At 42.3% G+C, this 55958-nt stretch overlaps 2 protein-coding genes across 7 annotated transcripts; one reads left to right on the plus strand and one right to left on the minus strand.

Annotated features, from left to right (window-relative positions):
- Nucleotides 1–9503: 9503 nt before the first annotated feature.
- Nucleotides 9504–28104, minus strand: LOC111162315 (dynactin subunit 5). Its single transcript, XM_022526655.1, has 6 exons — nucleotides 27960–28104; nucleotides 27153–27221; nucleotides 20841–20959; nucleotides 17744–17855; nucleotides 14063–14165; nucleotides 9504–10983 (listed from the first exon to the last, which is right to left on the minus strand). The coding sequence occupies exons 1-6, from the start codon at nucleotides 28005–28007 to the stop codon at nucleotides 10886–10888; spliced, it is 549 nt and encodes a 182-aa protein (XP_022382363.1). The 5' UTR covers nucleotides 28008–28104; the 3' UTR covers nucleotides 9504–10885.
- A 180-nt stretch (nucleotides 28105–28284) lies between these two features.
- Nucleotides 28285–55181, plus strand: LOC111162310 (partner and localizer of BRCA2). 6 transcript variants are annotated; one of them, XM_022526644.1, is made up of 13 exons: nucleotides 28285–28454; nucleotides 30058–30117; nucleotides 30255–30357; nucleotides 33611–35080; nucleotides 37547–38349; nucleotides 38922–38993; nucleotides 41012–41173; nucleotides 42896–42981; nucleotides 43778–43939; nucleotides 44967–45083; nucleotides 49621–49708; nucleotides 51963–52111; nucleotides 54695–55181. In XM_022526644.1, exons 1-13 carry the CDS (start codon nucleotides 28407–28409, stop codon nucleotides 54900–54902), a joined length of 3528 nt encoding a protein of 1175 aa, XP_022382352.1. In that variant the 5' UTR covers nucleotides 28285–28406; the 3' UTR covers nucleotides 54903–55181. The 6 variants fall into 6 exon arrangements, with proteins under 6 accessions (XP_022382352.1, XP_022382351.1, XP_022382353.1 ...); XM_022526643.1 differs by having other exon boundaries at nucleotides 28407–28454; nucleotides 33611–35098; nucleotides 54695–55175; XM_022526645.1 differs by having other exon boundaries at nucleotides 28407–28454; nucleotides 33611–35066; nucleotides 37527–38349; nucleotides 54695–55175.
- Nucleotides 55182–55958: the final 777 nt, after the last annotated feature.

The raw sequence follows: 55958 nt of genomic DNA on the forward strand, positions 1-55958 counted from the left end.
TGATTCATTTCTACCTGGCCCGAGGTACCAATTCAAGTCCAGCACAGCCAGTACGTTCAAGCTGATCTGAAGCCTTCCAGGACTGAGGCAGTGTGGCAAGAGGGCACAAAGACAGAAGTACAATCCCAGAGGGCAGAAGGTCCCCCGGGAAACGAGTTTGCAATGTTAGGGAACCTCAAGCAGGACATATGTTAGGCAGTGGAGGTTAACAGGGCCCCCATGTAAGCCTCCTGCCATGTGGCCTCCTGCCGGGGAGTTTCCAGTCCAATCTGAAAGATCCAACCAGCCCTTGGTTCTGCTTGTCCATGATACAAGTTTATGCATCTCATGAGTGTCCGTTGCGTGTGGAAAGTGCAGGAGCCAAGGCCCTTCAGTCAGCGGTGCCAGCTGTGAGCACAGGCTTGGCGGTCTGAACTTAAAGCACTCCAGTGCCTGGAAGGGCAGCTCTGGAGTCTGATGTCAGGAAGAGCAGAAAGCTTCCAGATAGAGTTCTGAAGAACCAAGATTGTAAATGCCACCCCCCGACTTGCCCAAGGCTCCCCAGGTGTCAGGATTTTTCTCCACTGTTACAAAATCTGCAGCCCCGACTTTCAGCAACCCAATAACATTCTGTCAATTACCTCTTCTCCTCCTCCAGGCCTTTTATCTGCAAGGGTATGTATGCAGAAGGCACAAATACATTTTTGCAGATAAACATTTTTATCTCACTTAGCCAGAAAGACAAATTCAGGAATTGGTCGGGATGTGGGCTGAACTGTATCCCTAACCACCCCCTTACCACCAATTCCTATGCTAAAGCCCTCACCCACAGTACCTCAGAATGTGACTGTATTGGGAGACAGGGCTTTCAAAGAGGTGATTCAATTAAAATGGGGTCACTAGGGTGGGCCCTCATCTGACCTGACTGACGTCCTTGTAAGAAGAGAAGATTAGGAGACAACACCGAGGGGCGACTATGGCAGGACACACGAGAAGGTGGCCACCTGCAAGCCAAGGAGAGAAGACTCAAGAGAAATCTAACCTGCCGACACACTGGTCTTGGACTTCTGGCCTCCAGAACCGAGAACACACATTTCTATTATTTAAGCCCCCCAGTCTATGGCATTTTGTGATGGCAGCCCTAGCTGACTAACGAGGATGAAAGCCTGAATTTTCAAAAAATTTCAAAATGGGTTCACAGAACCTCCCACTCCTTTTATCCAGTGAACAGCCTTGATCAATCCCTCTCTGGAGACAGCTCTATTCAGATAATGAACCTACCTTACCAAGTATGGATGGGGCGGCGAGGCAGCGGCGGGGTGTAGTATGGAAGTAAAATCAGGCTATCAGCCCACTGTGGTGAGTTGCAACTAATCTAGAAAGCCGAACACAAGTTAGCAGCAATGAGACATCCCTGTCAAGAAGGCCCAGAGTCTGAGCTGTCAACAGCAAGTGGAGGGGTCACACTCCCTGTGATGAGCCATCCCCCAACGTACAGCTGTTGGCAGGGATCACAAATTAGGATGCGGGTAGCCTCCCCACTAGTGAAGAAGAGCTGACCAGCAGCTTGATCTTTGATGGTCCCGTCAGAGAACATGCCCTCTTCTGTGGGGATGTGAGTGTGGCCTGATGGTCCAGCCAGCATCCACGATGGAGGTTTTCATCCTTTAAAGTTCCACAGAAGGGGTCCTAAATCCCAGTGGTCGCAGGGTCCGAGTCCAATTCACAGAGCCTGGGTCTGCTTCCAGGGCAGCACAGCTCCTGCTGGGACTGAAACAGCTACCGGCAACCTATAACAGTTTTCAGCTTTGTCACGTCCAGACAAAAAGAATCAGGGAATCTGGGATTCCAAGACAGCCAACTGCTTCTCTTTGGCTTGTTGAAGAAAGACATACTGCAATGCCCAACAGCCATGGTCCAGGTCCAAGCGATAAGCAAAGCTTCTGTGTTCTGCTCTCAGTCTTGGAGTCCGGACTGACTCGCACCAAACCACGTGCGTCAGACTGGCTAGTTATCAGCCTCCACACGTCAGACACTGGATTTCCACTAGGGCTCACTGGCAGTTTAACTGCTTTCCCCAATTCCGAATGTGCACTGCCATCCAGAAATTGCTTCTCTTTGATGTCTTCCCTTCCAGAGGTTCCAACAGACAAAAATCACAGCAAAAATCATCGGTCCTGAAGACTTGTTCTGGTTCCAATACTCAAAGGATTTAAACTCCAACACACAACTCGTAGCAAAGAGGAGAAAGCCGTATCCCACCAACAACTTCTTGATTTAATTTTCTTTGCATATCTCTTTGATTGGGATGATCCCTCTAGCATTTATGAAATTGTAACTACATAACATTTTAAATCAGTTTTATCATATTTCCAGATACAGAAACCACAAAATACAAAGTCATTTTTTAAAACTTCCCTTTTTTTTCTCATTGCAAATTTACTCTAACCCCTAGCAAATTCAGCATTGACAGAACTATAACCACAGGCCTGAAGTGCTCTTTTTTGCAGAGGTAGAAATAACGCCTCATACGATAAGACTTTGAAGCAATGGGATAAAAGGCCACTTAACACCAACTGCATGTATATTTTATTTATTCCATTTAGGAACATTTTTAAAGAAATGATAAAGCATTGAAGAAACTTTAATTCCCTTCCGATCTTTAACAACTGTTTTCATATACCTTTCTAGTTGCTGTCAACATGGACTTTTGACTAGTACACCTGCAATTATGCCACATTAATACCCTCTATTTGCAGAGTATCTGTGAACCCTTACTGAGCCCTTACTAGATGCTAGGCATGGGGCTAAAAGCTTTACAGAGATGATCTCCCTCAATCCCCACAACGGCCTTATTCCCATTTTGAAGATGAGCATATAAGCCCTTCTGGATTAGGCTACTGCCCTAGGTCTCATAGGCAGGAGGTGGCAGAGCTGGAATTGCAACCCAACTCTGCCGACTCCAACATACCCCTCATGCTGCCTGTGGGGGCCTTGTCTGTCTAGCTAGCCACTAATCGCAGACTCATTTGTTCACTCCCTCCCTCCCTACCAAAAAGCAGTATGATGTATACCTTAAACTCATGGACCAGAGAACCCTGGATTCAAACACCAGTTCCTCCCCTTACTAGCTGTGTGACCTTGGGCAAATTATTTAACCTCTCTGTGCCTCTACTTCCACATCTATAAAATGGAGAGAATCATGTCTTTTAGGATTCTATGTGGGACATGCCTCTCTCTGAAGGTTCTTGTGAAATGCTTCTGTGAGGACAGCACTTCAAACACACCAGGCACATGGCCATGCCTGCTGTTGTTGTGATTACTGAAATAAAGAGAAACTGTGGCTATTCCCCAGAAGCTAAGGGTCTCCAAGAGGCCTTGCAGTTCCTGAGTCTCAGACTTCCTTATTTTCCCCTTCCTCTGGCACTACTGCTTCATCAGGCTCTCGCTGTTCCTATGCAAAGCCAGAAAGCATGCCCCAAAGACACTAAATGTTAGCTGAATACAGTTGAAGAGGTGTGTTGGTAGGACCAAAAAAGACCAGGGGTGGATGTCCAGACCCAAGGTCTGAAAGCCAGAGAGGGTGTGGACTCCATTCCTGTCTCTTCTCTTGGATGATTTTCATATGTATGAACCATCTGTGTGATGGCCAACAGACTTGGAGATACAGAACACGCCATCTGCTCTCCTTGGAGAAGCAGGGAAGTCCTGTGCTAACTCTTCTCACTTCAGAGTCTGGGTCAGAGTGCATTATGAAAAGTAGGTGTGGCCAACCTACCAGCAAAAACTTAAGGACTTAAAAACAAAGGATTAACTGACTGGGCAGCAAGGATCCTCCTCTGAGCCAAGTGCTTTTGGAGGCCCAGGATTTTGGGGGAACTGCATAAAACATGGACTTTGCAGCCAGATAAGACTTGGCTTTGATTCTAGCTCAGTCATTAATGAGCTGTGTGATACTGGGCAAATTTGCTTAACCTCGGGCGCCTGGGTGGCTCAGTGGGTTAAGCCGCTGCCTTCGGCTCGGGTCATGATCCCAGGGTCCTGGGATCGAGTCCCGCATCGGGCTCTCTGCTCAGCAGGGAGCCTGCTTCCCTTCCTCTCTCTCTGCCTGCCTCTCTGCCTACTTGTGATCTCTGTCTGTCAAATAAATAAATAAAATCTTTAAAAAAAAAAAATTTGCTTAACCTCTCTGAAGATCAGTTTCCTCCTCTGTATAATGAGTTGTAAAGATAGTTGATAGTTTTGATAGCTGGGAGGATTAAATGTTTTCTAATAAGTGCTGGGCAACGAAGGGTGATCTCTTCTTTGTGGTGGATTGATTATAAATGAACAGATGTTCTTAATTTTATTCTAAATTTAAAAATATGTAAGAATGTTGTCCCTTATACTATGAGGGATTTCACTCAAGTTGTATCACTTCCTAATAATAGTTGTTAAACCTACCAGTCATTGAGCGCTTACCCTGAGCCAAGATTCCTGCTTTACATGTATGGACGCATTTAAATCCTCATAACAACCCCTACGCATGTTCCCCATTTTATGGATGAGAAATCCAAGGTTCCATAAGAGGAGTCAACCTCCCCAAAGTCACAAGGCTAGTAAATAGCAGGGCCGGATTTTGATTTGCCTGCTTCCAGTGCCCACACTCTTCACCACTATGACCCAAAAAAAAGGGCCCCCAGGCCCCCATCAGAGAACACTGTTTCCTTGGCTGACAACTGTTTTGAAATAACCAAGCCATAACACATTGTCTCAACACTGCCAATGTCATTACAGGGGCCTTACAGCTCCATAGAAGCCAACCCCCCAGGGGACCAGCCAGCTAGATCTGATCACCCAAGGCAACCAACCAGGTCCATTAATGTTAATTTGTCCTGGAAAACGGCCGAGGGCAAGTCAAAACATGTCTGGGGCTCCATGTTCTAGACCCCTTTGGGCTCTCATTGGCCAGATCAATACACCAAGAAAGGCCTCCCTAGCCACCAAGATCTCTTCTTTATAGCTTAGAAACTTCCAAGGATGTATTAAATAAAAGCAATGTTTGTCTGAGTCACTTCAAGTCTGTCATCAGCCACATGGGTCAGAGTGACTAAGAAGGGAACTGTGGCCTCGAGCCCTTGAGTGAAATGGCCCATGCAAAAGTGACTAATTCAGAAGCCACTGCAGATCCCAACTGACCATGGGAGCCCTGTGCAACCACATGCAACAGATCAGTCAACAGGAGGCACACGAGTCAGTCATTCAACCTTGTCCCCTGCACCAGGGATCCCAAAATGTGAGACTTATCTAGGCTGGGTAGGGACTCAGAGGAGGAGGGGCTCATATCTACATAATCACCCCCTTAAGTATGTGCTGGATACCCACAGGCTCACACCTGATTCCTCAGGAGCTCATAGCTGGGTGCGCTCAGACAAGAACACAAGCATATAACTAGAATTTTATCCAGATCTTGACAAGGGTCCCTCCGCAAAGTGCTACTGGGCCCACGAGGAAGGAGTCCCAGGCAGAAGAGCATCCTCTAAATGGCTCTTTATTGAACACTCCACTTTAGCTAAGCAACATCCTCTCTGTGCCAGGCTTAGCTACCTCTCACAAGGCACGCTGCCCTCCCCTTGCCCCCAATAAGACCAAGAGTAATGAGAGATTGGACAGGTGGTAAGGGTAGGCAGGGAGACTGAGGAAGTGAAGACCACCAGAGGAAAGGAAGAGGCTTGAACTGGACAGCAGGTGATTTTTTCCTGCCCAGCATCCATTCTTCTCCTCTTCTGGTAATATAAACCCCCACCCAACCACCAGGTGCCAACTCTCAGGCCATGTGGGTATGTGCCTCAGGTCTAGGCAATCAGTGCATTCTGCCTTCCTGGCCACAATGATTACTTGAGGCTGGATACAGCCCAGGTTTGGGCCAATGACAGCCTGGTCCAGGGGTTCTGTCAAGGAAGGGGAGCTCTTGGGGGACCCTGGTTAAGTTGGTTAAGCGGCTGCCTTTGGCTCGGATTACAATCTCAGGGTCTTGGGACTGAGCCCTACATTGGGCTCAATGCTCACTGGAGAGTCTGCTTCTCCCTCTGACCCTCTCCCTGTTTGTGCTCTCTCAAATAAATAAATAAAACAACTTTAAGAAAGAAAAAATAAAGGAAAAGGGAGCTCTTTCTACCAATAACTGGAGCTGCAGGGTCACTCTTGAAGCCTGAGAATGAAGCCAATTCAAAGGGAAGCAGAGTCAAGAGCTGAAGAGACAGATCCCTGATGATGCTGTTGTGAGTCTTGGAATACAGCCTGAAGCCCCATCTGGCTCTGGCCTTATCAGCATCACGAGCCAGTGAATCCCCCATCCACCCTAAGCCAACTGGAAAGAGTCCCAACGGAGGTTTCTCCCATCAGTCCGCTCTTCTGGGAGTACTGTGAAGACAGAGAGACTTTCTTCTCTGGGGTTTTAAAGGTAATTATCTGGTGACAGATTGTCCCAGGGGTGAGAGCCACCATGGAGACAGAGTCCAGCTGGTCTTTCCTAGGATACATAAGACTGTCAACAGCCTTTCTAACAGTATCAGTCTATAGTTATAGACTCTTTTACTGTTTGCAGTAGCTATTGTTTCTGCCTTCCAAGCACCTTGCTTTGGTGATGGGCTCTGCTGTATCTCCACCACAGGGGACGGAGGAAAGCTCATGACCACATCAGGTTTACTGCAGGGCCTTGGCTGCGGTGATTAATCTAAGAGGGTATGGGACTCACCAGAAGTCACTGAGAACCTTTCTGTAGGACTTTCCCAAATTAGAACTGGAGGGAAGAAGCCTTTCTTTCAGGGTCACCAAGCTGGGAGGGTACAAGTTTGGAGCTATCAGCTGCCACGTGCCCAATGCATGGAGAAAGCCCGTTTGCAGTAGGAGAAAAGGAAGCCAACACACAAGCCTGTGAGAGCTTGCTTATTGTCTCCTTATGCTGAATCTTCCCCTCTCCCTTTTATTGTTAGAATCTCCCTCCTCAGAGTTTTGGCTACCCAGTCTGTGACTAAATTTACAGCTTCCCTTGTACCTAAGTATGGCCATATGACAAGACAGGAGGAGCTTCACTATTTGATGACTTCATGGGGCCCAGCCACCTACTTGCTCTAATAACCTGCCTATTCCTGCACTCTTAGGTGAGACAGAAGTAACCTTTTAACTTGCTGGAGCCATGGTATTTCCATGGCTTCTTTGTTACAGTGGTCTAGTCCATACCTTTACTAATGTGAAGATGAAAAAGATATAGAAAACAGGGGCACCTGGGTGGCTCAGTCAGTTAAGCATCTGCCTTTAGCTCAGGTCATGATCAAAGGGCCCTGGGATTGAGCCCCTCTTCAGGTTCCTTGCTCAGCGGGGAACCTGCTTCTCCCTCTCCCTCTGCCTGACGCTCCCCATTTGTACTCTCTCTTTCAGTCAAATAAATAAATAAAATATTTAAAAATAATAAACAAATAAAATCTTAAAAAGATATAGACGATAAAGAGCTATATATGGGGTTTAAATCTCTGGAATTGTTGTCCCTGCAATGGTAACATTATTACCTACAGAGTGCTAGTAGCTATCTTTGATGTTTACACATAGTAGCTCATTTAATCTGAACCAATTCTGTTGGGGTACTATTGTCATTCCCGTTGCACAGCTTAGGACATAGAGCAGAGAGATAAAGTAACTTGTCTAAGGTCCATACTATACTGCATCTCAATCTAGTCTTTTCCATGATTTCTTGTGCAAGCCAATAAAACCCCTTTCTTACTTAAATTGGCTCAAGCTGGATTTCTAACACTTGTAACAAAGCAGTCTAAATGGATTTTTGTCTAATCCAGCTTGCAGATTCCTCTATAGAGTGCCAACCATATGGTACGGAATTTTAAGACACTATTTCTTGACTGCAAGCAAGATAATTCTCCCATGAAACCTGCTCTGATTAGCTTCTTAAACCACAACTGCAGTTTAATAACAGGGCACACTGCAAGGGGACAGTCTTCTCAGAAGGAACTGTCTGTGGCAGACACTGTTGGATAATTCATCCAATATCCACTCCCAACTCCCTCACCCTTGCCTGCCTGAAAAAGCAAAATACGTTCTCAGTTTTCTGTATAGCGAGGGTTGGCCAGATGATACAATCCGGGGCAATGAAAGGTATTATAGTGGGAAGGAATTCCAGCATAGTGATAAAAACTACGGGCTGGGGGCGCCTGGGTGGCTCCGTGGGTTAAAGCCTCTGCCTTCGGCTCAGGTCCTGATCCCGGGGTCCTGGGATCGAGCCCCGTGTCGGGCTCTCTGCTCAGAGGCGAGTCTGCTTCTTCCTCTCCCTCTGCCCCTCCCCCTGTTTGTGCTCTCTCAAATAAAATAAAATAAAATAATATGAAGAAAATAAAATCTTTAAAAGTATGGGCTCTAGAACTAGAATGCTTTGACTTACTGTCATATTAGGTGTATAAATTTGGGCACTTTACTTAACCTCCTGTTCCTTGAGGACAGTAAGTGTATCTACTTTATGGTGGTTGTATTAAAAAGTTAATAAATGTACAGAACTCATAAGAGTAACTGGTACTTGGTAAACACTCTATAAACATTAGCAACTGCTATTTTTGTCACCTGTATGTGCCAAATATGGAATATCTCTAAGGCGTATCATTAAGTAAAAGCAGCAAGACGAGAACAGCATATCTACCATGTGCTCGCATTTGTATGCATAGAGAGGCTAACGTACACGTATCTATCTGCTCGTGCCTGAAGACTGTCTCTTGTAGGACATACCCAAAACTGTTCAGTAGATGCCTCTGGGAAGTAGAACATGGAACTGGGATGCTGAATTGGGAAATTCTACTTCACTGTATGTCCCCTCTTTACTAACTGGATTGGATTTTTGCAATCAGGTACTTGAGTTACTACTTAAGGCTTTTAAAATCATGTTTAGGAGGCTTTAAACAATCCCACTTTCTCTTAATTTCCATTGTTCACAACAAAATAGGCAGTCAAAAAAATGATATGTCAATTACATCTCAATGAAGCTGGAAAGGATAAACTGAAAAGGAAAATGGACAGTCAGTTGCATGGCGGTCAGCTTCTTTTTAGAGGTATTCAAACACAGGCTGGATGGCATTCTGTTAGATGTGCCCTGGAATATCTCACTAGCTAATGAGAGGTTAGCTTAGACAGCATCAAAGCTCTGTCAATTCCAACATTTGTCTTTATGGTGGCACAAAAGGGGAAGGGAACTGGGGAAGATGCCAGGAAATGACCCAAAAACCCCCCCAACACAAAACAAAAACCCTACAACCATCACAGACTGCTGGTGTCAGGGCACACAGCAGATGTGCTCCAAGGGCAAGCTTAGTCTCATCTTACCAGGGCAGAGCTGAATCGCATGGCTATGCTGCCAGACAGACATGGGTATGACTCTTGGATGAGCCACTTTGTCACTGTAGGGACTGGACCAAGTTATCTAAGATCTTTGAGTTTTCTCTCATCTATAAAATGGGAATAACATCCCACCTCCTGGGTTGGCATGAGCCATAAGCAGACTAGTGAATGTAAAGTCTATAGCAGGGCACCAGGCATGCAGGGAAGCAGCCGAGGAAGTGAGGTAGCCATCACGGAGGAGGAGAGGGATCACTTTCAAATGATTTGTTTCACATATCAATCTTTTAATGCATTTAAAAAAAAAAAAAGACAAACTGGAAAACAGTTTTACATTGACCTAGAGGAGATCATCACATATAGCCATTTTAACAAACCCCACAACCACATATTAAGTCCAGACAGCTCCTGCTAGATCCTAACCTTCAAGGCTGAACCGTCTTACCCTGTTCAAAGCATTAAGCAAAGCCAAGGTTCTCAGACCTTCCCTTCTAAATCTTCCTTTTAGACCAAGAGGTCAGAGCAGAACCAGGCAGGGTTGTGTTATTATTCAGGAGATGGTTAATAACAATACTGGTAAATTCATTTACTCCTTGGAGCTCTGTGCCCACAGAATGATTTAAGAGGCCCCCGTGTATATATGTGATTGGGTCTAGGTAGAGATATTTTGGTCTGAACTGTGAGGTTTATGGCAAATAGAGTGGATGAATGGCTCTAGGCCATAGGACAAGTGTCACAAATGCTACGTCTTCAAGGAAATAAGGCATATGCTGTTGCCTCCAAATACTGTGAGGCAAGTAGTGACTACCAGACTAGTCCATTCATATAGCAGACTCCTACTTGGGTCTTTGCAAAAATAAAATCTGGGTGCTGAGGGCCCCCCTTTTAGTGAAAGCCAAAGGCCCTAGAACAGAATGCCAGAAAGTCTTTTATTAATTACTCTGGGCTAAAAAGACACTTAAGGTCATTTCAGGAAGAAGAAAAAATGCTAACCACCCCTCCCTTCAAGTTTTAGTAGCCAACAGGAATCTGGGCTCTGAAAAGTCACCCACACTGCAAGACCATGGGCAACTGTGGCAACTCAGGAAAAGTGAGAGCGAACCATGTGAGCAGTGTTTCCTGTGGGCAGCTAATGGCCGTGAGCACTAGAACAGCTCACAGCCATCACACTGGGACAGTGCTCTGCTCTGTGGGCCTGTTTTGGCAGAATCCCGTCATCCACAGGACCAAGGGGGTGGGAGTGTTGGGAACAGATGATTCTGTGTTCCACAGATAATGGCATGAAGGGACCGTTAATAGATAAGGTTTAAGCACAGCATTTGGACACAACTCCTTTAGACATTCTGTTATTGAAGTCTTAAGAGCTTAGAATCTAGAAGGATTGAGAAATTCTAAAGAATAAAACAAAACCAGACAAACAGAAAAAGAAGGTGAAAGGTATCAAAGACACAAGAGCTCTTTGTAGATGCTGGCTGGCTCACTTTGTCCCCAAGTTCATCTTAGAGCTCACATGAATTTGAGACATGAGGCAGAGACATTAGACCTGTGTCAAGGGCAAAAACTTCTGGTAGTAGCTCTTGGTGACGTCGATCATCAGCTCCTGGGTACATTCTGGGAGCTCCCCTGAAAACAGTCCTGGGAAAAGAAAGACGTGGTCAACCAACTGGAGCCGAGGGAGGCTAGCAGCTCTGATTTCTATTTAAACCCCTATAGGGCCCTTTTCTTTACTCATGAGTGTCTAAATGCTAGGTCTTCCAGCTTCATGCTAGCAGAATATTTCTACTGACCATATCTTCAAGATGATATTTTTGTGTCGGGGGGAGACAAATAATGCAAATTCCCCGAATAGATAAATACCTTCCAGGTAAAAGAGGTTCATACATTATTGCATGAGCTGAAGAGTTAAGGCATCTCCGACTACATGGGAGGTTGTTCCAGACAAGGATTTGTCCATCCCCTGGATTCTGATGTGACAAGCCCAGGTGAACACTCTCTGAGGTAAGAAACTGCTCTGTTGTTCATACAACGAAGCTGAATCCAATCCCCAAACCTGCTACATACAGAAAAATTGTGGATGGGAGTAGAACAGAAATATCCTACCAAAAGACAAAAAACTGTATTTAAGGATTTCAGGGAAAGAGGCACTCTCATCCACTATGGATAAAAGCATACGTTTGTACCACTATTTGGAAGAACAACTCTGGAAAATCTAGCAAAACTTTTAAAGGTTCATACCCTGTGATCTGATAACCCAACTTCTAAGAATTTATCTTACAAATAACCTTGCCCAAGTGAACAATATATGTATAAGAATATTAATGCAGCAAAGTTTCTAATAGTGAAAAGCCAGGTACAATGTCTAATGGTTCATTATTCCAGGAAACCGGTCAGTTACATTACGGTGTATTTATGTAGTGAAAACCATGCAACCATGAAAAGGAATAAGGGGAATCTCTACGTACTGACAAGAAAAGATCCCCAAGATATACTGTTAAAGCAAATTTCCAAACAGAATAGAAAGTGTGCATCTGTTTATACAGGTGTGAACAGTTTTATATACCCATGTTATATACAAAAGTACACACATATACACAGATATGTACACACACCTGTGCATTAATGCACATACAAAACAAACACATACACTTGCATATATATATACACGCAGAAAATAACGGGCAGGACAGAAAAAAGGTCTAAAGAATACAGAATCCTCAAAGGTACCTTTTATAAATGTGCAGTCTGTGTTAGATTTGCAAACATGTTTGGTCTGCACAGTATTTAATCTTTTTGAAAAGCTAGCAGCCAACATTTAAAAATTCAGAGATATCATGTAGATATGCAGATTTTTAGCTCCTCATGAACTATCAGAAATTCTTAAAATGTTAGCTCTGTACCCTTGGCCAGCCATGATAGGCTGTCATTTCAATCACGTCTGTCTGACTCCTACAGGCAGTTTTGGCTTTTTGGTTCCTGACCCAGATTCTTTCCGGATGGTTTGTCTTTCATTTTATTCCACTACTCAGTGGAGCCCTCAAAAATGTGCCAGTTGTCCTACAATTTTAGGTCTCTTTGTTAAAGACAGAGATTGCCAACAGCAATATCTAGATGGTTAACTTTTGTTTGTCAAACTACTAAAAATGAACATGGGACAGCCACATGTGCTGTGCCACAGCACAGAAAGTACTGGACTCTAAATAAGGGGTCTTAAGAACTAATCAAGGCTTTCCCACAAACAACCTCTGACCCTGTGGACAACTCAATCTCTCTAGGCCTCAGTTTCCCCATCTACACAATCATCTCTAGGGTCTCATGCAGCCTGAATCCTCCATCAGAACCTCCAAACAGTGCTTGCTTGGATTTCAAATACCAAGTGGTGTGTCTCCCTGTCTTGGCCATCAATGCCCAAAGACCACTGCTGGTTCTAAGGACCCTGAATAAGTTAAAAGAGATTAAGATATTACTCTGGTAATAGACTTCTCACCTCAGAGGGTGAGACGGTCTGACAATCAACCGAAAACAACCACTGGGGCTGTTCTGATCTGTGCATGCTAAGAACAATGATACTTTCTCACAGTGGGAACCCAATCTAGGGAGAATCACTCAGCAAGGCTCTCCTTCCTCCTCTGCAAATGCAGAGGTACATGGAACAGCAGAACGGCCCATTTCCTCCCCAAGGAATCTGAATGGATGATTTTGCACATCTTTGAAACCCACAGTCAATGATCTGAGTGATGAGTTTTTTAATTGGAAAAGCAACTAAACCACCAAGGGGTACATCTCATATATTGTCAAATCTCTCACTACATAGCATCTCCCATCTGTGAATCTCTGGTGTGCCTCTGTCCACATTGCATGAGTTCAACCATGTAAAACCATACACAGAAGAGACGAGACTGCCTTGGGGTAGGGGTGGGGGACATGAGGTTTTCTTCTTCTTTCTTCTTTCTTTTCTTTTCTTCTTCTTTCTTCTTATTTCCACTTTCCTGTGTTTTTCAAGTTTTCTAGGAGGAGGGTATATTACTTTTGTTTGCTCACATGCTTGGCCATTGGGAACTCTGAGCTCACAAGGGCTTTACCTGAGGGCATTCTGTCAGCCAAATTAGAGAGGGGATGTATTTGCTTCTCTTGGGTGTCCCAGAAGTATCATTGGTCTTAGACCATGTTTTATGTTAACTCTTCAGTTTGGGCATTCCTGGGTAGTGTGGGAAGTATAAGTTCAAGACCCCAAACAACATGAAGCCATGTTAGAATTCTCTGGAAGATTTTTTCTTTTTCCACCCAGAGCCCAGACCAAGAAAGGCTTGCTTCTTTGTACTTTTCCTGTGCTGGTGGCAGGTTGACTCTAGATCAACTTTTATTTAGAGATCACCCTTCAAGAGGATCTCTCTGCCTTTCAAGGCTTTTTCCTCTCATCCCCACAGGAGTATCAAACCCTAAACCACTCTATTTATTAAAAAGATGCATAAGCCTAACCAGGCTTATAGTGTGGGTTTAGTCTCCTCTTTGCTTCTGACCCTTGAAATTTCCTTGTGAACCCAACTGCGCATTTAAAAAGATACTGGTTATATTTTTAGATAGCATTTCTAGGTAATCCCTAGCAGGAGAATTTTTAAATTAGCTAGATCAATACATTGTCAAAGATAAAAATTGCATGCATTACTTTTGCGATGGAAAATGAGCCTGAGCTTTCATAATCAGCACCCAAGCTTACCTGGGCAGCCTGAGAAGACGGTGAACGGTGGCACCACAGTTTCTGGGGGTAATACTGTGTTGTCAAGAATTTTGCAGCAGTCTTTCAACACACATCGGCGCCCCTGAAATTAAAATCTTGTCACTAGGGAATAGAGCAGGAAATGCTCAAGTAGAAGTTGCCTGGTCTGCTGCATGGAATGCTATTTTATATTTTCTCCATTCATGATATCATACAATATATAGGGCCAAGAGGTTTGGCCACAATTCCCTACTTCAGATAGCACATGACAATCAGGAGGAGGTAGGGGTATGAGTGTGTGCGTGTGCACGCGTGTGTGCATGAACTTGGAAAAGGGACAGTTCAGGTTATCTTAGATATTACAGACTGAAATTTAGTTTCCCAAGAGTTGTACCATTTTCTGTCGTTTTTCTTAAATTTAGTGGACATCTACTTTTTTGTTTGTCCAACATTTGATCACCTTTCTTCTGGTAACAGAACCTGTATTGTCCTTGGTAACACCCCTCTGCCCCTGACAGTCCCCTATCCTAACCCCAAACCCCAAGCCTGGCTTCAAGGACTGTTTTATGGAATGAGCCAAAGCAGTCTGATGAATCACAATATCAAGGCTTCTGCTGGCACTACTGGGAAAAGAAAGTTCTTTCCATCGGGGTTTCTAGAGGACAGGACAGACATTTGGACCAGCTGTCTTGTTTCCACGAGGGAAGAAACTGCCTGAGAGCTTCCCAGAGGAAAGTGGGAAAGAGAAGGAGACTAATTCTCATGATATCAATTGAACCCCTAAAGCCACATGTGTACACAATTAGGATCTACCTTTTACTCTTGGTTCATATTAGCCATAGTTTGTTTTGAAGGTTTAGGTCAAGCCTTATGCTTGACTTTATCCACTGCAGAATTGAAAAGTGGCAACTTTTCAATTCTGCATCACCCACAGCATTTTGAGGGCAAGAAATAAGGTCTGAAAGATACATCTGTTTCCTAGTTTAAGGGAAGGGGAGGTTTCTTCTATAAATAGATTAAAGTTGTGCCTCAGACTACCTGCCGAGTAAGTGAAAGTTTCAGTCTTCACTGACTATGTTGACATCACCAGGGCCTGTATATTCACTTGGTTCTGGTCAGAGGATCTGATAAAACATACTTGGCTGACAATGTGGAATCCCCAACAACATCAGGAGAATGCTACCCTGTCTAGATCTCAGATTTTACCAAAGAATATGAAAGATACTTTGATTTGGTTGTATTAAAATTCTCCTAATTATTAATAAAGACCCAAATGTATGTATTTCCAGGAATGTCCAAGTAGATTGCTAAATGAATGTTTTAGAAAGCTTATACCTTGAAGGTCTAAAATTTTTAAGTGACTAAGCTGTCTCTGGCAAGGTGGATAATAGCCTTGGCGATACTTGGCACTATCCGTAGCTCAGAAACAAGTTATAACTGCAGCTCTCCATTCATTCTTGGAAAGTTCCCTCCCATGAGTTACCTGCTAGTGGCAATTCCCAAAATACAGCAGGTGGCCAGCTCCCCTGGTGACTCCCAAATTAACTCAAAGATGTCCTATGACACCTAGGCTCCTAATAATTCCAACTAAGCACATGGGGCACTGGGTGGAAAGAAGCTGAATGTGCTGCGTGAGGCATGACCCATTCACACACAGGGCTCTGTAGACAAAGGGCCCTGGAAAAGAAGAGCAGTGTGAATAAAACTTCCACTGTGTATCATCAGCCACCACCCAGCCTGGAGGCACCTGCTGCGTCCACTAGTTAGCCACTCTGCCCACTCAGGCAAATGATGTTCAATCAGCTTCTAGAGCATTCTGGGCAAACTGATCAATTAAACAGCAGCGGAAGTCAGAATGTGGGTACTTCTTAGGAATGAGTGTATTGGCAATAGATGAGGAGGTGAAAAGCTGAAACTGCTTCTTTATTCTTTCCTGGAGGACTTTCCCAGGAGGAGTCAAAAACTCCATGTTGCCAGTATTACGGCTACCTGTATCTCCTGATAGAAGTTACTCCACATCCTTGAGCCTTGGGCTCCTCCTCTGGGAAAAAGAACATAAAATCAAATCTGCAGGGATGCTGTAAGGATTAGACAATAAACGTAAAACTCACAGTGCAGTCCCAGCGCCCATGAAGACTGTCTGTGACGCTTTTTCTGCAGGCACCTGGCCAACTCTGATGGACACTTCTCACTTCACGCATCTGAACAGCTGTTAGATCACCAAATGGGTGCAGTCACAAGGGTCTGTGGGTCATGGGGACAGCTGGACTCTAAAAGAGTCCCTGCTAGCTCTGAGATTCTAGAGCTCTAAAAGGATCTTTCTCCTGAGATTACTTGAGATTTTGTAAAAGCTCAGCAAATAGGTACTGCCAATATCCAACAGTGACGATGTCTGAAATGATGTATCAGAAAGTGGCACAAAAAAGCAGAGCACGGGACAAGAAGACTAGAACTCCCTAAGCACTGGGAAGAGCATTTGGATTTTAACATTTCAGACATTTAGCTCTGGGGATAAAGGACGGGGCTAACACAGTAGACTAATATGAACATGTCATCACTCTGCAGAAGAGAATGTCAGAAAAATCCAGCTGTGGCTTAGAAAGCCAGCTTTTGTCACACAGAATGAGCAGAAAGAATGGGTTTCATGATTTTCCGTCTTTCTTCAACATCATGCCAAACAAAAGACCCTCTGTTTCTAACACATATGAAGGGACTCCTCTGGAGGAGAATATTTGGCAAAACAACCACTTCTCTTAATTCTGAATAACAGGTCAGATTGGGATGTTTTCCACAGCAATGTGGCCCTCCACTGCACGGTCCATCTTTGCTGTGCTCTCTTGGCTTATAGAATGTGACTGCATGGTTTCTGCAAGTATTTTATACTTGAATATTATCCAGAATATGGAACTGCCTCTGTATTATTGGGAATAACCATTTAAGTCCTTGGCTTTTCCTAGAAGCTAGGATTTGGGTATAAATTCAAAATATAGGAAACATTTTCCCTAAACCTTAAGGCAGTTCAGCTCTGGTCATTAACATTCTCACCCAGGATGTTCTCATAAATCCCAACTGAAATCAAGCTCTTCATCAATGAAATACTAAGAAATCCAATTTCATAAAGCCTTGGCCAAATGAAACGAGGAGATGCCAAGGCTCCTGAACACTGAATGTCCAAATGTCCACTGAACAAGGGTCCACTTGTACCCTGTACACCCATCACCCTGAACTACTTGCAGTTCCCTTAATGTCACACCCCTTGTCCCCCCCCACTAGATTGTACGATCCTGGAGGTAAAGCACCAAGTAGGCCATAGAGCCCGCATGGCTATTTATACTGCCTGGGTTCAAATCCCAGCTTTCCACTTCATAGCCCTGTCAAATCCCTAATTTCTAAGGTCTTCAGGCTTATCGCCTAGGGATAGTAATAGTTAGCTACCACCCTTAGATGGTTATAAGGGTCAAATGAAATAATCAAAGGGAAGAGTTTAACATCATATAGAAGAAGTTAGATAAAATTTAGCCATGATTATTAACGTCTAGAAACCTTCAAATCCAGTAATAATTCCAGGAGACCAGAAACTACTTCTACCCCGCTTGGCCACAGCAGCAGAGGCCCACTGATGCGAGGGACGGAGCTGGAGGAGCAGGGAGGCTGTTTAGCTAGCCAAGACACCATACTCACAATCACACAGTTCTTGCCAACGTGAACGTAAGAGCCAATCTGAGCTGCGTTGACCACACAATCTTCCTCAATAAAGACATGGTCCCCGATATGTAAAGGAAAGAATGCAACGCTAGAGAAGGAAAAGAAGATGAACAACAACAAAAAAAGGTCAAGATGATTTGCTTTCGGTCAAGGTTTATAGAACTGCTGATCATACTCTCAACTTCATCATCTTGTCTTAGTAAGACTGCTCCTAGCAAGGAAGGAATCCTCAGGCTAAGAGAATTCTATGATGTTGGAGATAAATGTGATTACTAGCTCAAAATCAGAAATAGTGGACCGGGCAGTGTGCTAGGAAACAGCAAGACCGAAGTGGCGAGACCTTCCAAGCTAAAAGAGCTGGCACCAATGAATGAATGTTTTGCTCATTCCTGCCTCCTTGGAAAAGCTCATAGGTCATATATTCGGTAATCTGCCCAAGATGTTGTAGGGGACTGACATCAGTTCCTGGGATATACTTTCTACTATTCAACATTCCAAAAATTTGTATATTCACTGATTTTACTAAGTGCCTATTTACCAGACTCTATGCTAAAAATTGGAAATATAACGGCAAGCAAAAATGACACTATCCAGCCCATAAGGAGACAGCAACCAAGAAAGATTAAACAAATGATTATATAAGTAGTTATTTACAACTATGATAAGTACTACAGAGTAAAAAATACCAAGTTATAAACAGAGACTTTACCTAGATTAGAAGTTTGGTAAAAGTATAATTTTTTTTAAGGTTTTATTTATTTATTTGACAGACAGAGATCACAAGTAGGCAGAGAGGCAGACAGAGAGAGAGAGGAAGGGAAGCAGGCTCCATGCTAGCAGAGAGCCCGATGCAGGGCTCGATCCCAGGACCCCGGGATCATGACCCGAGTCAAAGGCAGAGGCTTTAACCCACTGAGCCACCCAAGCGCCCCAAAAGTTTAATTTTAAGTGACATTTAAGGGGCATCTGGGTGGCTCAGTCGGTTAAGCACCTGACTTTGGCCCAGGTTATGATCTCAGAGTCCTAGGATCAAGCCTCATGTTGGGCTCTGCACTCAGTGGGGAGTCTGACTCCTCTCTCCCTCTCCCTCTGCCCATCCCCATGCTCGTCTGCCCTCTCTCTCAAATGAATAAATCTTTAAAAGAAAAAGTGACATTTAAGCCAAGACCTGAAGGATGAGTAGGAGTCAGTAAGCTTTCTCCAGACTTCTGACATCACTGCTATTCTCCATGATTCCTCAAATGTCATTGACAGTGGTTCTATGATCACATTTACAAGTAAATTCAGTACCTTGGGATAGAAAATATTTGGACTAGAACTAAAATAAAGTAGCTGGATGCTCACTGGCTCTATCTAGTCCTGTGCTCTGTTTTGTCAAGAATATTTTGTCAGAGAGGATACCTGTCCTCCCTGGACCTATAGCTTATTTAAATTTTCCTTAATCCATTTGTATTTTTGATCTGGGACCCTTGTGTGACAATGAATTCCTTGATCTTATCAGTCTATAGCAGCACTGTTAGCACCTGAATTTTAAATTAAAAATTCCAAACTTGATATTATTATCTGGTTCTATGATCTATTATCTAGTTCTTGTATAGAGCTATGTGAGGTGGGGGACAGGGGAATCCATACTCATTTGCTGTTTCTGTGTTGCTATTTACACTTTTCTATTCCTATATTTTCCATGACTATTCCTAACTACACAACCTACTGTTCACCAATTAACCCCCTATTTATTCTCAGTGCTTTTCTGAGACCACAGCCAGCACAGTAATGCTGCTATCAGAAGGGGGAGCCGACGACTCGGGCAGAGAACCTGTCACAGTGTGGAACCACAAAAGCCTACCGCAAGGATTTCTCATTTCCCAACAGCCTTCTGAGCTAATGAGCAAATGTTTTCACATGAATGATTTGCCCTGGCTCCCTGTTCCCATTCCCGTATGTAATGGAAAGCCTGGAGTCTGACTCCATTCTGAGACATGCAGGACGATTCCTGTGTGCTTCACTCCTTGGTAGTACAGTCTGAGTTGGTCGCTCTCTTTACTGTTCCTTCCTAACCATGTTCAGCCTTGTGACAGGGCTGTCACATTATACAGTGGCTATCACATTATAGTATCACGTTCTATAGTAGTCATCTAGGTATGTAAGTGTTTCTACCACTAGGTTTTTGAGAACTTTGAGGCAGGAATGTTATTTCATCCATCTTTATGTACGCACCTTATAATCTAGTGACTGACATAAGAAAGCACTCAATCAGTGCTTACTGAATTACTCAATGAAATGCAGATGGTGCCACAGGTAGGCGCCAGGAGGGAAAAGAGGGAGAGGTAAAAACAACATCAACAAAAAAATACCAGCATATCAGACATAGTAGACAGTTTTCCTGCCCTGTCCATGACGTTCCCTGGATAATCCTTATTACCATTGAGAGAACAGTGGGCCTGACTTGCCTCTGCCCTCCGGGTCAAAACTGTTCAGACGAGGGGTGGGCACTTCACTCCAGCTGAGCCAATCAGATTCCCTCTGCCAAGATTCTGGAAATAAGACCTAAAATCTTTGGCTGGTATCTGTTGAAGCCTAAATAGAGAACTGATATAAATAATGGGCTGAGGCAGAATGGTTGGCTCATGAGAAAAGGGGGAAGATGAAGTCAACATGAAAGAGAGGAGAGGGAAGCAGAAATGCAGACAGAGACCAACAAGAAACAACATAATCTTGGTGATAGAGCGACAGACAGAACAGTTGTCTTGATTCTGGCTAGCTGTCCAAGTATAAGTTCTAGTCCCTATGAGGCCTGGCCCCTTTTCCTACCCTTATATTCCATAAATATGCCTGCATCTCTTCATCAGAACCCCCTCTGCCTTTGCCAATTCAAGTGGATTCTGTTTCTGGCAACCAACCAACAACCAGACTAAGACAACCACCACCAGAGTTGTGTTCATTACAGTGAATTCCTCCTCAGTGACCAAAACAATAGCACAGACCCACTCCTTACACCACAACTCAACATTTGGAATCACCACGCGTAGCAGCGTCTCGCACATGACCGAAATTAGGTAAGTAAATTACATACCCTTTGCTGAATTTCTTGAATGGTGGCCTTATGACACTCCGACTTTTCACAACACAATGACGTCCAACTCTTACATTTGCCAGATCCCCTCGGATAATACAGTCATTCATCACAATGGTCTGTAAAATAAAGCACATTTTAAAAAGCTACCAACATAGTCTGAAATACAACAAAAAAGAGTAGGTAAGAAGATACTGAAGTTATGCTATGATCTACTGATCACATGTTCTCTCAAAAGGGATAACTAAGGTAATGAGAACCGCCCTCATAACACTGACTCCGTTGAAGATGTTCACAGCATACCATGAGCTTTGCTCTTAATATCCCATAAACAGGACTTGTTGAATGAACAGATCTTTACTAAGAATGCCTTAGTTTACCTAGTTTACTCACCTCCTCAGATTCACTTGGTTCTACCTGCCCTTAAGCCTTGGCTGCTTGCTAAGTGAGAATCCAGGCTGCTCCTACCTTTGTCCAATCTCCCAACACTACTGACTGTCTCCAACTTCATGCTCCTGGAAGTAGGCCTATTGAGCTCCTGGTTCCTCTCCCAAATTCTGGACTCAGATGAAGTGCAACATTGCAGGGTATGATATCCAGCTGCCCCAAAGATTGTCTAGATAGGCTGCAGGGTGAAAAATGCAACTCAGAAGTTTGGGGGAATTAATACCCCATACTTGGTAAATAGGTATTCTGGAAATGTCTTCTGAATAAATGGGGTAAAAAAAAAAAGTGCATATGGCTGGGAAAAGTAAGCTGTGACTAGGACTTATGAGGTGTTATATATGCTTAGGCTTTTTCCCTAGAGGATATAAGGAATCAAAGTTTTTAAGCAGAGGATTAACAGACTGAATCTTTATTTTAGAAATACTACTCTGAAAGCTATCTACAGTGAATGGAAGGGGCACATAAGACTAGAGAGAAAGTGACACTTTAGATGACTACAGTGGATCAAGGTAAAATGAGAGGATGGGCCTTCTCTATAATAGTTGTGCATGAAGAAAAGAGAAATAGAAGGTAGAGGAATCTGCTCAAGCCTCCAGATCTACTAATTAAGAGGGAAGAGAAGGGCAGAGAGACCACATTCAACAACTGTGTAAGTAGAATTGGTCAAATTAAAAGTTTGAAAATTCTACAGAACAATGAGCCAGTTTCTTCAACATATAAGCAGCATGGGGAGAAAAACAAGCTGGGGGAAAAGAACTGTTACAGATTTGAAGGGTCCTAAGAGATACACCAACCAGATGCAATGTGTACTTGACCTTGTTTGGATCCTGATTTGAATAAACCAACGGTAAAAAGACATGTTAAGATACTAGAAAGATCGGGGCACCTGGGTGGCTCAGTGGGTTAAAGCCTCTGCCTTCGGCTCAGGTCGTGATCCCAGGATCCTGGATCGAGCCTCACGTCGGGCTCTCTGCTCCGCAGGCAGCCTGCTCCTCCCCTCTCTCTCTCTGCCTGCCTCTCTGCCTACTTGTGATCTCTGTCTATCAAATAAATAAATAAAAATCTCTTAAAAAGATACTAGAAAGATTGAACATGAACTGAGGATTATATGATATTAGAAAATTACTGGTTTCTTTAAAAATACATCATGATAAGGGTACTCTACTCATTTTTTTTTTATTTTTTTAAAGATTTTATTTATTTGACAGAGAGAGACACAGCAAGAGAGGGAATACAAGCAGGGGGAGTGGGAAAGAGAGAAGCAGGCTTTCCGCCAAGCAGAGAGCCCAATGTGAGGCTCGATCCCAGGACTTCAGAGTCCTGAACCTGAGCCGAAGGCAGCCGTTTAACAGCTGAGCCACCCTGACACCCCTAAAATCTTTAAATCTTAGTGATATATACTAAGTATTTATGTGTGAAATAATACAGTGTTTGCAATTTGCTTTAAAATACTCCAACTCCCTGCCTCTCCCTGGTCAAAATAGGTATGGGTTTGTGGGGCAGGTACAGAGATGAAACAAGGATGTCAGAATAACTGCATAAGCTGGTGAATGAGTATATGGAGATTCATTATACGTTCTCTCTACTTTGGACATGTCTAAAAAGTTGCATAATAGGGGCGCCTGGGTGGCTCAGTGAGTTAAGCCTCTGCCTTCGGCTCAGGTCATGATCATTGGGCTCTCTGCTCGGCGGGGAGCCTGCTTCCCAGCCCCCCTGCTTGCCTCTCTGCCTACTTGTGATCTCAGTCTGTCAAATAAATAAATAAAATCTTTTTTTAAAAGTTGCATAATAATGCCAATGTACACAACAACATGGATAAATCTCAAAAACCTTATGCTGAGTGAAAGAAGGCTGACAACAATGAGTACATGATTCCCATTACAGGCAACTCCAGAAAATGCAAACGTAATCTCTATTAGTGTTATATCAGTGGTTATCTGGGGCCAAGGATAGTAGGAAGACCGACTGCAGAGGGATCCAAGGAAATGAGGGTGATGGAAATATTTTATATCTTAATTGTGGTAGTGGCTGCATAGTTGTAAGCATCAGTCAAAACTTGTCAAACTGCAGGGCACCTGGGTGGCTCAGCTGGTTAAGCATCTGTCTTTGGCTTGGATCATGGTCCTGGCGTCCTGGGATCGAGCCCCAAATCAAGCTCCATTCTCAGTGGGGAGTCTGCTTCTCCCTCTCCCTCTGCCTCTACCCCCTGCTTGTGCTTTCTCTCTCTTGTTCACTTGCTCTCTCTCAAATAAATAAATCTTAAAAAAAAAAAAAAACTTGTCAAACTGCACACTTAAAATGGGTACACTTATTGCATGTAAATTGTGTCTCAATAAACATAACTTTTAAAATGTTCCACTGTAGGGGCACCTGGGTGGTTCAGTCAGCCCTGCACTGGGCTCCCTGCTCAGTGGGATGTCTGCTTGTCCCTCTCCCTCTGGCCCTCTCCCTGCATCATGCTCTCTTTTGGTCTCTCTCTCTCAAATAAATAAATAAAATCTTTAAAATAAATATTCCACTATAAAATGTTAAAAATGGAAAAAAAGGGGAAGAGAATCTATATGATCTGGTCATTGTTTAGATATTGGGGAAAAAGAGAAAGAGAGTCCAGGATGAAAGTCTAGAATAGGGTGAGCAATTCTGGGGACTGGACTGGATGACAAATTCAATTGTGAAATGTTAGTTGAGATATCTGTGGGAAAACCAACTGGCAGTTATAAATGAAGGTCTGGGGCCCAGGACAGAAGATCAGGGTACAGATGTAGATGGAGAACACCTCAAATACAGGTAAATTTAGATATGTCACTTGTCTAAACACCAGGCTCTGAGAAATTACTAAAAATGAAGTGGGCTCATACTTCGAAAAGTTTACCAATCTCACCTGCATATATGCTCAGTCTATAAAACCTCTACCAATAAAAAGACAATTTCTCATCAGCTGTTGACTTAAATGACTATAGTTCCTGTTGGTTTTTAAAAACAGTCTACCTCAAGGTTAAGGAGATATCTGTTTCTAGTATGTACTCTTTCATCTGAAATCCTTCATTTACTTTAATCATTGTTTTCTGTTTATGCTTCCATCTACAATCAGAGAAAATGACTTCCTTTTCTTTGGAAGAAAGCAGAATACCAAGAAGTTCTGAGTATTTGGTAATGGCTGTTTTTGTTATACTGTGTTTTAAACAGATAGCAATCTTAATCTGGAAATAAAGAAAATCCATAAAAGTCCCTTAGGCAGCCTAAATTACACTCCCATTTGGAAAAGCAAACACGGAAAACATAAGTAACGGATATCACAGGAGGTCGAAGAGATTTAACGTGAGCGACTCAAATCCTGGTTTCCTGTCTCATAAAGAGTGGAGCTGAAGATGAGAAGTCAGATTCAAAACAGAGGCAGCAGGATGTTAAAATGAAAGTGAGTGCACATAAGGACCTCACAGGGAAGAAAATGGTAGTACAGCAGAGTTCACTGAACTCGACAAAGGATGAGGCAGAGGTGGCAAGCTGGAGGTCTAAGAACTGCACCCAGAAACCTGTTTTGTTTGGCTCACATAGCCTGTTTCATCATTTAAATTTAGTACTATTATTTGAATAGCGGGACATTTTGCACTAAAAAAAAATTCAGACTTCCAGTTTCTTTTGAGAAAATATAGGCCTATATTCCCACATAGCAACAATCAGTTTGAGTTTGGCTAGAACATGTACACGTCAACTGACCAGGACCCACCACTCCCTGTTGTGGGCACCCAGTCTTCCTTACTCATTTGACCCCTGCCTATCCCTATAGGCACTGTGACACCTGATATTAGGGTTTAGGAAAATAGAATCTCACAGTTCTGTAAGGGACAAAAAAAAACTGGGAACAAAATAACCAATAGGAGAGGGGATAAATGGAACCATACACAGTAGTGAAAATGCACAAACCACAATGAATCATAGAAACAGGATTGAGAACAAAGGTCCTTATTAAGTGTGATAGGTGTTTCTTACTGTGGTTATAGTAATAAGTGAGTGTAAAAAAAGTAAATAACAGAAAGCCAAGTAAAGCTAAAGTATATACGTGTATAGTTTACATGGATGTAAACATGTATATATGTATTAGTTTACAACCTACAACATGGATGAACTTTGAAAACATTATGGTAAGTGAAATAAGCCACACAAAAAAGAACAAGTATTATAGATCTAGATTAGGCAAGTTCACAGAGACAGGAAGTGGACTGAGGTTATTAGTGACTAGGCCCCGTGTGGGGGGCAGGAGTGGGGAAGATGGGGAGGAAAGAGGGAGTAATTCCTAAATGAGTACAGAGTTTCTGTCCGGGTGATGACAGTTTTAGAAATACATAGTGGGGATCATTGCACAATGGTTGTAAATAGAATATATAGTTTTAAGTAGGCTCCACACCCAGCGTGGAGCCCAATGCAGAACTTGAACTCATGACCCTGAGATCTAGACCTGAGCTGAGATCAAGAGTAGTATGCTCAACCAAATGAGCCACTCAAGCACCCCAATTTTAAATATAATTAACACCAATGGATTGTACACTTAAAGTGGCAAATTTTGTCACATGTATTTTATCACAATTTAATAAACAAATGTTTTCTAAAAATCACAGAAAATGTTTTGAAATTACCTAAGGATTTTTTAAAAACTCCACAATTTGCTAATTTGCTAATCAGATTGGGATTAATGGAATTTTCTAATTCTGTGCAGGAACAGTGTGTCTGTAATTACTAGTTACACTTAATTATTGAACTATGCTTCTATTAAGTCTCATGTTATGATGAGCTAATGGAGACAGTAACTGTCTCTACTAAAAAAATTTATGATTGCTTGATTATAGTGAGACTGTCTTCCCTTTTAATTTAGAGATATAATATTTCAAAGACAAATGGCAGGAAAAATAGTGGACTTCAGTGTTTGTCACGTTCAAATATATCTTGATATTTTCTCTGGTTCTGATATGTCCTAATATTATTCCCATGTTTATACTCATCTCTCTGCTATTTCAATTTATTCAGACTACAAATTCTCAGCCTATCATATTCCATTTTGCAAAGCTGTTTCATAGTTTAGTGTCTTTCCCAATTCTCTCTCTTTAAATTTTATTTGTTTGACACAGAAAGAAAGTGCACAAGCAGGGAGAGAGGCAGAGGAGAGGGAGAGAAGCAGACTCCCGGCTGAACAGGGAGTGCAACTCGGGGCTTGATCCCAGGACCCGAGATCACGGCTTGAGCTGAAGGCAGACACTCAACCGACTGAGACACCTGGGTGCCCCACCCATTCTCAAATTAATTTTAAGAGTTTCAGGGTGCCTGGGTGGCTGAGTGGATTAAGCCTCTGCCTTCATCTCAGGTCATGATCTCGGGGTCCTGGAATGGAGTCCCGCAAGGGGCTTTCTGCTCAGCAGGGAGCCTGCTTCCCTCCTTCTCTCTGCCTGCCTCTCTGCCTACTTGTGATCTCTCTCTCTCTCTGTCAAATAAATACATAAAATATTTAAAAAAAAGAGTTTCAGTTAATGTTGAATCATTATTACTAAACAATTATATTATTATACTTTATAGCTTCTACACTTAAGTGTTTCGGTGCCTATTTATGTTTGTGTCTGGTAGTTTAGGACACACTACAACACTTCATAATAATTTCAGTTCTGGGTGCCATGCATAAAGGGGAAAAGGTTTTCTGTTGCCTCCTTTCATTGAGTCTTTTTTGTATTCAATACAATTTGGGGAATGAAAAGAAGAGAAATTTTAAATGTACAGCAATAAGTGGGAGACGTGGCAACATATTCTCTGCCCTCCTAATGTGATAACTAGTGGAAAGAAAGCAAAGGCATGCATCCTGGAACTGGCTTTGTCCCTTACCTTGCCATTGAGAACGATGTTCTGACTTCCGCACAATACCGACTGGCGACTAACTTTGTTTCCAGATGCCTGAAAGCAAAGAACAGAAAATGGGGCTGCGCAAACTGAGTGGATTCTGGGCTATAGGTTTCCATCCAAAAAAGCTGCTACTGGAGAGGAAAGGACTTTCAATGGGGCGAAGTCCCCTGATATCCTGAGTACGGGATATCAAAGCAAGGATGGATTAGGAAACTAGGGATTCCAAGAAGGGAATCCAGAATTTGGACGCGGTAGGTCTAGAGCCTGATAACATCAGAGACGGGGATTCAAGTTTCAGTTCTATACTTGTAGCCCTAATTCCAGGATACCGACTTAACCGATACCAGAATTGCAAGAATTCATAGCAACGCTGACTGAGCGCTTACCCTACTTCGAGCAATTTACACACATCATGTATTGACTAGAAAGGACCTAACCGTCTTTCAGCATACAGTAATAAATTACGACACGTTAGTTAAAAAACAAACAAACAAACAAAAAAACACCCTTCTGAAAGGCCCGAAGCCTGGAGTTCTTGATATTAAGGTGGATGAGACTTGTCCTGCTTTCTGGAAGGCATTTTATCTTTAGGAAATAAGGAATAAGTAAAAAACCTAAACCTGCCATGCAAGGAATAAATAACAAAGCCGGGCCATTCACGAAGTGACTGTAGGTAATCTCGGACTAAACGCCAAAGGGATCCGGGGTGGGGTAGGGACAGGATGGAGACACCAGCTTCGGAGGGACGTAGGCTCGGAAAAGGGAGGGCAGATGTCTAAACACGCGTACCGTCTCGATGTACTCGGACTTGTTGTAAAGCAGCTCGCCCAACTCCATGGCCACCAACTTCCCGCAGCTCCGTTCCTGTCAATGCCTGTCAGCCGGTCAGTCTGACTGGAATTCGGGCGACTTCCGGCCGCCCCTCCACTTCCGCCCGCTCCTCCACTTCCGCTCTGGGCGTCCTCGGCTCTGATCCGCAGCTCGGCTCTCCGCTAGTTGGCCCCGCTCCATTACTCGGCCGTCTCCGGCTGCGCGTGCGCAGGTCGAGCGGTGGCTGTAATTGGCCGGGGGAGAAGGCGCGCGGTTCCTGCATGGGCAACCTGGTGGCGCTCAGTGGGTATCCCGAGTGCCCGGTTTCCTTCCGCGGCGCCTGCGGGGCCCAGAGCCAGCTGGGGCCCTCGTGTCCGCAGGCCCGGGGCCGGCGACGGCTGCTCCTTCCGTTCGGCTTCCAGCCCGATGGAAGAGCCTCCCGGGAAGCCCCTCAGCTGTGAGGAGAAGGAAAAGGTGCCCTGGGTGTGCGGGAAGGGCTGACTCGGAACTGACTCCTTGCCTAAGATTTTAGGCGTGTCTTTGTTTCCTCGACCGTCCGGGTTGGCCGTGACCTCTGACCTACGGCCTTGAACAAATTTTAAAGAACTAAGTCCCTTTTGACATCCTCCCCACCCCCATGGCTTTTCCCACCCATTCCCTTAAGTAGATTTCTGAACAGCCTGATGCTTCAGACCTTTTCGCGCGTGTATGGGCGGAGGTGGGATATTTGGAAGGATGTGGCATATTCCCTAGCCCCCCCCCCCAAAAATAGTGTGTTTTTTGGTCCACAAATGGTATAAGCCGAATGGTTCTGCAACTTCCGTTTTACTTATCCGGGTTTCATCCATGTTAATGTTAACCTACCTTACTTTTTGAAGTTCTTCATAGTGTTATGTATTATGAAAGTGCCATCTTTTCATTCGACATTACTCTGCTGAGAGACTTTTAGGTTGTTTCCAGCTTTTGCTTCTACAGCAGTGCTGCTCTGACCAATCCTTACCCATGCCACTTTGTGCTCCTGCTGATGCTGTTAGCCTGAACGTATCTGTGCTGGCTGTTCCAGGCACTGTGCTAGATTCTTCATTCACATTAGTTATCAGTCTTCTTATCCCAGCCTGCCTTCCATTGGAGGGTGAGATAGATCATTTACAAGTCAAGAAGATAGTTCTTAAACGTTGATAAGATTGATGGTAAAGAGGACCCTGTGGGAAGCAAACTAGCTTAGAGATTAAGAGCACAGATTCTAGAATCCAACTACCTGGGTTTTGATCATGCCATTTATAACTGTGTGATCTTGGACAAATTGCTTTTCCTCTGATCTTCCCAAAGCTAACTCCTTCCTCCTTTAGTTCCGGGCTTCAATGGTAGTCCTCAGAAATTCCTCTCTGGCCACGCTACCTAAAGTAGCTCAGGCACTCTCACATCTCCCTGTTGATCTGGGTATAGAGTACCATGTGATATCCTCTTGTCTGTGTATTCATTTTCTTATTAATTATCTGTATCCCTCACTTGTTAAGCTTGACGACCCTAGTTCTAGCATCCGAGACCATAACTGAGAGTGGTTATCAGTTGTTGTTTCAGGTACTACAGATACCGGGACCATTAACTGACAAGAGATTCATTTGTTGGATGAATGTCTGAGGATGACAGCTCCTGCCACCTTCAGGGATCTCACAGTGAGATGGAAGGAAACAGAAGTAAACAGACAGCAGAGTATATAATAAGTATTGTGATAAAGGAAGCACAGCAGAGAGGTGGAATGTCCCACCTGGATTTCAGGAAGGACCTAGAATAAAAATCGAAGTTGAGGCTTGAGGAATCAGTAGGACTTAGCAAAATGATTTGGGGAGGAAATGCTCCATGTGGTAGGAAGTGTTTAGGTCAAGGTGCTTAGGTGTTAGAGAGCTTGGTGCTTTGTGAAAACTGGGAGAAATGTGGAACCTGCTACTTCCTCTTCTATCTGTTGCAGAGGGACCTGCTAAGCACTGCTTACTCGGGTCTGATAGGCACTGTATCCCTTCTCTCTGACTCCTCCTTTCTACATGCTCAGTATTGTTTGCTGTTTTTCTTCTTCCAGTTGAAGGAAAAATTAGCATTCTTGAAAAGGGAATACAGCAAGACACTGGCCCGCCTTCAGGTGAGTGAATCTTAACTCTCTCAAACTGAGATATTGTAGGGTGAACTATATACAAACAATTCTTCGTAATAATAAAGCTTTAAAAAAATACTTATTTTTCTTAAATTTGTTCCTTGAGCTGCTTTTGTTTCCTCTAGCGTGCCCAAAGAGCTGAGAAGGTTAAGAATTCTGTTAAGAAAACAGTGGAAGAACATGATTGCTTGCTCCAGCAGGAAATTTCACCACAGCCGAACCACTCAGGTAAAGCTAGTGCTTATTACTTATGCTTGCTGTATTAAAGTGTATATATAATTCAGTGGTTCATTGTATATTCACAGGATTGTGCAAACGTCATTATCATCTAATTCCAGAACATTTTCACCACCCCGAAAAGAAGCCCTGTACCCATCTTACTAACAGCCCCTGGCAACCCCTAATCTACTTTCTGCCTCTGTGGCTTTACCTGTTCTGGACAATCCATATGAATGGAGCCATGTAACATGTGATCTTTTGTAATTGACTTTTTTCACTTAGCATTGTGTTTTCAACAGTCATCCCTCTGTACTTACATCCAAGCATGCATTAGTACTTCACTTCTTTGTGCAGCTGAATACCATTCCATTGGATAGATGTGCCACAATTTATATATCCATTCATCAATGGATGGACATTTGGGTTGTTTCTACTTTTTAGTTATTATGAATTTTGGCCATTATGCTGCTATGAACATTCATATGCAAGTGTTTGTGGGGACGTATGTTTTCAGTTCTTTTGGGTTTATCACTAGGAGCAGAATTGCTGGGTCATATGGTGATTCTCTGTTTAACTTTTTGAGAATCTGCCAAACTGTTTTCTGCAATTTCAGTACCATTTTACATTTCTACCATGATGCGCAAGGGTTCCAGTCTCTGCACATCCTCACCTATACTCGGCATTTTCCATTTTTAAAATTACAACCATCCTAGTGGATGTGAAGTGGTCTCTAATTATGGTTTGGATTTGCATTTCCTAGTGACTAATGTTGAGCATGTTTTCATGTGCTGTTGGCCATTTTTATGTCGTCTTCAGAGAAATACCTAGTCCTTTGTCAATATTTTAAATCCGTTATTTGCCTTTTGTTGTTGAGTTGTAAGTGTTTTTAATGCATTCTAGCTATTAGGTCCTTATCAGATACACACTTTGTAAATATTTTTCCTGTTCTGCGAGCAATGAACTATTCTTTTGGTTGAATTGTTCATTTGATTGCTCTTTTCCCTCTCAACGTTTAGAGAAAAAAAAAATTAAGCATTTGTATATGCACAGAGAAAAAAATCTGGCCAGAGGTGTTCTAAAAACAATGGTCATGGGCACCTGGGTGGCTCAATCAGTTAGGCATCTGCCTTCGGCTTGGGACGTGATCCCGGAGTCCTGGGATTGAGCCTCACATTGGGCTCCCTGCTCAGCAGGGGAATCTGCTTCTCCCCCTCCCCCTGCTCATGCTCTCTCCCACTCACTCTCTCTCTTTCAAATAAATAAATAAAATCTTTTAAAAAAACCAAGAACAACAATGTCATTATTCATGTTAATAGGTATTTATAATCATAAAATTGGAGACTATTGAAATAGAAAGGTGGTATTAAAGTTACTTGAGCAGGAAAAAAAGACATGATATAAAAAATTAGGTGAGATGGTGGGGGAAATGGGAAGGTGTTGTTCAAAGGTTGTAGAGTTTCACTTATGCAGAATGAATAAGCTTTGATATACAGCATGGAACCAACAGTTAATATTACTGTATCATATACTTGAAATTTGCTAGAAGAATTGATCTTAAGTGTTCCTACCACACACACACACACAATCATAACTATGTGAAATGATGGATATATATTTTTTTAAGATTTTATTTATTTGTCAGAGAGAGAGAGAGAGAAAATGGCAGACAGAGGGAGAAATAGGCTCCCTGCCAAGCAAGGAGCCCAATATGGGACTCAGTCCCAGCACACTGGGATCATTACCTCAGCCCAAGGCAGATGCTCAACTGACTAAGCCACCCAGGCATCCCTGGAAATATTTGTTTTAAGATATATTTATTTGAGAGACAGAGAGAGAGAGAATGTGGGGAGGAGGGGCAGAGAGAGAAAATCCCAGTCCAACTCCCACTGAGCACTGAGCCTGACAGAGGGCTTGATCCCACACCCCGAGATCATGACCTGAGCTGAAATCAAGTGTCAGATGCTTAATTGACTGAGCCACCCAGAAATGATGGATATTTTATTTTTTTTTTAAAGATTTTTTATTTATTTATTTGTCAGAGAGAGAGAGAGAGAGAGCGAGCGAGCACAGGCAGACAGAGTGGCAGGCAGAGGCAGAGGGAGAAGCTGGCTCCCCACAGAACAAGGAGCCCGATGTGGGACTCGATCCCAGGACGCTGGGATCATGACCTGAGCCGAAGGCAGCGGCCTAACCAACTAAGCCACCCAGGCGTCCCAATGATGGATATTTTAATTAGCTTGATTGTGGTAATGTTTCACAACATATACCTATATGAAAACATCTCAGTGTGTACCTTAAATACATACAGTTTTATTTGTCAATTGTACCTCAGTAAAACTGGAGAAAAAAACTAAAGAATTAAAAAAACAAATCTTCCCTTTTGTGTTTAAAATATCTCTGCAAAAAAAAAAAACAACTAAAGAAAGATGACTGCAATATAGATTATCTTTTAGTTTAAAATCATATTTTCCGGCACAATTGTTTGTTTACATTTCCTTAAAATTATTAGTGTATTAGAATATTAAAATTTGAACTTTGAGCTGCCTGAATGAAATACCATTGACTCTTTCTTAAATAACGTAGTACTTTTTTTTTTTAAGATTTTATTTATTTATTTGACAGAGAGAGAGGGATCACAAGTAGGCAGAGAGAGAGGGGGAAGCAGGCTCCCCACTGAGCAAAGAGCCCGATGTGGGGCTCGATCCCAGGACCCTGTGAACATGACCTGAGCCGAAGGCAGAGGCTTAACCCACAGAGCCACCCAGGCACCCCTGCAGTACTTTTTTTTTTTTAAGATTTTTTTTTTTTAAGATTTTATTTATTTATTTGACAGACAGAGATCACAAGCAGGCAGAGAGGCAGGCAGAGAGGAGGAAGCAGGCTCCCTGTGGAGCAGAGAGCCCAATGTGGGGCTCGATCCCAGGACCCTGGGATCATGACCTGAGCCGAAGGCAGAGGCTTTAACCCACTGAGCCACCCAGGTGCACCTTTTTTAAAGATTTTATTTGTTTATTTGAGAGAGAGAGAGAGAGCATGAGAGGGGAGAAGGTCAGAGAGAGAAGCACACTCCCCATGGAGCTGGGAGCCAGATCCGGGACTTGATCCTGGATCATGACCTGTGCCAAAGGCAGTGGCTTAACCAGCTGAGCCACCCAGGCGCCTCGTAAAATGTAGTATTTTTATATAATATTTTAAAATAAATAATGGAATTTTTTGGCTTCATTTAAAAGGAAATTATTAATTTTAGAAATTTTTTTCTCAGAACATAAAAATAAAAGATCTCCTTATGACACATTACAAATCAACACCCATATGGATGAAGAAACTGGAGAAAAGACACCTATCACACTTGACGTTGAACCTGAGTCCTTCAACCCTGGACATGGCCCTGTGGAGGAACTACATATACAAAGAACAGGTGATATCCAGGAACATTTTCCCTACCAGGTCAGTGGCTCTGGTGCTGAGAAAAGGCAGAGTAAGCTTCCAGGGAGAAGAAAAAAGCAGCAGAAGAGAACATATACTGCAGAGGCAGGAGAATCTTTCTTTGACGCGGATTCATTCCTACTCTCTGAGAAAAGACTAAAGAAACAGGAGGAAATCAATAGAGAAAATCCTAGGACACCTGTAAATGAAAGAACTTGTCGTTCAGGTTCTACGTCTGACATTCCTGGTTCTCCAGAACCAGTGACAGAAACTAACGTAAGGGGTATATTAATTCCACCAACTGCCAAACCACAAAGAGGTGTCAGTGCTCTAATAGGAGGAAATAATTTCTCCAGGGTTCCTACGGTTGCTTCATTTACTCTGTCAAATAGCAGTAGTGGTCAGCACCTTGAACATAAGCCTCCTAAAGGTGACTGTGAACTCACTCCTCACAATATAAAAAACATTAACCCTGCTTCACCTGTAAACCTAGAGGCACAAGGCAGAAGCATGACGGTCTCTACAGATAACTCAGAGGTAAACAAAGCTGTAAGTGCAAGTGGCCAGCTGCCTAGAAGTCCTGACTTAGAGGCAGATAATTCATACTCTGTAAATGAACTCATTTATGGTAACTTACCAGCAAATGAAAACCAAAACTTAAAAGGACAGAATCACACAGAGGAGTCTTTACCATCTCCCCATAACACTCTTGAATGTAGAAATGAAAGTCTTCAGGAAAGTGAGGTTTTAAGTCAATCTACGAGTCTTAGCCCAGAAGTAATCTCCCCTGCTTCTGCAGAAGGTCAAACACATTCTTGTACAATGGTCGAAGGCCTTCTGTTTCCCGCAGAGTATTACGTTAGAACGACACGACGCATGTCAAACTGCCAGAGGAAAGTAGCCCTGCAGGCTGTCATTCAGAGGCATTTGGGTGTCAGAAAGAAAGGTTTTAAAAATAAAAGTAAGGAGGAAACTATAAATTTAAACCTTTGCAGTGAAGAAACTGACCAGAGTGAAATTAGGACATCTGACACACACACAAGACAACTAAGTTCAAGAAAACCTGAGAAATGTCTCTTGTTAACGGAGGTCAACTCTCCCACTGGGCCTACTGAAGCTAACCTTCCCAGGAAGGCAGTTACCCAGCCATCTGGTAGAAGACACGGAGGAAAAAGAAAGACAGTTTCTCCACCTGTATTAGATCATCATCAACTACTTTTGCCAACTCCTGGCACAGCAGGTGTTCATAGATCCAAGGAAGAAGTCACCTTACACGAAGATCTGGATGAAAAAGCAATTCATCATGGTAAAAAGAGAATTAAAGGTAAATTAAGGTGTGGTTGATGATGGTAACCAATACATAATACTTACTATGTTCCTGATAGGTTTTTTCCTGTTGTTTTTTGTTTTTTTGTTTTTTTTTAATTTATGTGAGAGACAATGCAGAGGGAGAGAGACAAGCTGACTCCATGCTGAGTGTGGAGCCCAGGGCAGGGCTCAATCGGATACCATGACCTGAGCCAACACCAAGTCCGAGGCTTAACTGAGCCACCCAGGTGCCCTGTGCCTGCTACTTTTTTTTTTTTTTTTTTAAGATTTTATTTATTTATTTGACAGACCGAGATCACAGGAAGGCAGAGAGGCAGGCAGAGAGAGAGGAAGGGAAGCGGGCTCCCTGCTGAGCAGAGAGCCGGATACGGGGCTTGATCCCACCCCGGGTCATGACCTGAGCTGAAGGCAGATCCCCTAACCCACTGAGCCACCTAGGCGCCCCTGCCTGCTACCTTAAAAATGTTGTGCAGATACTAACTCCTTGAATCACCAGAGCAACCCTACATGAGGTAGAATCTATTTTTAGCCTCACTTTACGGACTTACAGAAACTGAAGCACAAGGATCCTAAAGTGACTAATTCATTCAAGTGACAGAGCCAGGATTCAAACTTGGCTCTGTGGTACCAGAATTTGCGAATGTGGTTGAAACATTGACATTGAAAGGGAAAATATATTAGATATTTACCTACAATTAGTATTTATTCGGGTACAACACAATCTATCCATAGAGAAAAGTTTTATAATCTATAGAGGAAGTGTTCAAAATATATGTCAGAGAGTGAGTCCACTAACAAACTATCTTAGGAATGACCATGTGGGGGCACCTGGCTGGCTTAGCCCAGAGAGCACAAGACTCTTGATCTTGGAGTTGTGAGTTTGAGCCTTCCTTACATTGGGTGTAGAGATTACCTAAAAATAAAAATCTTAAAAAAGGGTGGTGGGGGGATATAATTGTGTAGTAAAATGCAATACGTCTGAGCAACTTTTTGGGGTAACATATAATATAGCTTCTCTGCAATCTGTGGGACATGAGATTTTGGAGGATAGCAAGTGACAGAATTTTAATACTTTTATTCATGTACTCTGGAGTTCTCATATTTGATAAAGCAGGCATAACAACTAGATAATTCACTCTGGTTCTGTATTAGACAACAGCAAAACTTTCTTACTGTTAAGGGCCAAATAGTACATATTGTCGTTGTGCTCCATCATAGCTAGTAAAGTGTAGTGGGAAGGTGGCCACAGACAAATATGAATGTGTTCCAATAAAACTTTATTTACAAAAACAGGCAGCTGACTGCTCTATAGCATTTGGACAATAATTAATTTTTAATTAATTAAAAGACCATAATCATTATGACTTTTTTATTGTAATCTTTAAGCCAACAAGAATATAAAGTAATCAGAAAGTAGGACATTCTAATAATAAACTAGAAACATTTTTTTATGTACTTTGAAATAATCTGCAGTGGTTTTAGTAACCTGCTGCTATATTAAACATTTTTTTTTCTTGAGGTGGCCTTCACATTACATAAAATTAACCATTTTGAATGAAGTTAATAATTCACTGGCATTTAGTGTTTTCACAGGGTTGTGCTACCAGGACTCTTACCTAGTTCCAAAGCATGTTCATCACTCCAGAAGGAAACCCCGTGCCCCTTAAGCACTTCCTCCCCTTTTCCTCTCCCTGCCCCAAGCCCCTGGCCACCACCAATATGTATTCTATCTTATGGGTTTACATTTTTGGGTATTTCATATGAAAGGAATTAATAGACTATGTGACAGATAAACTATGTGTCTGGCTGCTTTCCCTTAGCTGGTTTTCGAGATTCATCCATGCTGCAGCATGTACCCTTACCTCATTCTTTTTTTATGGCTGAATAATACCCACTGTATCTATGTGGCACCACTTATCCATTTCTTAGTTGATGGATGCAGCTTTCCCCATCTTGGACACAACTCCAGCTTCTGGCTCCCAGGCACGCTATGACAGAGTGTCTGCAGAGGTGGTCAGGCGAACTTGCTCTACATTTTGAATGGTATAGAATGCCGGCTGCTTTAAGAGTAGTAAATTACCCTGCTTGAAATTTACTACTTCAGTGAGATGAGCCAGCATTTTGTAGACTGTACTCTGGGAGCCTATTGGAATCATGTTTTATAGTTGGAATCAAAGTTTTTTAAGAGTAGAAGGGACTTTAGAGTTTCTTAGTCCAGTTCCCTTAGGAGACACCAGAGAAAATGAAGTGAACTGACTTGCCCAAAGTAACAGTGGGTCAGTGGCAGAGCTGGGACTGGACACTGGTCTTCCTTCACTAATGCAGTCATTAGTAAAGATGGGATGGGAAGAGTAATGAACATTTTGAGCTGCCATGGTGTTTAGAAGCTCACACTCTGTTGGGTATTGGTATTTGTTGTTATTGTTGTTCCTTTCTATTTTAGGGAAGGACAATCATTGTCCAAAAGAGGACTCCCTTTCTTCCAGAAATAATGCTTATCTAGCTTTGGATTCTGCTGCGTTCACGGCTTCGTTTCAGGAGAATGAAATGCTGAGTTTAAAGCAACTGTCATCTTTTCTCAAAACTACAGACTTTCAGTTACCCGATGAAATCTTTGGACCTCTTAAACTTGAAAAACTGAAGTCCTGTTCAGAAAAAACAGAAAAAGTTGAGCCTTTTGTATCAAACATATATGGACAGAAACACCTTAAGGAGGGAAACTGTAGTGTTTTAGAAGAACTGAGTCCTAAACAAATCAATATTGAAATGGAGGACTTGGAAGAGGAAATTATTGTTCTCCCGGGAAAAGCACAAGCTAAAACGTCAGACCTAACAAGTCCGTCTCAGAAGAAGGGCCTTTCTTCATCTATATTACTTTACACGCCTTTAAATACTGGTGCCCCTGAGGATAATAACAGGCCCACAGCAGAGATGTGCTCGCCCACTTTCCCCATCTTAGGCACTACTCCAGCTTTTGGCTCCCAAGCACACTGTGAAAAAGTGTGTTCAGAGGTTGGGCCAACTTGCTCTAAACCCCAGCTTCCTCACTTAGAAGACAGTGATCGGAAACAATGCGACGGTTGGGCCAGCCCATCAAAATCAGATGGCAGCCTGGTTGTGTCAGGTAGAGGACAGCCTTCCTGTGACTGTGATTCTGGTCCCCAGGCAACCCCTTTTCCCACCGGGTCAGTCACTCTCAAAGACAATCAGCTGTGTGGAAATACACACCCAGAGTCATGGAAACAGGTATAGTCCGCTTCCCTGGTGAGATTTTCTACAGAGAAATGAAATATCTTAGTGAATTTGGACAGCATATGACTTCCCTTTTTTTTTTTTTTTAAAGATTTTTATTTATTTATTTGACAGACAGAGATCACAAGTAGGCAGAGAGGCAGGCAGAGAGAGATGGAGAAGCAGACTCCTGCTGAGCAGAGAGCCCGATGCGGGACTCGATCCCAGGACCCTGGGATCATGACCTGAGCCGAAGGCAGAGGCTTTAACCCACTGAGCTACCCAGGCGCCTGCCCAGCATATGACTCTCTTACACGCTGGCTTCTCAGTGTTTAAGAGTACTATAACATGTCTCTGATAGACTTCACTGTAACCATTAAGTTCAGTTGGACAAAGTCAAAGTTAAGAATGTATTTTTTAAATATGGGGGATCCGTTCCCTTTGTCATTAAGGAAGCAGTTACATATGGAGGTTGGCTGCTTTTATCAGAGAAAATAACACATACTAGGTAGACATTGATGAAGAATGAGCAATGCGGGCAGACATGTATAAAGCTTAGATTAATGGTGTGACTTTTATTTCCACAGACTGAAGTAGCAGACCTTCCTGCTCGTAATAGCTTAAACCCAGGCCACCTTCAATTGGTTTCAAAGTTAAAGGTCAGAAGACTGTTCCCTTATAATGTCTTGTGTCTTACATGTGAAAAAAAGTTAATGAATTGCTAGGAAAATTGGGAAGAATTTGATCTATAGCTTCTCATTTTTTTTTCAAAGATTTTATTTATTTATTTGACAGACAGAGATCAGAAGTAGGCAGAGAGGAAGGCAGAGAGAGAGAGAGGTGGAAGCAGGCTCCCTGCTGAGCAGAGAGCCCGATGTGGGGCTCAATCCCAGGACCCTGAGATCATGACCTGAGCCGAAGGCAGAGGCTTAACCCCTTGAGCCACCCAGGCGTCCCTCAAAGCTATTCTTGCATTGGTTTTAGTAACTTCATTTTTTAAAGAATAATTTTTTTCTAATTTATAGGTAAATTTCATTTGCATTTTCTAATTTATAGGTACAAAAGTTATTTATTATTCTAATAGGGTTTGGGCTTGGTTTTTTTTTGGGGAGGGGGGTTTTGTCTGTGTGTCTTTAGTTATACTTCTCTCTCCCTAATCCCTATTTTCTCAAGTATTTTTTTTGCCTGCATCAAACTTAAGAGATTTTCCATTCTTTGGGTCTCCCCCAAAAAACTAGCTTTTGCTTGTATTGAGTGTTAATTAGGTTTTCTCGGTTTCCTATTTATTTCTGTTACCCTTAATAGTTGCTTCTGTTTTTCATTGTGCTTACTTTCCCGTTCTTTTGCTAACGTCTTGAGCTGTTTTCTTACTCTATTTTTATTTTTCTTGGTTTTTTTGATCAATGCCTTTATGATTATAAATTTCATTTGGAAATGCTACTTCAGCCATGCTCTGTGTGTTTGGGTGCACGGTGCTCTCTTTGCTCATTTGGAAACACAGTTGACTCTTGAACAACATGGGTTTGAACTGCAGAGGCACAATTACATGCAGACATTTTCTTTTGCAGTAAACAGTACAGAATTATATATGTGTATTTTTTCCTTTATGATTTTTTCATAACATTTTTTTCTCTATACTTTATTACATATAATATATAATACATATAACATACCAAACATGTATTCATTGACTGTTTATGTTATCAGTAAGGCTTCCTGTCAGTAGTAAGCTATTAGTAATTAAGTTTTGGAGAAGTCAAAGTTCACATGCACATTTTTGACTGTGTGGGAAGTTGGTGCACCTAACCCCTACATTGTTCCAGGGTCAGCTGTACAGTATGTTGTTTCAGTTTTATTCCCTCTTCAACCCGTGGGTGTTTCATCAGGATGTTTCATTTCCAAATGGGCAAGATCTTAGGGGCTATGTTTTGTGATTAGATTTGAATCTGTTCCATTCTGGAGCTACATGCTATACATTTTTAGATTTATCATGATAGAAGTGTGCGGGGGGGCAAATTTTTTAGTACATAAATTTTTTTTTAAGATTTTGTTTTAAGATTTTATTTATTTGGGGACGCCTGGGTGGCTCAGTGGGTTAAAGCCTCTGCCTTCGCCTCGGGTCATGATCTCAGGGTCCTTCGATCGAGCCCTGCATCGGGCTCTCTGCTCAGCAGGGAGCCTGCTTCCTCCTCTCTCTCTGTCTGCCTCTCTGCCTCCTTGTGATCTCTCTGTCTGTCAAATCAATAAATAAAATCTTTTAAAAAAAAAAAGATTTTATTTATTTGACAGAGAGAGAGATCACAAGGAGGCAGAGAGGCAGACAGAGAGGGGGAAGCAAGAGCCCGATGCGGGGCTCGATCCCAGGACTCTGAGATCATGACCTGAGCTGAAGGTAGAGGCTTAACCCACTGAGCCACCCAGGCGCCCCAGATTTTGTTTTTGAGTAATTCCTTCACCCATCGTGGGGCTTTAACTTACCAGTCCCAAGATCAAGAGTCACAGGCTCCGCTGACTAAGCCAGCCAGGTGCCCCGCTGTTTCTTTTGGTCTATAGAAAACTTTAATTACATTTTACTTGGTATTTAATCCTTATAACCCAACACTTTTCATACTTACTCTTTTCATGAAACAGACCCCAAGTATGGCCTTAACGTAACTGTGGTTGCTGTTTATTTCAGAATCCTTCCAGTTCCTGCTCGGTGGATGTGAGTGCCACATGGTGGGAAATAGCAGGTTTCAAGGAGCCGTGTATCATAACTGCCTGTGAATACGTGGTTTCTCTCTGGAAACCACTTGATACTTGGCAGTGGGAAAAACTTTATTCCTGGCAATTCACAGAGGTAAGTCAGAATCTTGGAGCTGAGTGCGGTCTTTATAAGCATTTACATGGTAATGTAGATGGGCAGCTACCGAGAATGGGACCCACGACCATGCAAGACAGAACTGAGACGGGTCCTTTTTCCCACCATTTCATTATGAAAATTTTCAATCATAGAGAAAAGTTGTACAGTAAGTCCCCATATACCCCCCATCTAAAATAGAGTGAACTTTGTGCTTTGTTTATTTTTATCATGTTTTTTGAGAAATGGATTTTTATGTTGGACGTATTTGAGTAGCTTGGAATTTTGTGTCTTTTCTAACTTCTAAACTTGCTGAGACCCGTGTTCCTTACCCCTCACCAAAGCATTGTTCCTGCTTCTTTTCTTTTCTTTTCTCTTTTATTTTAAAGATTTTATTTATTTATCTGACAGAGAACACAAGTAGGCAGAGAGGAGGCAGAGAGAGGGGGAAGCAGGCTCCCTGCCAAACTGAGAGCCCGATGCAAGGCTGGATCCCAGGACCCTGAGATCATGACCTGAGCCGAAGGCAGAGGCTTAACCCACTGAGCCACCCAAGCACCCCCTGCTTCTTTTCTTTCTATATTTTCTTCTAGTCCTTGTCCACCTTCAAACATAACATACATGCTTGCAATCCTGGTGTGCTTAAAATTTTTAAATTGGCCTTTTCTCACTTAAGATATGAACATTTTTCCTTGTTTCTACATAGTCTTCATACTTTATTTAAAATTTTTTTTCAACTTTATGGAAGTATGATTGACAAAATTGTAATGTACTTAAGGTGTATAATGTGATGATTCAGTATTTTATTCACTGTGAAAGAACTCCCACAATCAAGTTAATTAACATGTATCAGCTTGAGGTGCCTGGGTGGCACAGTCGGTTAAGTCCCCGACTCTTGGTTTTGGCTCAGACTGTGATCTCAGGGTCGGCGCTCAGCACAGCCTGCTTGGATTCTCTCTCTCCCTCTGCCCCTCCCCATCCCGTGCACTCTCTAATAAAGAAAACTAAACAACAAAAAAAATCAAAAAAACATATATCCACTCACATAGTTTTTTGGGGTTTTGCTTGTTTTGTTTTGTTTTTTGGTGTGAATGCTTATGATCTACTCTTAGCAAATTTCCTTGTTCTCCAGCATAGCCACAGCCTCTGGCACCATACTTCCTTTGCATAATAATGCTTAATAAATATTTATTTATGTGAATTAACTTACTTTATTATTTTTTAAAATAAACTTATTTTAAGATTTTTCTTTTGAGACAGAGAACACGAGTAGCGAGAGAGGGGCAGAGAGAGAGAGAAGCAGGCTCCCTGCTGAGCAGAGAGTTCTACAGGGTTCTTAATCCCAAGAACCTGAGATCATGACCTGAGCCAAAGACAGACGCTTCACCAACTGAGCTATCCAGGCGCCCTGGGATAAACTTACTTTAAATGGCTACACAACATTCCATTTGTCCACATGGCAGACTTTATTTAATTATTCCTTTATTGTTAGAAGTGTAGAGTGTATTAAATAAACGCTACCACACACATGGCTTTGTATAAGCTTATTTTGATTTACAGCTTAGAGAAAGGGTGTTTGCTAAACTTTCTCACCTTTGTTCATTATTTGAAACTGTCCTGGTGCAATGAGAATAGAAGAGAATGTGACAGATTTTGGAAAATGTAGATTAATTAAAAGTGAAACAACCAAGTATAATTTTTGGCTTTTTTATTTTATTTTAGGTTCCAGTATTACAGATAGTTCCAGTGCCTGATGTTTGTAATCTCGTGTGTGTGGCTTTGGGAAATTTGGAAATCAGAGAAATCAGGTATATAATTCTCAAGGAGTAGTTTTTTCTTTTCTCTTTATCTTTGTCTCTGTCAGCTTGTTTTAAATGCAAGTTATAACCTAGGCTTGAATCTTAGAATCTAAATTTAGGGACAGGTGGATGGCTCAGTTGGTAGAGCATGCGACTTTTGATCTCAGGGTTGTGGGTTCAAGCCCCATGTTGAGCATAGAGATTACTTAAAAATAAAACCATTTAAAAAAAAATCTAAATTTAGATCCAAGAGAGATTTGTTTTAAAAAAACCCTATCAATGGGGATCCCTGGATGGTTCAGTTGGTTAAGCAGCTGCCTTCGGCTCAGGTCATGATCTCAGGGGCCTGGGATCAAGTCCTGCATCAGGTTCCCCTCGCAGTGGAGAGTCTGCTTCTCCTTCTCTGTCTGTCCCTCCCCCATTCGTGTTCACGCTCTCCCTCTCACTCAGAATAAATAAACAAAATCCTTAAAACAAAAAACAAAAAACAAAAAAAACCCTATCAATGGAATGATATCTCTGACTGAAGCTTCCATTTAAAATTGGAACTTCGGGGCACCTGGGTGGCTTAGTTGGTTAAATTCTGACTCTTGATTTCAGCTCAGGTCATGCTCTCAGAGTCATGAGATCAAACCCCACATAGGGCTCTGCCTGGGCATGGAGGCTGCTTAATATTCTCCCTCTCCCTTTGCCTTTTCCCCCTTTCTAAAAAATAAATAGATAGATAGATAGATAGGACCTTAGTCCTTTCATATTGAAGGCTAACTTCTGACTTCTCCACATTTTCCCTTATACTTGGTTTTAGGGCATTAATTTGTTCCTCTGATGGTAAACGTGAAAAGCAAGTACTACTGAGTTCTGGAAATATAAAAGCTGTGCTTGGCCTGACAGAGAGGAGGCTAGTCAGTAGCAGTGGGACCCTTTGTGACCAACAAGTAGAAATCATGACATTTGCAGAAGATGGAGGGTAAGATGGTTGGTTTTCATGATTAAAAGAATGCTTTTATCACAGGCTTTCAGAGAAAGATCACTAGCCTGTTTTTTTTCTGGGCTGTAGGTATTATATAGCAGGTTCTGCCTCAACACTAGGCTGTATCGTGGAGGCAGTTTAGGGAGGGGGGAGCTCAGTGTAGCAGGAGGGAAGCCCGTGGAGAGGAGAGACTCAGCAAATGAAGTTTATTCTTTCTTCGTTGTCTTTGAAATCTCTGTTTACCCCTTAAAAATCACAAACATCTTAGGATCCTAGACTCTTTTTTTGTTCCGTACTTGGTTTCCATTGCTTCAGTTCCTGTCTAGATGCTGACTACTTGCAAACGTGTATTTCTAGCTCTGACCTCTTTCTCAGCCTCTGGACCTGCTGGTCTAATAGATATCTTGTGGGTATTTCGGATTCGACATGTTGAAAATGGAACTCAGAGCATCCATTGTGTCTCTTATATGCTTGTTGCATTTTTTTGTGGTTATTTATCTGTCTCTTGTAATAACAGAGGGCATGGACCTTGTTTGTTGTATTTATTCCTGACTGTTGTAGTAATCTAGGCAAGAGACAAATAATTGCTTGCTTAAGTTAGCCAGGTATTAATGGAGATGGGGAGAAGCAGACAGATTTGAGAAAGAGGAGACTAACATCATTAGGGCTTGCTGGTTGAGTAGGTAGAGAGGAAGGAAAGAGAGTAATGTCCAGGTTTCTTTGTTTGTCACCTGGGTAGACAGTGATAAAAGTTGCTGAGATAGAAATGCAGAGAGAAATACAGGGTGTAAAGAGAGAGATGGCAAGTTTAATTTTGGATATGATGAATTTGAGATGCTTGCAAGTATATCCAGGTAGGTGATATGAAAGTAATTAATTATAGGAAGTTTAGGATACACATTTTCTAATTTTTTTTCTGGTATTAGATTAGTATGTATTATTCATGGTTCAGTAATATGTACAAGGGCTGCTTAGAAACTGCTTTGGTGCAAAGTGCTGATTTTTAATACTGTTTTAAATGCAGAAGCAAAGAAAAAAGATTTTTGATGTCCCCTGAAGAGACTGTACTAACTTTTGCTGAGGTCCAAGGGATGCAGGAAGCTCTGCTTGGTACCACTATAATGAACAACATTGTTATTTGGTAAGATTTCTCTCCAGGTCCTCCATTTCCTCATCTGTAATATACCTCTAATTTCACAGGGTTGTTAAGACTAGATAAGAGACTCTGTAAATATAATTGTGTTTTGGGGCACACGGGTGGCTCAGTTGGTTAAACACCTGACTCTTGATCTCAGTTCAGGTCTTGATCTCAGGTTCATGAGTTCAAGCCCCACTTTGGGCTCCATGCCCAGTGTGGAGCATACTTTAAAAAAAAAAATTTTTTTTTATCGTATTTTTTTGTTTGTTTTTTACTGTCAGATGATACATACTTGTCTCAACGAGAACATCATATTAATTCAGAAATTATGAAGAAGATCAGTCTGAGTATACTATTTTAAAATAAATGAAACTTTACTCTTGTCAAAAAGGTACAATTGGGAGTGCCTGGGTGTCTCCATCGGTTAAGCATCTGCCTTCAGCTCAGGTCATGATCCCAGGGTCCTGGGATCAAACACCATATCAGGCTCCCTGCTCGGAGGGAAGCCTGCTTCTCCCTCTCCCACTTCCCCTGCTTGTGTTCCTGTTCTTGCTGTTTCTCTCTCTGTCAATAAATAAATAAAACCTTTAAAAAAAAAAAAAGGTACAGTTTTTCCTGCTTCTGGTTAATGGCTTTTATCAGGTCAGCTCTCTTACCTCAGATAACTATAAACCCTGAACAAAGTATAAAAAACAACTATCTAAAAGCACTGGAGAATGAGAAAAAGAAAAAAAGATACTGGAGAGGATTCAGCAGGAAATATCAGTGGGCAAGTATCTTGTTCCTACGGTTTTAGCTAGAAGGCAAGCCCTAGTCTGTGCACTGGGAGACTGAAAGCCTGATAGAAAACCTTCTGTCCTACTGGCTTAAAGAACCAAAGGACAGAGTTCAGGGTGACCACAGTAGCTAGAAAGTAGGGAGAGAAATGCCCAAAAAGAGAGCCAGAGAATAAGCCTCAAATTCTGGCTCTAATATTTACCCTGTAATCTGGCTGGCCTGTAAACTGCATGTACACAGGGCAGATTGAAGCAGCCCAGATAAGGCAAAAAGAACTGAATTGGGTTTTCAGCATTTGGAATTTTAGTTGAACCAAATTAACTGTTTACTAGGGGAAAACAATCAATATTCTTCAGAGGAATCTAACAGAATCCAGAGTTTATGTGACATGTTCTGTTCTTTCTTTCTTTTTTTTTTTAAAGATTTTATTTATTTATTTGACAGAGAGAGATCACAAGTAGGCAGAGAGGCAGGCAGAGAGAGAGGGGGAAGCAGGCTCCCTGCTCAGCCAAGAGCCCGGTGTGGGGCTTAATCCCAGGACCCTGGGATCATGACCTGAGCGGAAGGCAGAGGTTTTAACCGACTGAGCCAACTAGGCGCCCTTCTGACATGTTCTTAATAATGTCTACAATACAATCCAAAATTATAAAATATATGTGTTTAGAGGAACCAAATTATGAATTTGTGATAGAAAGACCAGAGTCAAGTAGTCCCCAGCCACTTCTCTTTCCTGATCCAGGGAGAACCACACCCAGTCAAAGGCATTTTCAAAGTTAATTTGTATTAAGATGATAAGTTGGATTTTTTTTTTTTTCTCTCAGAAGCCTTCTCCTTTAATTGATTCCTTAGGGCAGGATGGGTCTTGGTAAGAGGAAGTTGTGATATTAATATCCTTGCTACCTTACCTCTTCTGCCTTGTCCAACCCTAACCCTCTAGTAATAAACCAGGAAAGCATGGTCCTTGAGAGAATCTTTGTCCCCTCCCCACCAGGGAGCCTCTGAAACTGACCGTGTTCTAATCTGCCAGGAGATCCTGTTTTCAGACGGCCTACTGTCTAGAGCAACAGATTTCCACTTCTGGCACTTTGCTTGGTGTTTGTGCATGGAGGTCTTATTTGAGGACAATGTGCTTTACAAAAGTTGTCTTTTCTATTCTTTGCATTATTTTAATAGTCTGGACCTTCATTATTTGGTTCCTGGACTATTAATATAATCCAGTAATTGGTTCCCTTGCCGTCAATGAATATCCCATCTCCAGATCTTCTATTATACTACTACTGTATTAACATTCTTTTTCCCAACCCTCCCTGCTCTCCCTGAGAAATAAAACCTTCAGGAAGGCCCATACTTGTTTGCTTTCTTCACTTCCTTTTCCTCAGTGCTTTGGGGAAAGATTTTCTCCAGCCAGTCCATACTCCTTAGCTCCCAGTTTTCTTCCCATCCTTCACTTCTCCCTTTTTTCTAATAGTAACCTTTTGGCATTTTTTTTCTTAAGATTTTTTATTTATTTGATAGAGAGATCACAAGTAGGCAGAGAGGCAGGTAGAGAGAGGGGGAAGCAGGCTCCCCGCTGAGCGGAGAACCCAATGTGGGACTTGATCTCAGGACCTTGAGATCATGACCTGAGCTGAAGGCAGAGGCTTAACCCACTGAGCCACCCAGGTGCCCCATGGCATTTTATATATAATGGATCACAACAAAATTTGAGGTTGTGGGGGGACCTCTCTACTTAGTCTAAGCTTAAGTGTGAGTTTAAGCGGTATCTTCAGCCCCACAGTTGCCTTGAGCAACTAGTAGTACTAGTAGTACCTCAGCCTTCATTGACCTTTCCCTCTCTGAATTCATACTGCCCTTATTTTTTTTTTTTCTTAAGTTTTTAAGTACTGCCCTTATAGGCTAATTTGTATCATGGAAGTTCTTGAAGATAGGTACATATCTTCTATTCTCAGTGCCTTAGCTCCTTGTTTAGGGTACTTAAAGATGTATAGATCGTATGGTCTATCAAAAGCTGTCATTTTGGGGCACCTGGGTGGCTTAGTGGGTTAAAGCCTCTGCCCTCAGCTCAGGTCATGATCCCAGGGTCCTGGGATGGAGCCCCGCATGGGGTTCTCCGCTCAGTGGGGAGCCTGCTTCCCCCTACCCCTGCCTGCCTCTCTGCCTCCTTGTGATCTCTGTCTGTCAAATAAATAAATAAAAATCTTAAAAAAAAACCAACAAACTGTCATTTGCCATTTGGGTTCTATATACTTTTATATTTACACATAGTAGGTGGTCACCTTTCCTGTTTAACTGCTCGTGGGTTAAACATCTAAAGCAATTCATGTTATACTCAAGGTTCACCTGGCACTTTTAGACCCTCTTGCTGAAGCTCTGGACATTTAATCTTGGTCAAGCTATATTAGCCGAGCACTCATCTCTCAATCATTTAATAGACACTTGAGTCTCTACTTACGTACTGCTTTCTGTGAAGGATGTAGACATGAATCCTCATTCCAAGGCCTCTACAGTCTAATAAGTAAATAAGATTGCTTTATAGTTCCAAGTGTACGAATCCAGTACAGTCCCCTTACAATTCAGACAAGGTCAAAGTTAGAGAAATTCGGACAGTGCTTTGGGACTTGGGGAAAGAGCAGTTACTAAACATAGAGCATGTGCTAACCTCTGTAGGGGATAAACTCATTGTTGTCCCTGGCGAGGAAAGTCTTGCATAGGCACGCAAGCACTGAGTTTTCCTCCTTTAGTTTTTACACACACAACATGCTCCACAGAACGTTCTGACATATTTGTTGAATGAATACATTACGCTGTATTACAGTGTATATTAAATTAAAAATGAAGCATATGGACAGTACTGTAGGGAGGTGGAGGAGAGGAGATTTCTGTGGGTTGGCTCAGACTGGGAGAAGTGAGAGAGTCTAGGTTGAGCTTCTGCCGCTGGGAGGAGGCAGGACCAATTGAGGCCAGAAAGGAATGGAGGGGCATTGGGGGGTAAGAGGGTTGGGAATTGGGAGGGTGTTGGGAGGCTAGCTTGAGCAAAGGTGCAGAGCCAAGAATATGCATAGTGAGGAGCAGTGAGTCATAGAGTATGGCGGCACTGGATTCGTGAGGATTATAAACACCACAAAAAAGAACATGGACTCTTGTGGCTAATGAGAAGACAGCCAAGGGTTTTTCAGCAGTGGCATCCCAGGACAGAGCAATGACCAACATCACAAATGCTCAGTAATGCTAAGGAGTGGTTCCAACAGACTTTTTCTCCTTTAAATTCACCCTCTTCTCTCATTTTTTATCCCCTTCATCTTCCTATCTGTCTTTATTACCTTGGTCTAGCTCTAGAGACAGAATTATAAATCTTTTGAGGTATAATCTCCCATCTAATTAAATTTGGTTTCCTGACCATTGTCTTCCATAGAAAATTTAGCTATGATAAGAAGTGGGACAAAATCATAATGCTAGAGCCATACTGTGTACCTGATTTCAAATGAGAAAAGGGAAAACTTTTCTCATGAGTTTGGAGAGATTTATTCCTAGTGACATAGCAGATTCCATCTAAGGCTGAACTATCAAGTTAAACTACTTGCAATGTTAACTAATAGTTCTTATTTTTAGCTGAATCTGTAACTAAACAAAACTAAGGTACCATGTCGCTTAGTTTCTCCCTTGGTCACCTCCTAAAGGATGCTGTTTTATATATATGAGAATATTATGTGAAAACCAATATGCTGGAAGAATGTTATCAGCTTATTTATTTTTGATGTCTAAGGAATTTAAAAACTGGTCAGCTCCTGAAAAAGATGCACATTGGTGATTCCTACCAAGCTTCTGTCTGTCACAAAGCCTATTCTGAAATGGTAAGTAATCTGTTGGGACCGCTTTGCGTCTACTTTATGTTGCTGTTGGTCTCACTGAGTAAGAGCAGTAGCTTACTAAGAGGTCATTAACAGTCCCTCTCTGTTGCCTGGTTTGTTTTGTTTTTTCAAAATTGGGTATTAGTGTTTGTCCTTCCTTGAAATTCATGGATGAAAATAAATATTGGTATAATGTGATGGCTTGGTGAATTTTCTGGCCGTATGACCTAAGGAAAACATTTATTTCTAGCTGTGCATTTGTACCAAGAAATACCATGCCTGTTAACCAAACTTGGCTCGCAAGCACATTGCCATAAATGATGTATGATGTGACTGAATGCCCTCAGAGAGGACGATTAAATGGTCCTAGACATGTGTGTCCCTTAGGCTTTAGTGTTCTCACATAGAAACGAACACAGCTTCTCAGCCACTGTGTTAGTAGACTTGGTTTACGGTCTAGTATGGACATCTGAACGGGCTGAAGGCAGCTTCCCAGGAGTGAGGGGTAACCCTTAAGTACCCACCATTGAGCCACGAGCAAAGGCAGTAACAGGTAGCTCCACGCTTGTGTGGAAACTGACTTTCCCAGCCTCAGCGGTAGCCCTGTGCACATCAGCACCCCAGGCTTAGAATGCAGAGGGCACCCTTTTCCCTAAAATCCGTGGAATTGAACTCAGAAGTTGTGTGATCTTAGATACAATCATATTATCTTGAGGCTTTTTTTTTTTTTTAAGATTTATTTATTTGAGAGGGAGAGTGGGATGGGTGGAGGGGCAAAGAGAGGGAGGGGGAAACTTAAGCAGACTCCACTCTGAGCACAGAGCCTGACATGGGGCTCGATCTCACAACTCTGAGATTCCCACCTGAGCCAAAACCAAGAGTTGGGCGTCTAACCAACTGCGCTACTCAGGTACCCCGAGGCTAACTTTTCTCTTCCTTACAATAAGAGGCTTGGTTTCATCTCTGGAATTACTACATTTCCCTACTAGGCATTAAAATGACTTCCTATCTTTGTTATTACAACATTAATGTCTACTTGATAGTGAAACATTTAACATAGTAATGTATGAGATAGCACATAAAAAGTTCTCCATGAAGCCAGCCTCTGGAAATAAGCTGATATTTTAGTGTAGGAATCAATAAACTTTGTAAAAAAGATCAAGTGGTTAAAAAAAGAAAGACCGGTAGATAAATATCTTTGGGTCTGTAGGCCATTGGTCTCTGTTGTACCTGCTCTGCCCGCTGTGGCAAAAAGTCTGCCGTAGACAAAATGAAAACACATGGGTGTGCCCATGTTCCCCGTAAACCTTTTCAGACAATAAAACATTCCAGAACTTGAATTTCATATGATTTTTTTCATGCATCACAAAATATTTTTCTTTTTTCCGACCATTTCAACATGCAGAAACCATTCTTCGCTCATGGGTCATAGAGAGATGAGCCCTGAGCCAGATTTGACCTGTGGGCCATTGTTTGCCAATCCTTAGTTAAGTGTATGGCACCTAGCCTTTTCTTGACTCAGGTTCTAATTATAAAAGTAATTCATTCTCATTATAATAATTCAGTCATTCTAGAAATGTAGAAAGTAGAAATGAATATTATTAATCCTAATATGGTTCTATAATTAATTTTCCCCCCCAAGAGAATTAGTTTCAGTATCATACATATCTGTGTGATATGTATGTGTCCACACACCATAATGTTATTATGAGACCATGTCATTTGAAAGCCAGGAGAGGTCTGTAACACATTTTGCCACAAAGACAACCATAGATGATGGCGTCTTTTTTTGGTCTCTCTTGCTCTTCGAGTGCAAATAGGCTATCTGCAGACTGGCCTAAAAATCTAGTCACCACTTTCAAGATGATTTTTATGGGAAGATGTGTTCTGAGTTTTCAAAAGCCAAGTTACCAGTGAATATCCGTAGTTTGGGGACTCCCTCTACATGTTTCTATGCCCTCTTTCCCTGTGACGGCGTTTTCCCAAATGGATGGCATGAGATTGGTTGTATCTAAGGTGGAGGAAGTTAGTGAGGCCGCTGGGTTCCCACCTGCAAGGCTGGCTGTGAGCCCTGTTTTAGAGATGCCAGAAGTCCAGCTCGGTGATAATCTCAACAGTTTTTTTTTGTCTGAAAAATATAAGCTAGCGATTAAATCCTGCATATTGATTATTCTTGTAATTCTTTGGTTTTGTCTCTGCCAACCCTTTCTTTCCCTCTTGCTGATTCATTTGGTTATTAATTTTTCTCTTAAATTAGGGGCTCCTGTTCGTTGTTCTGAGCCATCCTTGTGCCAAGGAGAGTGAGCCGCTGGGAAGCCCCGTGTTTCAGCTGATCGTAATTAACCCTAAGACAAGCCTGAGTGTGGGTGTGATGCTGTACTGTCTTCCTCAAGGGCACGCTGGAAGGCAAGTGTGTGCTGCTGTTCACTGAGTGTGACATTTTGGAAGGCACTTGGGCATATACAAAAAACAGACATCTTTTTGTCACTTAGATGAACGGAAAACATGCAACATGGAAGAGCATCGTAAGAATGTTAAGAAGCAAAAAGAAGTGTAAAGCTTAGTAGATCTGAGTCAAACCCCAGATTCCCTACATTCTGAATCCCAACAGTGTGGAGTGGGATAGGTATTTCATGTGTATCCAAACCCTGTTTTTTCCCATAACAAAACCATTTTGAATACAAACAGTAACTGGTATTCTTTACAAAAATGTCCTTTCCATAAAACTTAAATTAAGGGGGCTCCTGGGTGGCTCAGTGGGTTAAGCCCTCTGCCTTCGGCTCAGGTCATGATCTCAGGGTCCTGGGATCGAGCCCCACATCGGGCATTCTGCTCGGCGGGGAGCCTGCTTCCCCCCTCTCTCTGCCTGCCTCTCTGCCTACTTGTGATCTCTGTCTGTCAAATAAATAAATAAAATCTTAAAAAAAAAAAAAAGCTAAATTAAGAAAGTTTTAAGTGTTACTTTAGGAAGGCATCTTTTACTTTGAAAACAGACTGAGTCTCCATGATGTAAGCAGCTGCTATGTATCTGTTGACTGATGAGAAGATCTACTTATCAGTGATAGAGCTATTGGCATCCCAGGGGTTCTGTGACCTACCTAGAGCTCTTGGCAGTGCTGGTATCGTTAGGCCAACCCAGCAATATCTGAATGTGTCATTCCCAGAGATCACCTTTATCAACGTTTGTAATTAGCAGCAAAGACTGAAAATAGATCTAGTAAGTCAAAATCACAAAGTCTAGCTTTAACAGTTTACAGAGATAAGGAACCTTGATAGGTACAGTATGTGTTTTTGTGTTTCTTTGGGTCTAGCGCAGTGCTTCCTGGATCACTTTCTCAAAGACAGTCTCTCTCCCTCCGCACATAGCCAGCGGTGGCATATCTGCAAATGTTCTTAGCTCCACAGGAACCTCATAACTATCACCGGCCGTACATGCTTCCATAGCGAACTTGTTTCTTTGGATTTGAAGAGAGAAGCGTAGTCACTGGCCCAGAAATTGAGGATGAAGACAACTACTTTGATCAAGCATTTCCTTCATCACTGTCCTAACCCATTCGCTTAGCAAAAGCCTTAGAACCTATCTTGTGCTGGTTGTGTGAGGGCACCTACTGTTTCTCATCTTGTGGAAATAGGAGAAAATTAAAGACTACTGTTCAGTGTTCAAAATGCCATGAGGCTTGCAGTGTTTGGGAGCACAAAGATTGGAGGGGTCCCTTACTGACAGTGAAGGGCTGGGGCAGACTGTCGGGGAGGACTTTCTGGAATTTCAAAAGAACCATTGGGAGTCAGCCACACAGGGTGGGTGGATAAAAAATATTCAGGTTGCTCCGAATATTCCCTGAGGGTTGACTGTTTCCCAGACCCTCTTCCAGGTGCTGGGGGTATGGCAGTGAGGAATAACAACTAATTTATATTAAGCACTTCCAGTGCTGAGTTTTTTATATCAACTCCTACCATAGTCCTGTTTCACTGATGAAGTTGAAGAACTTGCCCAGGGTCACACAACTCTTTGTTAGGATTCAAACACAGGCTACTGATTGCAGAGCCCTTGTCTTAAAAAGACAATCAGGTTTCTGCTTTATGATGTTTACATTTGGTAGGAGAGAGATTCAGCAAATATAGAAATAGGATGGGGCGCCTGGGTGGCTCAGTGGGTTAAGCCGCTGCCTTCGGCTCAGGTCATGATCTCAGGGTCCTGGGATCGAGCCCCGCATCGGGGTCTCTGCTCAGCAGGGAGCCTGCTTCCTCCTCTCTCTCTGCCTGCCTCTCTGCCTGCTTGTGATCTCTCTCTGTCAAATAAATGAATAAAATCTTTAAAAAATATATATAGATAGAAATAGGATAATCTCATAAGTGAAAACAAGTAATGTGATGGGACACCATGTATGTGTGTACACTTATGTAGACAGGAGATTGGATCTGACCTTTCTACAGAGGTGACAGGCCTGAATGATGATAAAATCCCAGGCATGCTAAGCTAATGTCTGCTAAAGAGAGGGTGAGAGGGGTGCCTGGGTGGCTCAGTGGGTTAATCCTCTGCCTTCGACTCGGGTCATGGTCTCAGGGTCCTGGGATCGAGCCGCCTGTCGGGCTCTCTGCTCAGCAGGGAGCCTGCTCCCCCCACCCCCCCGCCTGTTTGTGATTTCTCTCTCTCTCTGTCAAATAAATAAATAATCTTTAAAAAAAGAGAGAGAGAGAGAGGGCAGAGCAAGAGCAAAGGCGCTGAGGTGCATGGAATTTGGCCAGTTTGAAGAGTGGAAGGCAGGCAGGCTCCTGTGAGCTGGGGTGCAGGTGGTACAGGGACTGGACACATGATTGTGTCCAAAACGATATCATGCTTGTGAGCATTCCTGGGGTGGCAAATATGGGCATCATATTTATACGGATTTTTGTTCTTGTGGTTGCTTTGGGAGGCATGATTTTGGCTTAAAGAAAACAAAAATTCTTTTGATATGTGATTTGAATGGTCTCTTCTCTGCTTGATACTAGGTTCCTGGAGGGGGATGTGAAAGATCATTTTGCAGCCGCAGTATTGACTTCTGGAACAATTGCCATTTGGGACTTACTTCTGGGTCACTGTACTGCTCTCCTCCCACCTGTCTCTGATCAGCATTGGTCTTTTGTGAAATGGTCAGGTACAGATTCCCATTTGCTGGCTGGACAAAAAGATGGAAATATATTTGTGTACCACTACTAATAAGATAAGATGAGAACACAGCATTCTGGATTTTTTGACCAGTTAGTACTTTTTAGAGTTGTAATGTAAAGAATATCTGGGAGACATTTAAAATAATTACTTATATTCATTTAGACACATTTTTTATTCTGTTGGTAGTGGCACCACTGATCTTGAATGTTCATTTAGATTTACTTTGGGAGAAATGATTTTAGGCTGATTTTTGTAATTCCTCACATCTGCACATTTGCTTTTAATGGTGTACATAAAGCTTCGGATATTAATAAATATTTATTTTGATAATTCTGGTTGGCTTATTTTTTTTCCTATCCTTTTATGATCATTTTCAGAACTAGTTATTTTACAACTAGAATACTTAGTGATGCTTGCATAATAAGTAAATTTCAATTAACTTAGGATACTAATGTGCAATATACTTTCTATGCTATTTGTAATGCCTTATTTTTACATACCTACTAAAGGTAATATGAAGGCTGTTAAGGAATGCCAGTTTAGAAAAGCCCTTGTTCTTTTACATTCTCACACCCATCCTTGATTCAAGCGCCTGGGGTGTCCCTAGAGTCGCTTTGAGTCAACACAGCTGTATGTCCTGAGCCCATCATCTTCACCTTTGCCTACTTGATTTGAGAGATACAGATCCTTACAGTTTTTATTGTGTAGTGTCATTGGAAATTTTGTCCCATGCAATATTTATTTGCTCACCATTCTTACTGAATGAGTAAATATTCATGATCCATATAACCTAATTATTTGTTACTTCTCTCTCTCTCTTTTTTTTTTTTTTTTTAAGATTTTATATATTTATTTGAAAGAGAGCATAAGCAGGGGGAGATGGGGCTTGATCCTAGGATCCTGGAATCATGAACTTAGCCAAAGTCAGATGCTTAACTGACTGAGCCACCCAGGTGCCTCTCTGTTACTTCTCTTTTATTTTATTTTGTTTTAAAGATTTTATTTATTTGTCAGAGAGAGAGAGAGCACAAGCAGGGGGAGCAGTAGGCAGAGGGAGAAGCAGGCTCCCTGCGCAGGGACCCTAAGATGGGGTTTGATTCCAGG

The sequence above is a fragment of the Enhydra lutris genome, unplaced genomic scaffold (assembly GCF_002288905.1).
Source record: "Enhydra lutris kenyoni isolate GAN:26980312 unplaced genomic scaffold, ASM228890v2 scaffoldscaffold90, whole genome shotgun sequence".
Classification (NCBI taxonomy): domain Eukaryota; kingdom Metazoa; phylum Chordata; class Mammalia; order Carnivora; family Mustelidae; genus Enhydra; species Enhydra lutris.

What these genes read in the sequence shown, in the direction of transcription:
- LOC111162310 (XM_022526643.1), top strand. Translation starts at nt 28,407, where the DNA reads ATGGAAGAGCCTCCCGGGAAGCCCCTCAGCTGTGAGGAGAAGGAAAAG. An exon ending in GCTGTGAGGAGAAGGAAAAG is followed by an intron (nt 28,455 to 30,057) that starts GTGCCCTGGGTG and finishes TTCTTCTTCCAG; the next exon opens with TTGAAGGAAAAATTAGCATT. An exon ending in ACAAAGCCTATTCTGAAATG is followed by an intron (nt 49,709 to 51,962) that starts GTAAGTAATCTG and finishes CTCTTAAATTAG; the next exon opens with GGGCTCCTGTTCGTTGTTCT.
- LOC111162315 (XM_022526655.1), bottom strand. Translation starts at nt 28,007, where the DNA reads ATGGAGTTGGGCGAGCTGCTTTACAACAAGTCCGAGTACATCGAGACG. An exon ending in ACATCGTTCTCAATGGCAAG is followed by an intron (nt 20,960 to 27,152) that starts GTAAGGGACAAA and finishes TTTATTTTACAG; the next exon opens with ACCATTGTGATGAATGACTG. An exon ending in TTCAAGAAATTCAGCAAAGG is followed by an intron (nt 17,856 to 20,840) that starts GTATGTAATTTA and finishes TTCCTTCTCTAG; the next exon opens with CGTTGCATTCTTTCCTTTAC.